This window comes from Centruroides vittatus, unplaced genomic scaffold (assembly GCF_030686945.1).
Source record: "Centruroides vittatus isolate TY-2023 unplaced genomic scaffold, ASM3068694v2 contig_440, whole genome shotgun sequence".
Taxonomy (NCBI): domain Eukaryota; kingdom Metazoa; phylum Arthropoda; class Arachnida; order Scorpiones; family Buthidae; genus Centruroides; species Centruroides vittatus.
Genome location: NW_027122240.1, coordinates 28,510 through 100,598, shown reverse-complemented (window position 1 = coordinate 100,598; position 72,089 = coordinate 28,510). Strand labels below are relative to the sequence as shown.

The 72,089-nt window shown below is 31.1% G+C and overlaps 2 protein-coding genes across 2 annotated transcripts; one reads left to right on the top strand and one right to left on the bottom strand.

Moving 5' to 3' along the window:
• Nucleotides 1-51,134: 51,134 nt before the first annotated feature.
• On the top strand, nucleotides 51,135-51,785 carry LOC136977120 (uncharacterized). Its single transcript, XM_067272559.1, has one exon. It carries the CDS (start codon nucleotides 51,135-51,137, stop codon nucleotides 51,783-51,785), a length of 651 nt encoding a protein of 216 aa, XP_067128660.1.
• Nucleotides 51,786-52,591: 806 nt separating this feature from the next.
• LOC136977119 (myb/SANT-like DNA-binding domain-containing protein 1) lies at nucleotides 52,592-53,970 on the bottom strand. The gene is made up of 3 exons (XM_067272558.1): nucleotides 53,723-53,970; nucleotides 53,318-53,484; nucleotides 52,592-52,857 (listed from the first exon to the last, which is right to left on the bottom strand). The coding sequence occupies exons 1-3, from the start codon at nucleotides 53,968-53,970 to the stop codon at nucleotides 52,592-52,594; spliced, it is 681 nt and encodes a 226-aa protein (XP_067128659.1).
• Nucleotides 53,971-72,089: the final 18,119 nt, after the last annotated feature.

Sequence of the window (72,089 nt, the reverse complement as noted above, 5' to 3'; positions counted from 1 at the left end):
TAAGCAATACTTGCATAGATTTAACCTTGGAGACAATCCACAATGCATTACGGTATTCAGGAGGACCAAACACAACTTCACTTATTTTGCGCTGCAATAGGTTCAACCACATTAATGAGAGCAGCTATTCTTGAAGGGTACAACTAGCCTTGCAACCCGCACCAACTCATTCACACGCGTACAATGTTCCATCATCTACTCGCATTCATATTCCTTAGTGAGGCTCTTGAGAGCACTCACTCCGGGGGGGGGGAAGGATGGTAATTAGCTTTCTCTTGCTTTGCTTTAACTATCGGTATATAGACGCCTTTCAACTTTGTATTTTAATTCTTATTTTCCGTCTTCTTTTCAGTCTAAATTCGGTTAGTTTAAGTTAGTTCTAGTTGTAAGTTAGATTAGGGACTGAGCTTGGTTTTCGGTTAGGTTAAATTAGATTAGATTAGAGTTGTTAGCTTTAGTCTTTTGGTTAGGTTCGTCCTAAGTTATGGTAGGTTAGTTTAGTTAGTAAAAGTTAACGTTTAAAAATAAATAAACGAGCAAGACCCCAAAATTTATTTATTTATCTGTCGGCCTTATCTGTTATTTATTAATTAATAACGCCCGGACCCGACTTAACTCGGGCAAGTTACGAAGCGTTAAGAATTAATTTTTACTGTATATGTCAAGACGACATTTTTATTTTTAAAGTTTAATAAATGTAAATAGTAATTTCTAATCTGTGTGGTTTTTTTAAGAAGTAATAAAAACATTGCACAATTAAACGTTATCGTTATTATAACTGTTACTTGTCATTAATGTGTATTGCTGGCAGATTGGTGGCTTAGATTTATTTGTTACCTATGATTCACGATTCTGATATAGTTCGGTAATATTCGATTCTGATATTCACGGCCAATAGCTGTATGCAGGGTGTGACCCAAGGTCCTAGAATATAAGGTTAGCTCATACAGCCGATTCAGCCACTTTTTGCCAGATTCCGGATATACGTCATTCCTAGTCGATCCGTGGTCGAGCGACTGCTTCACCACAGTAAGCAAGGGAAAAAAAATTTTGGAATTTCACTATTTTTGTTACTATGTTCAGCGTTTTTAGACTCATAATTTTCGAAGGTAAATATATCTATCGTTATTACTATTATTAAACATAATTATGTCGATAAAAATTGTACGGAAGTAACAAAAGTGTTCCTAGAACCGTTTGATAATCTGTTGTTGTCTTTACTCTTCGTTATGTAGAAATTACAGAATATGGTTACGGATAAAATATATTTATTAATAAAATACTTAAAAATACTAAGAATAGTTTTCTGCATGTATAAAAATAGTATCTGCACGATGAAACGACGACTACAAATAATAAGCTGGCCCCGTAACAGGGTGATGACACTTTTAAGATGTGTAAAAAAAGTGTTCGAGGTGTAAAAAAAAAATATTGTTTATTATTAATTAATATAACTTTTTAAAATATGCATATTTACGTAAAATGCTTAGAAATGCAAAATATAGAAATGTTTTATATATTTAGTATAAATTTATTGTAGTGTTATTTATTCGTATAATAATTTTTATGTAAAAAATGTTAATACTACTTTTTTCCACTTCAGAATATTACATCTTGATTAGACTTATTTGGAAAAATAAAAAAATACCTAAATTTTATTATTATTTTTTTTAGATGCCAAAAGCAACGTGGGCTGTTGCAACTTGTAATAAAAGCTATTGTAAAACAAAGTTATTAAACAGGAAAGTTAGTTATTTTTACATTTCCTAAAGATCCAATAATAAGGAGAAAATGGATCCATAATTGTAAAAAGAAAAAATAAATTTAATCCTGATTTTTGTCATGTTTGCTCTGATCATTTCACAGAAAATGATTTTGAGAGAAATTTAAAAGCCGAATTTATTAGGTTTATTGGCAAGACGTAAACTAAAAAAAATTTCATTACCGACAGTAAATTTAGGAAATACAGAAAATGTAAATATTAAGCAGTCAAATGAAAGAAAGTATCGTTTATTAAAAAGAAATAGAAAAAACCTGATAGAAAAACTTTTAGATGTAAATAAACAGGATAAACCAGAGGAATCTCTTAACAAATGTAACAATTGTAAAACTTTAGAAGATATTAATTTTAAATTTAAACATGAAAATTCTATTTTAAAAATGAAGATTAAACATATTGAGATAAAAATGCAAGCAATCCAAAAAAATCTGAAATTGTTGAAAAGTAAAACTGTCATTGTTCAAAAAGAACATGAAAAATTGAAAAAAATAAAAAAGATTTTGTTATATCAATATTGAAAGGTACCTTTACAGAAACACAGATATATAATCCTCTGAAGAGAAAAAAGAAAATTAAATGGAAGAAAAAAGATATGAATTTGGCATTTACTTTGAGATATTTAAGCATAAGATCATATTTATACTTAAGAAATCAAATGAATATCCCGTTACCTGCAGTTTCGACACTTCGACGATGGGCTTCAAAAATAAATCTTTGTCAAGGTATATTAAATGATGTCATAAACATCATGAAAATTAAAGGCTTTGAACTTTCGGAAGAGGAAAAACTTACAGTTTTTCAGTTTGGTGAGATGAAGGTAAATACTGTATATACTGTACTCATATTGATAAAACCACATAATTCAATAATTATTTTAATTTTCTGTTTTAACATTTTACTGATATTTCAGGTAAGGAGTATATATATGAATATGATAAAGTGAGGGATAAATTTATTGGACCCAATAATCAAGTTTTAGTAATGATGGCAAGAGGACTATTTGCATCATGGAAACAACCGGTTTACTTGGATTTTGATGTTAAAATGAAAAAAAACCTGTTATTTACTGTTATTTCAAAACTTTTTAATGCAGGATATACCGTTGTTGCTGTTGTTAGTGACTGTGGTGGACAAAATATAGGATTATGGAAGGAATTAGGGATAAATATATTCAATACTAAATTTATACATCCATCTAATGGAAATAATATATACTATTTTCTAACTCTACAGCTATTGCTATTAAAAGATATATTAAAACTGAAAATGCCTTAGCAGCTTATGAATTTATATCACCAGTTAATGCATGGTTTGATGTTATGAATAGTTCAACACCTAATTTTCATTACAAAATTTATTATCCCTCCAAATGTGCTTATGGCATTAACATAACTGAACAAAATAATATACTTGATAATACTTACAGAATAATTGAAAGTATGAGATGTGTATCTAAACAATCACTTCAAACATTTCAAAAAGGAATGCTTATATCTATTAAATCTATCAAAGATTTATTTTTCGACCTTAGTTCAAAATTTCCTAAATACCATTATATCTTAACCTCTTAACAGTGGAACAGTCAGCCGTAGCACTTTCACTTAGTTGTGGAGCTAAAGCGTGGGAAATTTTTTAAGAATTTTCCCACGCGTTTTTCTCGTTTCCGTTTAGGAAAAAAAATTTTTAAACAGTTACGTCTTGTAAAGAAAAAATCGTTCTTTATTGTCACATAATTTTTTTATATATGAATTTTTTTCGCGATAATTTTTTGCTAAAAATTTTTTTTTCAAATTTATATTAAATTCTTTTTTGATTTTTTATCCGATACGATTTTTTCAAAACTTTTGAATTTATTTTCAATTTTATAAAATTTTTTAAAGTTTTAGGCATTTAAGTAATGACGATTTTTTCCAACCTGCGAATCAAATTCAAGAAAATGTAATTGACAGTTAACGAATTTCATCCACAACAATAGAAGACGTAAAGGTTGTTATGACTACAACTGGCGGCCTTTCCCCCCAGACTGAAATGTGGGTGAAGGTCGTCTCGTGTTCTACTTTCTGTAGAAGTGACGTAATCATTGTAAATAAAAGAAAATTTCAGTATATCTTTTATTTAAAATTTTAAAATTCCTTGTTCAAATTTACGCCGAAATATTAAAGCGAATTAAAATATTAGCATTTTGTAAATAAACTTACTTGACATATAATAAATTTAAATAAATTAATCTTTAAGAAACAACAAAACAATAAAAAAATGTAAAAATATTTTTATATTCATCTTCACATTTATAACATATGTTATCGTCATTGACCGATATTTAATTTTAAAAACAATTTTCATCATTGGCATGCATCAGAAATGAAAGCATAACTTCCCTAAAACACTTCACTGAGTGGGTTCGCTTCACTCTGAAAAAGCTGACAGTTTTATCTCAGAAATCCAATGTGTGACCTACTTTCTCGAACATAGTAAAACAAACTAAGTTACAGTACAACAATACACATAAACACAAATAAATTAGTAGCCCAATAATACATACTTTCATGTAAATCCATATGTTATATCCAAAAGTCAGTTTTCCCAAATTGTCGAAAAATAAATTATTTTCAACTTTTCTTTCTGAATTTAGAAGTAATTCACAGTAAACTTTATGCCTTAAAATATCCATTGCAATCAACGCAAAATGTATGAATCCACGTAATAAAAAATTATCGCAGTGAACTTCGAATAAACGAGAAACACAGAATTATCGAACCGCACTTTACGAAATCTGGCGCGAACTGTCGTATACAATAAACAAAACGAAAATGCTCTTGTCCAATGTCATCACGTGACAAAAAGTTTCTAAATAAACGCTAAAAGTTTTAAAGAATTCTTTCACAAAAACCGATGAATTTAATTAATACACAATAACTAAATCTGCTTAATAAAGGTTAATAATTTTCCATTATAATTATGCAAATTAGATATAAAAAAGATCATCGCGCAAATTCTCCCGCGAACCATGGATGACTCTTACGTCATCTGGATTGAAGTTTCCTGCAAAATACTGAAAATTTTTATATAATTATTTTACTAATCCAGCCAAATTTAAATAATATAAAATGTCTAGATCTGTTTAATAAAGATTAGTAATGTACTATCATTAATATGGAAATTAGATATGACAAAGATCACTGTGGAAAAATTCCCGCCAAGATAAAAATAGCTTTCGGTCACGTGATCACCAAGAAATACGCCTTAAATTTAATGTTTGTGTACAAATTAATATATTTTAACTAATGTCATCGTTTAAAATTTGATGTTTCTGTAAAAATTAGTAAATTGTAACAAATTTCATCAAAGACAACAGAATAATTTTCAGCTCATAAAAACTCTACAATAAATGATTATTTCTTCGAAAGACGTCGATATGCACGAATAAATAATAAATATACAATAATGCTTTTATCCATTTTAAGTGGATATTGTAAACATTAAGCTATTTAATTTGTTTGGCTTTTATAATTTAGTTTCCGAATATTTTACTGTGAAATTCCATTTAGTAAACATAAACAAAGACAAGCTATTAGTTATAAACAGGACAATAGAATAATTTTTACGTAAATTGAGTGAAAATACAGAAAAAAACGAATTATATCAAAGATGGGGACAAACAAGCTTACATCCCCAGAACAGAGCTTATAATTTGTTGTCAATTTCAGCCTGTTCGGGAGAATTTGCGCGATGATCTTTTTTATATCTAATTTGCATAATTATAATGGAAAATTATTAATCTTTATTAAACAGATTTAGTTATTGTGTATTAATTAAATTCATCGGTTTTTGTGAAAGAATTCTTTAAAACTTTTAGCGTTTATTTAGAAACTTTTTGTCACGTGATGACATTGGACAAGTGCATTTTCGTTTTGTTTATTGTATACGACAGTTCGCGCCAGATTTCGTAAAGTGCGGTTCGATAATTCTCTGTTTCTCGTTTATTCGAAGTTCACTGCGATAATTTTTTATTACGTGGATTCATACATTTTGCGTTGATTGCAATGGATATTTTAAGGCATAAAGTTTACTGTGAATTACTTCTAAATTCAGAAAGAAAAGTTGAAAATAATTTATTTTTCGACAATTTGGGATAACTGACCTTTGTTTGGATGTAAATGAAGGCATGTAAATTTATTTGTGCATATAATTATCTAGTTCTAATTTCGAAACATTTATGGCATTTAGTGTTTATAAGCGTGTTATTTAGACATGTCTACCAATTTAGTGCTAAAACGTAGAACTACGTCAAAGAAGAATACAAACTTTAATTAGCAAGTAGTATCTTTATTAGAAAACTTATTTGTTTGTAGATTTTTTTACATTTAAAGTGTAATTAGATGAAACTAAATGGATGTGAACATAGAAAGTAGAATATGGCAAGACTAATAGATAAAACTATTATTACATATTACTCGATCAGAAAAATTTACACTTGAAGAATTTTGTTTTGATAATTATTGCCTAGGGTTCATGTCGAAAATATTTTTCAGTTATATTTGTAATTACAGTTAATTCGAATAGTAATGGCGCTTAAATATTTATAGAATTAATTGAAGTTTTCGAATTTTGTTTTGAGGAAACTGAGGAAGGCAAGAGTATCTACAGTTGTATAATGAACTGAATTTAAGTAAATTAGGTGATTTTGTATGTTTCGATGTAGTTTTTTATAATATTACGATATACGAACTTTCGATTTTGTAAATTGTATTATACTAAAAAATAAAGTTTTTCGTTATTCTCCTACTTAATGATGTATTTATAATGTTTCTGAACTAAATAATACTTATTAAATTGAAATCCGAGCTTTACAAAGTACTATGAATATTAGAGAAGACCGTTTTACTATAAACTACTACGCTTTTACTACAGCTTACTCCAATGTTGATTCTACGAAAAGTAGGTCAGACAAGGACCGTTAGACTAATGACGTAGGCTGTTTACTTTTTCCGGTCGCATCGGTGCACTCCCGATAGCGTCATTTACAGAAGTCACACCTACTTTTTTCTGACGCGAGCCAATTAGGAATATTAATTTTTTTAACCAATCAGATGACGGCGGGAGATTTAAATTCGATTTATGTCGATAGATGGCCGTCTAAAATTTCATATTTATTTTAATTTTCTTTTTTTTATTGTAAATTCTCGAGAACTAAAGGATATTCCAAAACAAAGTTGGAGAACCCAACTACTCGTGAAAATTCTACGACTTCACGAAATGGTCCAGGTATTTTATAAGAATTTTTGAACGGCTATTTCCGTCCTTCACCACTGCCACTCGATCGCCTTGGACGGCTATTTCCGTCCTTCACTGTTAAGAGGTTAACATGTAAAGTAAATCAGGATTTGTTAGAAAACCTATTTTCACAGATTCAAACTAGAGGTAGTTTATATGATCATCCTAGTCCACTAAAAGTAATATATAGAGTAAGAATAATAATTTTAGGCAAATCACCAGGAATATTGCAAAATAAATTAAACACAGAAGGTCAGATAGTTGAAAATTACTTAATAAATGAAATGTTTGAAGAGGCAGATTTACTGCAAGAAGTTTCAGATATGTCTAGTTCTAAAGAACAAGGAATATCTGAAAATTTATGCAATGTAAATGATGATGATTTATGTGAGATATCTCAAGAAAATGTAGAATTAAAAAATGATGGATTACAATATTTAGCAGGATGGATTGTGAGAAAATACAAAAAAAAAAAAAAAAAATTAAATATAAAAAAAATTTTGTACCTGATTTAATTGTTTTTACATAACACTTAATTTGTATATATTAATATCAATAATATGTTTATAACATAAAAATTGTTCTTTTTATAAAGTTATTTTTGTATATGTATGAGTAAATAATATCGTTTTTGGTACATGAATATTAAAAATTAAAAAATAGACCAATATAATTTTTAGTTCTAAAAAACAAGTCGTTTGATGATATAAATTAAATTAATTCATTTATATATAAGTCACCTACGTAGGATTTATCAAAATTAATCTTTTAAGAAACTATTATTGTTATAATATCATAAAATAGATAAAATTGATTTTATTTACAAATTAGAAAAAAGCATTTTAATTTCAACTTTACACGTAAAAATTACGAAGATTTGCTCAATATTTCGGATTTTTTTTATAATCCATTTTTATTTACATTTAATAAAATATAAATCGTAATTAATGAAATATTAGCGTGTAATTAAAGCTACGATTGGTAATGTTTTTACCATAAGGATATAGTAAGATATTTTGTTTTTCGACTAGGAATGACGTCAAATAAGCAACCAAGCGTTTCTTCTCTATGAGCTAACCTTATATTCTAAGACCTTGAATGTGACCAATAAAAATGCCCAATCAATCAAGTAGAACAAGGTGTGGCTAATACCCATTAACAAGTCATGTTCAAAGAAATTTTCGATTGTTTTATTGGATAATAACAAACCAATATACTTCGTGTTTTTTTTTCTGAACTTACAAAACGTAATCAGTAAGCAATAAAGTGGTGAGATTGCAAAAAGGGAGGGGAAATCAAATTCACATGCAATGTATCGCTCTTGGCGATACATTGCATCTGAATTACATGGCGATAATGCAATGTGTCGCGTTTAATTATGCCATGTAAAATATTTATATTTATTTTATTTCAAAACACCATCAGGTTGTTTACAATTGTTTAACCTTATTCATTAGAAGGCTTTTTTCGAAATCATGCCCAGAAGAATGTATAGCTTTTGATTATTGAAATAAATATTCATTAAAAATATAAAAAAGTGTGTATATTTATATTCTTTTAAAATGTCGAAAATGATTCCTGAACGGCATGTTTCCCAAATAAACAACTTTATAGAGTCAACTTTACGCCTGCAATGATGAGTTTCCCATAGAATTCTATGCGATGCGTGGGAAGCTGCCATTCGTAGATTAGGTCGCATTAGCTTAAAAAACAAATTAAAAACATATAAAAGTAAATTAAATGATATAAAAATAGTTTTTACATAAGTAGTATAGAATTAAACGAATGAAATATAATGTGATACGTGCATATTTACAAATTATAAAAAGGTGGATTCGAATATAATATGAATATCAATACAATAAAATAAAACAAATTGAATTCAATAAGATCTGTTTATAAAATGACAATATATTTTATTCATATATATGTAATAACGAAGATGTAGAGATATGGAAACATTTTTGCAAACTTGAACTCTGATCAAAATCAATAAATATTTTATGAAACAACGAAATGTGCATTTCAACTTTAATTCGTTACTTTATACAAGCGTATTATAAAACGCGCAGATTTAAAACATGATAAAAAGCAATTTTATAACCGAAGCAGAAATAAATTACAAGAAAGGTATTAAAAGTAAACAGTTCTGACAAAATGATTCGTAAATATCAAGAACAGCATTCTTTTCAATACAATCAAACAGTAGCCTTGACATCTGACCCATTTCTGACAGGGAAAGGAGTTTTTGTTTACATAGTAATAAAACACTTAGCATTTGTCATTAAGGGTGGGGAGTGGGTGGCAGCTCATATGACACCCTGTTGCTAAAGTAATAAACTTTTACTGACCTTGACCCACGATTTACCCTTCTTGGATTACTAAGAATAACAAGTGTTGACTGCACAATAACATCTTCCTTAGTCTTACTAGAGGGAGGTGGAGTTTCCCGAGAATAATCTCAAATTAGCTAATTTAATGTCTATGTGCATTAAATTAGTTAATTAGAGCTAAAAAACGATTTAAAAAGAAAATTTACTGTGATTGTTTACATTTTACTTCGGCAAGGATTTACGCGCAGATTTTTTCTTTTCACAAGTCTGTGATTAGTTAAAGTAATGTCAACAAAAAAAGAAAATACCCAATGAAACGTTAGAAGGAGTTTCCCTTTGATTGTTTTCAGCCAACTGTGTAGTTGACTGTGAAGATTTTCTGTAGAATAATAGGGGAATGTATTTACAGAAATATTTATGGCCCAAAACTGGTAAAGAAACACTTATTAGCTGAAAAATGTCAATCAACGTACAGAAGAGCGAATCAAAGCTAAGATCGCTGGAAAACTTCAATATAACGCGAATTAATTAACTCTTTAATTTATTTATGTTTAAGGGCGACTCGCATCACCGATTAACAGATTGTCACGTGATATACGCTTAATGGCAGATATTAGCCAGAAAATGGGTATACAAGAAGATGGTAACTGCCTGAATTTATATAGGACATCAATTAGATAGCGATTTTGAAAAAAAACTTTAAAGATGAGTGAGACTAGACTAAAGTTTAATGGAGATAGATATAATGTTCGTTATGACGTATTAATACCTAAACAGAAAGTGGACGTGGGGATGAGAGAAGTGTATTTCTTAGTTCACATAAGTGACAATGATAGCGTTAAGAGAAAGCGACGTGCAAGATTTACAGACACTGGACAAAAAAAAGATAAGAGAAGCTTCACTAAAATTTAAACAAAAGAAACCAGAAACAAGCAAAAAAGCTGAAAAGGGACATTCAGAAATTAATCATAAAGCTCATAATGAAGCTGAAAAAATAGGCAAGCAATATACGTACAGTAAAGGCCTTACAGTAGAAAAACAAGGAACGTTCTGCTTTTCAATACCAAGCAGATATCGATTATGTTGGTGATTATGTTGTTCATAATCAAAATGAGATTGTAAAAGAGATGAATAAACTATGCAAATTTTGCAGTGCCGAAACATTTAACAATGAGACCCCTAGTATGTGTTGTGCTAATGGAAAAGTTATGTCGCCTGGATTCAAGAAGCACCTGAGCCTTTAAGTAATCTTTCTTACAAAATAAACGAATCAAGTGGCAAAGAGCTGCAAAATAAATCAAAGAATTTTCTAAAAAATGCAAGAAAATATAATGGATGTTTCCAAATGACTTTGTTTGGCTGTATGGACGTTAGAAAAAAGAATTACATGTTAATTTTTAAGGTCCAAGGACAAATATATCATAGGATTAACAGTCTTTTGCTATCAAAAGTTCAACAACTTCTATTTATTTATATTTTGTACGCAACGATGAAGAAAAGATAGCTGTTAAGTGCAATAATTCCACAGGAATGGATCAATGATTACTGTAGTTTTTCAAATACAAAAGAATCTTTATGCGCATAATTCATATGTCAGAAAGTTTAAGGCAGCTATTGAACGATATACAACAGGACAAAAATTTCAAGTTGTACTTATTCCTGATAAACGACCTGCTGATGAATATAGAGGACGATTCAATGCCCCAACTGCAGACAAGGTGGCCTTAGTAATTGTTAGACAATCTTCAGAAAAGCGCGACATTATTATTAAAACCAGAGATAATAACTTGGTGCACATTCCTGATGCGCATCGCTCTTATTATGCATTACAGTACCCATTGCTTTTTTGTTATGGAGAAGACGAGGTATTGTGTTAATATTCCTCAAGTTAATTTTTTCAGTAAACTTTCTGTTACGAAAGCTTACGATTTTTATGCATACCGAACTATGGTTAGGGAAGGTTCACACAATCGCATACTGTATTATAAATTTGCTCAAAGTATTTGCTCAAACAGTTTTTGGTTCACATGTATGCAAAAATTGAAACTGAACGTCTTGGCTATATAAGAAAAAACCAAACCAAGATGCGAGTAGAAACTTATGCGCATCTGAAATATGCTATTAATAAATCTGATCCTCAGGTTTCTGAGTTGGGTAAAATTTCAGGTGATAGGTATATGCATGAGCGATCTCAGGATGGTTTAGAATATGTACGCCATCATGGAAAACTAGATCTTTTATTTCATTTACATGTAATCCAAAGTTGAGCGGAATTAATGAAAATTTGTTCTTTGGCCAAGAAGCTCAAGATGTAAATGACTTAATTTCGCGAGTCTTCCAATAAAATAAAATAAATAAAAAAATAAAACAAAAAAAAATATGCAACTAATGACTAAATGTGCTAATTTTTGGAAAATGTAAAAGCTATATGTCAACTATTGAACAGCGAAAAAAGTGTTTCCTCATATTCGTCGTTTATTTTTCTTAGAGAAATCTGCTAACTCTAATGATATTGAGTGCCGAAATTCCAAATCCTCATTATACAAAATTATGAAAGCACATATGTTTCATGGGCCATGTGGATCATTCAAAAGTAATTCTCCATGTAAGAAAGATGGATTTTGCAGTAAAGGCTTTCCCAAACAATTTTCCATAGAAACTACAATACGATTTCGATGGTTTCCGGAAATATGATGATCGAAAGAAGACGGTGGATTTACAATAGCAATAAAAAATAATGTAGTTGATAGCAGATGGGTACTTCCATACAGTTCAGTGTTAAGTCAAACTTATAATGCACATATTAATATGGAAATATGTAATTTAGTAAAATCGAGATTATTAAATATGAAGTTGGGCGAATATATTAGTAGCCCTCATGCTGCTTGGAGAATCTTAGAATTTCTTATTCACGAACATTTTCCCCCGTCATGCATCTTGCTGTACATCTAGAAAATGGTCAATGGGTCTATTTTACTGAAAATACACTTCAAAACAAAATTAGTAGCCCTCCAAACACAAGGTTTTTTGGCATTCTTTGAGTTGCGAAAGGTTGATGATTTTGCCGAAACGCTTTTATATAACGAAATTCCAGAAAACTACGTATTGAAAAATGGCAAATTTCTGAAACAAAAAGTGAGTGAATGTATCTAATCACATTGATATTAAGTACGATCATGTCATAGGTAGAGTTTATACAGTACATCAGAATAATGCAGAATTCTATTATCTTCGCATGTTGCTGCATGAAGTAAGAGGACCTTTTTATTTTATTTATTTATTTATTTATTTTAAAACTCTTTCTGCCCTGTAGGCACTAAAAGGGCCTCTTATAGAATGCCCATTATGGGTTCGGCCAGGCCCACAACGGGGCGACCGGATAAGGGACACAGCCAGACATATCCAAACGGACCACCCCCCGAAAAATTCCTAGAGATTATTTGACCTGAGCGGATTCAATCCCGGTAGTAGTAGTAGTTTGGGCCGTACAAATCACAAATTTAAATTAAATTAATTTTTTAATTATAAATATGACACACACTGATCACAAATTTGAATTAAATTAATTTTTTAATTATAAATATGACACACACTGATCACAAATTTGAATTAAATTAATTTTTTATTATAAATATGACACACACTGATCACAAATTTGAATTGAATTAATTTGTTAATTATAAATATGACACACACTGATCACAAATTTGAATTAAATTAATTTTTTATTATAAATATGACACACACTGATCACAAATTTAAATTAAATTAATTTTTTATTATAAATATGACACACACTGATCACAAATTTGAATTAAATTAATTTTTTATTATAAATATGACACACACTGATCACAAATTTGAATTAAATTAATTTTTTATTATAAATATGACACACACTGATCACAAATTTGAATTAAATTAATTTTTTATTATAAATATGACACACACTGATCACAAATTTGAATTAAATTAATTTTTTATTATAAATATGACACACGCTGATCACAAATTTGAATTAAATTAATTTTTTATTATAAATATGACACACACTGATCACAAATTTGAATTAAATTAATTTTTTATTATAAATATGACACACACTGATCACAAATTTGAATTAAATTAATTTTTTATTATAAATATGACACACACTGATCACAAATTTGAATTAAATTAATTTTTTATTATAAATATGACACACACTGATCACAAATTTGAATTAAATTAATTTTTTATTATAAATATGACACACACTGATCACAAATTTGAATTAAATTAATTTTTTATTATAAATATGACACACACTGATCACAAATTTGAATTAAATTAATTTTTTATTATAAATATGACACACACTGATCACAAATTTGAATTAAATTAATTTTTTATTATAAATATGACACACACTGATCACAAATTTGAATTAAATTAATTTTTTATTATAAATATGACACACACTGATCACAAATTTGAATTAAATTAATTTTTTATTATAAATATGACACACACTGATCACAAATTTGAATTAAATTAATTTTTTATTATAAATATGACACACACTGATCACAAATTTGAATTAAATTAATTTTTTATTATAAATATGACACACACTGATCACAAATTTGAATTAAATTAATTTTTTATTATAAATATGACACACACTGATCACAAATTTGAATTAAATTAATTTTTTATTATAAATATGACACACACTGATCACAAATTTGAATTAAATTAATTTTTTATTATAAATATGACACACACTGATCACAAATTTGAATTAAATTAATTTTTTATTATAAATATGACACACACTGATCACAAATTTGAATTAAATTAATTTTTTATTATAAATATGACACACACTGATCACAAATTTGAATTAAATTAATTTTTTATTATAAATATGACACACACTGATCACAAATTTGAATTAAATTAATTTTTTATTATAAATATGACACACACTGATCACAAATTTGAATTAAATTAATTTTTTATTATAAATATGACACACACTGATCACAAATTTGAATTAAATTAATTTTTTATTATAAATATGACACACACTGATCACAAATTTGAATTAAATTAATTTTTTATTATAAATATGACACACACTGATCACAAATTTGAATTAAATTAATTTTTTATTATAAATATGACACACACTGATCACAAATTTGAATTAAATTAATTTTTTATTATAAATATGACACACACTGATCACAAATTTGAATTAAATTAATTTTTTATTATAAATATGACACACACTGATCACAAATTTGAATTAAATTAATTTTTTATTATAAATATGACACACACTGATCACAAATTTGAATTAAATTAATTTTTTATTATAAATATGACACACACTGATCACAAATTTGAATTAAATTAATTTTTTATTATAAATATGACACACACTGATCACAAATTTGAATTAAATTAATTTTTTATTATAAATATGACACACACTGATCACAAATTTGAATTAAATTAATTTTTTATTATAAATATGACACACACTGATCACAAATTTGAATTAAATTAATTTTTTATTATAAATATGACACACACTGATCACAAATTTGAATTAAATTAATTTTTTATTATAAATATGACACACACTGATCACAAATTTGAATTAAATTAATTTTTTATTATAAATATGACACACACTGATCACAAATTTGAATTAAATTAATTTTTTATTATAAATATGACACACACTGATCACAAATTTGAATTAAATTAATTTTTTATTATAAATATGACACACACTGATCACAAATTTGAATTAAATTAATTTTTTATTATAAATATGACACACACTGATCACAAATTTGAATTAAATTAATTTTTTATTATAAATATGACACACACTGATCACAAATTTGAATTAAATTAATTTTTTATTATAAATATGACACACACTGATCACAAATTTGAATTAAATTAATTTTTTATTATAAATATGACACACACTGATCACAAATTTGAATTAAATTAATTTTTTATTATAAATATGACACACACTGATCACAAATTTGAATTAAATTAATTTTTTATTATAAATATGCACACACTGATCACAAATTTGAATTAAATTAATTTTTTATTATAAATATGACACACACTGATCACAAATTTGAATTAAATTAATTTTTTATTATAAATATGACACACACTGATCACAAATTTGAATTAAATTAATTTTTTATTATAACTATGACACACACCGATCACAAATTTGAATTAAATTAATTTTTTAATTATAAATATGACACACACTGATCACAAATTTGAATAAAATTAATTTTTTATTATAAATATGACACACACTGATCACAAATTTGAATTAAATTAATTTTTTATTATAAATATGACACACACTGATCACAAATTTGAATTAAATTAATTTTTTATTATAAATATGACACACACTAATCACAAATTTGATTCCAGCAGTGTCTCTCGTGAAGAGCAGATTACAGCGTTTTCCGTAAGGAGTCTTTGGCAGTGTCTCTCGTGAAGAGCAGATTACAGCGTTTTCCGTAAGGAGTCTTTGGCAGTGTCTCTCGTGAAGAGCAGATTACAGCGTTTTCCGTAAGGAGTCTTTGGCAGTGTCTCTCGTGAAGAGCAGATTACAGCGTTTTCCGTAAGGAGTCTTTGGGTAAGTTTCAGTTTTTGTGCAGTCATACCAGTGTCGGCAGGGTCCATTAAGTACACCCTTAATAATATCTAGAATTATTCGAATAATAATAATATTTAGAATTAGAATAATGAGCGATTCTAGCAGTCAGTCCCCTCGTCCGTCGACTCTCGCGGCGATCGTCCAGTCTTTCGGCGAAAAAATAAAGGACGCAAAGGCAGCTGTAGACAAATCAAAGAACTTCAGCAGGGAGCTGAAGGATTTATTTTCCAACAATCTCGAAGAAGCCACTTCACTATTTAATCAACTCAAGGATGCATTCATTACTCTGGCGGAAGAGAACAAGCATCTGAAATACCAACTTAACAAAGCTGGCACTTTAGCACTCGCGAGCCAGCCAACCCCGGAACATGCCACCTACGCTGAAGTCGTGAAACGTCCTCCTTTACCCCCAAATGATAGGGTAATTTTAATATATCCAAACGAAGAAGAAAAGGTTAAGGAGGTAATGAGCAAAATTTCAGAAGAGATCAACCCCTGCTCGATAGGAGTTGGAATCGAGAACATCCGGAGAATTAGAAAAGGGTATGCAGTGAGCTGCAACGACTCAAACAGCGCTAATAAGTTATCCGAGGTATTAAAAAAACGGGAAGATATTAAGGTGAGAACTCCAGCCTTAAGAGACCCACGTATAATAATCCCAAACTTACATTGGGATCTGTCCGAGCAGGACGTCAGGGCATGCGTCCTCGGACAAGACAACAAATATTCGAACAGCGAAGATATTAAACATATCTTTTTTATGGGCAAGGAAGACAGGAAAGTGAGATCTTGGGTGGTCTCGGTAAGCCCAAAACTTAGAAGAAAGATAAAGGACCAAGGAGACAAAATTTACGTGCGCTGGACGACCAAAAAAGTATACGATTTCCATCAGTACAAAAGGTGTACTAACTGCTGGTCGTATTCTCACACCAGAGCACAGTGTAAGGAGCAAAGAATCTGTTCCGACTGTGCGTCGGATGCTCATTCTACAAAAGACTGCCGAGAATTAGACGAAGATCACACGTGTATTAATTGTTTGAAATATAACAAAACTTGCAGATCACCGAAGGATCGAGTGGATCCCAATCATAGTGCACGGAGCAGAAACTGCCCTGTACTTAAGTACCATATAAAGCTTAGCTATGCTTCTACGAAGCAATATTAAGATAAATTCTAGCTTCGCGACTAACATTCATAATGGCTCTGAAAATAATTCAAATTAATTTAGATAAGGGCTCCGCCGCTACCGACCATTTAATTAAATACGCGTTTGATCATCATGTTGACATAGCACTAATTCAAGACCCCTACGCAACTAACAGAATTCTAGGAATTCCCCATAGTATTGTTTGTTTAAGTTTAAGTATTAAATCAGCAGTCCTAGTGTTTAATAAGCATATTTCAGCTTCTCTTGTCGAGGAACTGTCAAACGACTTCTCCACCTCTGTACTCATTGGCTTTCAAAATTATCAATTCATAATTAATTCAACTTACCTTACTCCCTCTGGCTGTATCGAGGAACAGCTCTTAACTTTAAAACCGCTTTTTTCGGCCATTAAATTTCCAGCCCTAATAGGCATCGACGGCAATGGAAGATCCCCAGTGTGGTTTGACAGACTGCTTAACAAGAGAGGCGAACGCCTTTTAGAATTTATTTACGAACTAGATTTAAGTATAGCAAATAGAGAAGGGCCACCTACTTTTTATTCTCATCAGGGACAAAGCTATATCGACCTTACTCTAACTAAAGGGGAAATAGGGAATAAGATATTAAACTGGGAAGTCCAATTAGAAGAAACGTTGTCGGGACATAGATACTTAACTTTTGATATTAAAATTGATTCGAATTTTCCATTACCTAAAAATCATCTTACAAAAAATTATAATCTAACTAAAGCTAAATGGGATAACTTTAACAATGATTTTTATAAAGAAATAGAAATATTGGACCCTTTATTAACTAATAAAAACTACTCGGTCGATTATCTAGTAAGCAGCTACACTAGAGCTATCCAATCTTCCGCAGATAACTCAATACCTACTAAAAAGGAATACAAACATATTGTTCCCTGGTGGAATCAAGAGTTGACGGCCCTTAGGAGAAAAGTTAATCGTTTAAGACGCCGATTTCAAAGACATGATGATCCAGATCGTGCGGTTTTTAGAAATAGATATTTAATTGCCAAAAGGGACTATCAAAAATTAATAAGAAACTCAAAAACAGAATCGTGGAAAAATTTTTGCACTATCGAGGGTAACTCGGATCCGTTCGGCAGAGTATATAAGCTATTAAGAAACGATTACAATACCCGAATTCAAAAATTGTCTATAAAAAACTCTTCTGGCCAAACCATATACAACGATGCAGAAATTGCTAATCTATTTTTAAATACTTTCTTTCGATCAGATGATATTCAATCAGATAATTCCTACCATAAGGAAATCCGTGACTCCATTGATAAGCCTTACTCCATGAACGACGACTTACCCTTCGAAATTTCGGAAATAAGAGAAGTTGTTTCGGCACAGAAAAACAAAAAGTCCCCAGGCCGGGATGGATTAAACGCAGAAATTATTAAAAAAGCCTATAGTCTTTCCCCTAACATTCTATCACATATATATAATACGTGTCTTTCTTCTGGGCGCTTTCCGGGCTGCCCCACCGCTTTCCAACCACCCCCTCCCAAGCCTCCCCTTACAAGAAGTTTTTTCTTATAGTGTGTGTTTTTGATGGCTGCGCCATCTAGGAACGGGGAAAAAAAAAAAAAAAAAAAAACCATTAATTAACCATAAATTTGCATATCTAAGTTGCTTTAGTGAACTTGGTTTTGATGGTAAAACTAGTAAACGCAAGAAAATTACAATAAAATAAACAGACCGAATAAAACTTTTATGTCTTAATAATACAATAGTAAAATTAAACTCATGTTTAAATATAAAACTATTTACGTACTATTCTAAATTATGTTTTGGGGGCCCCTTTAGCTTATTTAACTTATTATAATAGGCAGGCATTTCTTACCTTGCTTTGTGACACTGGTTTTCTGCACAGAATTGAGCTTTTGATTTGCCTTGTCATTTTGTGTGTCTTCTGTGATGGTTCTCTTGCTGGAACTTGTTGTGCTGGCCTTTGCCACGCCCATTGGCAGGTGTTGGCAACTAGACTTTAGCCATTTTGTAGCACAAGCTTATTTTACTTTTTTCTTTCTCACACCCAGCACTTTGTTTCTCGATTTTTCACAAAATGCAATACCTAAATTTTGACTTTTTATTTGGTTTATTTTTAATACAAAAAAAAAAAAAAAAAAAAAAAAAAAAAAATACATTTATGTTCTAGCCCAATTTCCTGCAATGGCTTTAATCTTTTTTACAAAAATCTGTACAAAACTGGTTTTTACTAATATCTTTGGCATAATAAACAATATTTACTTCAGTCTTTCGTTGCCTTTTCATACTTCCAAACAAAACTATAAATTTATTTTTTTTTACTCTTAGCCCATTTCCCTGCTTATAGGTTCTTGGGCTATTTCTAAAAGAAAACCTTCAAATAATTTTTACTATTAACTTTAGCATGCAGAGGAATAATAATTAAGTCTTTTGTTTCATTTATCACAAATAACTTGCCACAGTAATCAAACTTGCTCTCCCAAGCCCAACTTCCTGCAGTTGCTTTTTGGCTACTACTCAATTGTTTTATCCTACAACCGGACTTTACTAATAATGCTAGCATAGCAAACAGTATTAATCTCGGCTTTCCACATCTATAATGTCTTCCCAAATGAAAGTAATAATTTACTTCCTGTTTCCCTCTAGCCCATTTTCCTGTTAGAGAAATGAGTTCTTCTGTAACTAGAAACCCTTAACTAATGAATTAATATTTGCTATTGCACGATGTGGAATAATAATTAATACTTTTCACTATTTTTACAACAAATAAACTCCCATAGAAATTACAACTCGGTCTTTCTAGCCAAACTTCCTGCAGTTACTACTGAGCAATTGTTCTAGTGTCTTTACAATATAACCGGTTCTTACTAATATTTCTAGCACACTAAACACAATTAATAACTGTTTTCTGTTGTTTTGCATGCATCCAAATTTATTTAATAGCTTGCTACTTGTTTTCTTCTTGCCTGTTTCTCTGCTCGGGAGTTTGGGCTTACTACTTGCACGTGATCATTAATAATGTTTCGCTACTAACTTTTGCATGTCGTAAACTGCTAATAATCACTTTTAACTTTATTTATCAAATAAATTGTTACATTAATTATAACTCGCTTTTCTAGCCCATTTCTCTGCAGTGGCTTTCTGAGCTACTTTACTACAGTTTTTATTTAAAGTCTTCACTTAACTGGTTCCTACTAATAAATTTAACATAATGACTAGCATTAATTACAACTTCTCATCACATGTCAGAATAAATTAATAGTGCAAAATAAATTATTAGAAAATATACAGAATAAATTAATAGTACTATGTAACTTTTAGTTCCCTTTCCCTGCTCGTGAATTTGGACCCCTACAAACTCGAAGCCCCTAAACAGTACCTTTACTTTACCTATTACATACTTAGGTCTTTTAAATCCACTTTCCGATATAATCTAAACATATATGCGTTTTTTTTTTTCAGTCTGTAAAGTAACACATTATTATTCCACTTGCCATTTCTTATTAACTTTTCCTTTTCATTCATTTCATCTTCTACTCCAAGTGCATTATTACATCTGTCACTTGATTTTCATTTGTACATTTTTCATCATTCATCTTTCATAAATTAAAAACCGCTGGGCTGACCCTGGTCTCATAGGTCTTCTTGGCGGGAAAAAAATAAATAAATAAAAAAATAAAATAAAATAAAATAAATAAAAAAAATATATAAGAAAAAATATAAAAAATAAAAAAAAAAAAAAAAAAAAAAAAAAAAAAATTTACATCATTTTCTCTTCTTTTCTTATTTAACATTTGTACTAACGTCAATACACTAACACCCAATCTTATGGCTAATTACGTTATCACTCCTTTCTATTTTTCATTTTCTACCTTCAGTACATGAACATATAACAGCCAATTAACTTTTAAATAATCTAACGTTATTGATAAATAACTATTATTTAATAAGATATTTGTTCTCCTTTTAGCCCTTTCCAGCCCAATCCTCTGCTTTGGGTTTTAGGCTTTTAAATAAAACTACTTTCTTTGTAGGGCCGTTTAATTAACTTTATCAGTCAAAAACACATCCTACTAACATACTTTAGTTTTCAGTGGTTCTTGCTTCCCTGCGGGGTCCCATGTTCGTTTCCTCCTCCTCTGTGGTGTTTGTGCCCTGATACCGTCGGTGCCTCTTTCCGCACCTGGTCTGCGGTATCTTCTCTGGGGTGGGACTTTCTGCCGGGAAGCCTCTGCTGGGAAGCTCTACTTTCCTTAATTTTCTCTTTTTCTACCTGCAGCACTGCCTTTGCGAGAGCATATAACAGTAAATTAACTATTAAATAATGTAACGTTAGTAAATAATTAAGAACAATAAACTGTAAATTAACCAATTGTAAACTTAACCGCATGAAATGTAACTGCACTAGTAATGCGGAACTATAAATTTCAGCTTTAAACATGGAATAGACGCAACTATTCATCACATAGGACTACACTTCTGTTGGAGACTGTGTGGTGACTACTTGTCTTCTGTCCATATATTGAGACTACACTTTCTTCTTGTGGTAATTTTGTCCAACACCCCCTTGTTTTTTTTCCCCTGCCTCTAATTATATACTACTTTTTGGTTTTCCCTAGCTGGCTTAGTGGAGTTTTCCGGGTTTCCTCCACTATTTTCCCAAATGGGAGCCAGCTCCCCTGCAAGTCCTCCCGGAAGGCTGCTATAACAACCCTCATAGGGTGTTGCATTTCTCCCTTTCAAAATTTTATTCCAAATTTGTTGGGCACCATTATCACTGGACTGCTTACTGCAGCTTTCTTTTCCTCAGCTGCTTTGAGTCGTCCAAAATACAGGTTAGGTTTGGTTTGGTTAACACTGCATACTGCAACTTTCCTATCCAACTTTCTTTCTCCTTGACTTGTAAATCTTGGTAAGTATAATAGCACAAACAACTACACAACATACAGAATAAAGCTGAACACATAACATATAACACGTAAATTATGAGCCCTCACAAGGGACTAGTTTTTCTTATGAGCCCAATACGGGACAATTATGAGCCCACCTAGGGACACCTTCTACTAACAAACGCAAACATATCCCATACATGACACGCTGGGGCCTTTTTATACTCTCTTTGAGTGGTAAAGGGCCTTAAACCACAAATAAAAAAAAAAAAAAATCACAAATTTGAATTAAATTAATTTTTTATTATAAATATGACACACACTGATCACAAATTTGAATTAAATTAATTTTTTATTATAAATATGACACACACTGATCACAAATTTGAATTAAATTAATTTTTTATTATAAATATGACACACACTGATCACAAATTTGAATTAAATTAATTTTTTATTATAAATATGACACACACTGATCACAAATTTGAATTAAATTAATTTTTTATTATAAATATGACACACACTGATCACAAATTTGAATTAAATTAATTTTTTATTATAAATATGACACACACTGATCACAAATTTGAATTAAATTAATTTTTTATTATAAATATGACACACACTGATCACAAATTTGAATTAAATTAATTTTTTATTATAAATATGACACACACTGATCACAAATTTGAATTAAATTAATTTTTTATTATAAATATGACACACACTGATCACAAATTTGAATTAAATTAATTTTTTAATTATAAATATGACACACACTGATCACAAATTTGAATAAAATTAATTTTTTAATTATAAATATGACACACACTGATCACAAATTTGAATTAAATTAATTTTTTATTATAAATATGACACACACTGATCACAAATTTGAATTAAATTAATTTTTTATTATAAATATGACACACACTGATCACAAATTTGAATTAAATTAATTTTTTATTATAAATATGACACACACTGATCACAAATTTGAATTAAATTAATTTTTTATTATAAATATGACACACACTGATCACAAATTTGAATTAAATTAATTTTTTATTATAAATATGACACACACTGATCACAAATTTGAATTAAATTAATTTTTTATTATAAATATGACACACACTGATCACAAATTTGAATTAAATTAATTTTTTATTATAAATATGACACACACTGATCACAAATTTGAATTAAATTAATTTTTTATTATAAATATGACACACACTGATCACAAATTTGAATTAAATTAATTTTTTATTATAAATATGACACACACTGATCACAAATTTGAATTAAATTAATTTTTTATTATAAATATGACACACACTGATCACAAATTTGAATTAAATTAATTTTTTATTATAAATATGACACACACTGATCACAAATTTGAATTAAATTAATTTTTTATTATAAATATGACACACACTGATCACAAATTTGAATTAAATTAATTTTTTATTATAAATATGACACACACTGATCACAAATTTGAATTAAATTAATTTTTTATTATAAATATGACACACACTGATCACAAATTTGAATTAAATTAATTTTTTATTATAAATATGACACACACTGATCACAAATTTGAATTAAATTAATTTTTTATTATAAATATGACACACACTGATCACAAATTTGAATTAAATTAATTTTTTATTATAAATATGACACACACTGATCACAAATTTGAATTAAATTAATTTTTTATTATAAATATGACACACACTGATCACAAATTTGAATTAAATTAATTTTTTATTATAAATATGACACACACTGATCACAAATTTGAATTAAATTAATTTTTTATTATAAATATGACACACACTGATCACAAATTTGAATTAAATTAATTTTTTATTATAAATATGACACACACTGATCACAAATTTGAATTAAATTAATTTTTTATTATAAATATGACACACACTGATCACAAATTTGAATTAAATTAATTTTTTATTATAAATATGACACACACTGATCACAAATTTGAATTAAATTAATTTTTTATTATAAATATGACACACACTGATCACAAATTTGAATTAAATTAATTTTTTATTATAAATATGACACACACTGATCACAAATTTGAATTAAATTAATTTTTTATTATAAATATGACACACACTGATCACAAATTTGAATTAAATTAATTTTTTATTATAAATATGACACACACTGATCACAAATTTGAATTAAATTAATTTTTTAATTATAAATATGACACACACTGATCACAAATTTGAATTAAATTAATTTTTTATTATAAATATGACACACACTGATCACAAATTTGAATTAAATTAATTTTTTATTATAAATATGACACACACTGATCACAAATTTGAATTAAATTAATTTTTTATTATAAATATGACACACACTGATCACAAATTTGAATTAAATTAATTTTTTATTATAAATATGACACACACTGATCACAAATTTGAATTAAATTAATTTTTTATTATAAATATGACACACACTGATCACAAATTTGAATTAAATTAATTTTTTATTATAAATATGACACACACTGATCACAAATTTGAATTAAATTAATTTTTTATTATAAATATGACACACACTGATCACAAATTTGAATTAAATTAATTTTTTATTATAAATATGACACACACTGATCACAAATTTGAATTATATTAATTTTTTATTATAAATATGACACACACTGATCACAAATTTGAATTCAATTAATTTTTTATTATAAATATGCACATACTGATCACAAATTTGAATTAAGTTAATTTTTTATTATAAATATGACACACACTGATCACAAATTTGAATTCAATTAATTTTTAATTACAATAAAGCAAAGTTTATGTATTAATTATTAAATGTTTCTATTAATTAATTATTTTTTCTAATTTATTTTATGAACTAATTCTTGGTTTTGATTATGAATTATTATATAGAAGATATATGATTGATCGGTTTTTGATATAAATAAAGTTTTAAGGAAAGTCAAAATTTATTTTTAATACCAACATTAAAAGTTGCAATCATGGAGACTTAAGGTTTTATTATTACTTATGACGATGATAGAAATTATTCTGTTTCTCCTCATTTGTACAAGTCTATAGATACCTGTATTGTTGCGGTAAATAATTTTTCTTTCAATAATTTTGATAATTTCTTTATTGTGTTACGTTATTTTGAAGTTAAACGAAAATATAAAAAACAGGTGAAAAATTTGGTTTTATAATTGTTGACGAGAACGGAAGAATTAATAAAGTTAGTAATAGATTATATTATTCGTTTGAGGAATGTTCAAAAGTTATGAAGAAATTTATATAGAAAGGAACAAAAAAAAAAAAAAATATATTAATATTTAGGAAGATAAATTGTGGATCAAAGCATTATAAATTTACTAAAGCATACAAGTTTGATTAATATGTATTTCAAACATCCTTGTAACTGTATAATAGTCGAACGTTCGCAATGCGGAAAGACAACATTAGTGAAAAAAATTATTTCTAACAAAATTTGTGAAAAAACATTAAAAAAGTTTCTATGGTGTTATTCGGTATATTTACCGTTTTTTCACAAGGAAAAAAATGTTACATTCATGTATGGCTTACCTGAATACGTGCAAGAATGTGATTTAATAATAATTAATAATTTGATGCACGAACTCAGTTTAGAAACTGCATTTTTGTGTACAACAGTCTTATCATTATAATGTAAGTGTGATTGTGATAATGCGAAATTTGTTTCCAAAAAATAAAATTATGAGAGATATAACTTTAAACACACATTATTTGATATTATTTTAAAATAATCGCGATGAAAGTCAAGTAAGTTGTTTGGGGCGCCAAGCTTTTGCTGGTAAATGCGATTTTTTTATAGATGCATATAAAAAGAATTTTGGATATTTGTTATTAGATTTTCATCCTAAAACAAATAAATTTTCTGTGAGAGATTTGTGTTTACCTCACGAACAAGGAATTTTCTGGATATACTTACCAATAAAATAAAAATCATATTTAGAAAAACATTTCAAAAAATTTTACAAACTGATAAAAGAAGGAGAATTTTATAACAGATTAGTAAAAAATCTTTTTAAAAAATTTAAAATTAATCATTATTCTACTCATTCTAATACAAAAGCAGCTGTTGTCAAAAAATTAAATAAAACTCTGCGAAATAAAATATATAGATTATTTACGTATTGTAATTTTTTTAAATATATCGATATATTATCTGATATTGTAGAAGGTTACAACAATAGTTTTCATAAATGTATCGGTATGTCTCTGTCAGAAGTTCCCCTCTACATTATAGCATAATTTTCGAAAAGTTGTATAGTATAATAGGAGGGAATACATTGAAATTTAATATTGGTGATTTCGTTCGAATCTAAAAAATACGTAAAACATTTAGTCTAGGATACCTACCAGGTTAAACAAAAAAAAAATTCTATTCACGATTGTTCTTTATCTCACATTCCGACATACATATTGAAAGATTTAAATAACGAAGTTTTGGAAAGAAAATTTTATACAGAAGAATTACAGAAGGTAACAAAATGATGCAGTTCGACTTTTTTGAAACTCTGATAAGCAACGCTAGCATGGATTTATTTCTCGAAACTTAGCAGTCTAATTTCACAGTAAAAATGAGTCCAGCTACTAATTTACATGGAAAATCGGTAGTTGGTCTGAGCAAAGTCATTATTCCAAGAATATATCTACTGGTTAAATATATCTAATCATAACTATGAATATACTATTACTAAGCATAAAATTAAAAGAGAAAGAAATAGAAGAAAAAACATAAACGATTCCACTAACTACAACTCCCAAAAGTGAAGAAGAGATAGCGTTCGATTGGATAAACAATAATATAGTTTCCTTAACTAGTTCTAACTCGGTAAAATTCGTTTCAGACAAGAATTATAAAGACGTAAAAATAAATGTGAAAGAGGAATTCGAGTTGCATGTTACGAAAGACAGTGCTCACAAATTACTTCATTTATTAAATTTACCACTGAAAGAAATTATATTTAAACAAGGCACTTCAAATTTAATATTGCAGATAGGGTCTAAAAATATCTATCAAATCCTGTATTTTACAAGGATCAATTTATAATTTTAATAGAAAAAAATAAAAAAGTTGTTGAAGAAATCGATGTAAAAGAAAAAATTTTTATTTCTATTAGATTATATTCATCGGCTGAAAAATTTCTCGAAATTTTTAAATATATTAAATTAGGAATACTGCCTAATAACAAAATCATTTTAAAAGTTCCTAAAAATATAACGATTGAATTTGGAAACGAATTAAATGATTAATTAGGATTTAAAACACAGAAATTTTCAGCAGGAGAATATTAAGTGAAAATACACTTTAACTGACTGCATGAATTTCAGAAGTTTTTATTTATTTAAATATTGTTGCTTCTCATCATGAAGGGGATATAACAGCTCCTCTTCTAAGAGTTATACCAGTTATGAGAGAAAAGACCAATAAAATAGTTATAGTTTATTCCTCACCTTTATATTTTCTTTTGAAGAAAAATAATATTGATACTATTGATATCGAGTTGAAAACCGCTGGTGGAAAAAAAATTGTCTTTTTTGGAGAAAAAAAATTATTAGTTTTATCTTCTAAACAGTTATAAATAGTGCTTAGTTTTATTTGTTAATGTTAGTTCATGTTTAAAAGTGCAAAATGAAGCTCGATCCTAAAGATTGTATAAATTATTTCTGTAATTAAGCAGGAGGAACGATATACAGATTTGAGTTCCGATTTCCTATCACATGACAATTAGGAACAGGGAATTATTTTGCGGGACAGCAAATACAAAAAGGATATGGATTTTATAGAGATTTATTTCGTAAATCTATTCCTATTCTTAGTAAAGTAAGAAAATATTTAAGGCGATAGGCATTAAACTTTGCATAAAATGTTGGATCTGATGTAATTAGCCGGAAATTATTTAAAAAATCTACAAAATCACATTTAAAAGATATTATTTCTGAAATTAAAAATAATGTAATTAATTTAAAACGTACAAGGTGGATCTGGTATAAAAAGAAAACAAATGAAAGTATTATTTCAGTTGCAAAATAAAAGGCGAGAACTAAAAGATATATTAACTGAGTGAGAAAATGGATTCACACTCTTGTCCATGCACCAAAAGCGAGTTGAATTTATTTAGTACAGTTTCAACTCAACTAGCTATTGACGATACATCAAAAGTTATAGTACATCTCATCGCGACGATTTCGGATAGTCGAGCACCAATCGAATTTCATGTATCCGGTTCTTGTAAAGAAATTATATTGATCTGCATTCAATGTATCTACATGTTCAAGAGAAAATTGTAAAGAAAAATGAAACAGATACTGCTGCAGATGAAAAAGTTGCTCCTGTCAATTATTGTTTTAAATACTTTGTTTTTTAAATGCAGTGTATTTCTAAACAACAAACAAGTAAATTCACAGGTTAATAATTCCTACCGAGCAATTGTGAAGGCCTTATTATTTTACTGAAAAGAAGCACAAAAAACATTTTTAAGGAGTGCATTATTTTTTAAAGATACTGCACAACATATGGATTCTATAAAAAATAATGAAGGAATGGCTAAAAGGTTTAATATTGGTAAACAAAGTAGACTTGTAGATTTAGTCAGATGGCTTCATGTTGATTTTTCACATCAAACTAACCTGTTAATTAATAATGTTGATTTACGAATTTAATTAGAAAGATCAAAAGATAAGTTCGCTTTAATGGCAAATTATGATAATTATAAAGTCATTATTAAAAATGCATTTCTAAAAATTAATAAAGTAGATGTTAGTTCATCAGTTCAAGTTGGAATAGAAAAAGCATTGCAAACAGGTATTATAAAAATTCCATTTCGCAGAACAGATATTAAAATTTTTACTTTAAGTAGTGGAATTCAATTTACAAATATATCAGATGCAGTTATCGGTCAGTTACCTTATACAATTACAATTGGTTTAGTTTCAAATTCAGCATTTAATGGAAATGTACTGTACAGTACAATACGATTCTTTTAATTCTAAAAATTACAATTTAAATTATATATGTTTATTAAAAGACAATCAAATGATTTCTCCAAAACAATATACTCCTGATTATACAAATAAAATATATGCAAGAAATTTTATATTATTACTTCAAGATATAAGATGCATTAACCATCATAAATTTACAAATATATCTTACGACGATTATAAAGATGGCTATACTTTATATTGTTTCGATCTTACTCCAGATCATTCTGCATCTGAATCACATATAAGTGTTAATCAACAAAGAAATATCTCAATCGAATTAAAATTTACAACTGCAATATTAGAAACTGTGAATGTTATTTGTTTGCTGGAATATTATAATACTCTAGAAATTGATCACTCAAGAACTGTGTTTGTGGACTATTAATGAATACCATTATTTTGTAAAAACTGACTTCAAGTGGCTTCAAAATAAAAAGGCCTTTCGGAGGTGTTTTTGCAAAAATAAGCCTGGGAGTCGTTGAATATCTGTGTTCTTTATGGAAAAAACTTGTTATTACTATGATAGCTATCGAATGAAACCAACAAAAACGAACATTATAAAATTTATAAAACAAAATTTTAAAAATTGTTGCTGGAATAATATGGTTCATCAGAGTTTATATTCAACAACTTGTGGATATTTCTGTTTGTATTTTTTATATAAAATGAATAGAAATCAATGTTTAAAAGAATTAAGTACAATGGACAAATTTTATAACGATGAATTTGTAAAGAAATTTGTTAAAAATAATTTTTACTTAGCACATCAAACTGCAATAATGTATAATCAATATTGTACCTCAATGAAAAAAACATAAAATTATTCAAATATAAATTTTTGTAAATTATTTAACATAGATATATACAAAAATATACTTACAACTCATCTTGGTAGAAGTTATTAAGTGCTGATTCTAGTGCTGTATTTATACTTAAATTCAACAAGGGTGTGTTATTTTGAAGTACATTCTTAAAATATTAGTAGACACAATGTGTTTTCGATTCACTTTTTTAGATATCCTATTATTCTGAAATTATTAATTGGTATCCTGTTTTCGATATACTTTTTTAAATATCCTGTTATGTACAGTTAAAGAATATTAATAGACATCATGTTATTCAGAAATTATTAATTGGTATCCTGTTGCTATTATTAATAACCTATCTGTTATTACGAAATTATTAATGGATATCCTGTTATTAAAAAATAATGTCTAAAAATATTAATTCACATTCGTGTTATTTGTTATTTTCGTGTCTAGCAATAGTATAAATACTGTGTGTAAGAGACTAGCTTAATACACTGCCAGGATACCAGCTTAATACATCACTGAGAACTTATACATCTAAGAAAAATATTTTCAGAAGGAAAGTATTCTGTTTTAGATTTTAAATATTTTCACTTAAAATGATTCAATAAATATAATGTTTATTTTTGAATGTTATTATGATTTTAACACGAAACAGAGTGTTGGTAAAAAAGAGGAGCTAAACCTAAAAATATAGAAGATCAGAAGTTGAAAATGCAAAAGTTTGCCTTTGACTCAAAGTTTGGGTTAGAGACCTAACTGTAGATAAAGGTAAATCTTCAAAAATTACCCAGTTTAACATCAAAATATGTGAAAATCAATTTATGTAGGTGGTAGAATTCCATTCTAACACATATGTTTTGTTGACAAAAATAAAAAAGAACTATCCACCTAACAAATATAATATTAATATTAACGACTTTATATTTTATAAAAAAGCCTATGACGCAATGAACGAACATTTAGAGAATTGTGTAAATGTATAAAATATGTCTTTTATATTAAGGAAAAAAGCTTTTAGAGGCTATGCTAAAACTTACCATGCTTTTATTTCAGAAAATTTTGATCCATCTGTCTTTTTTGAAAAAATAATATCTAGTATTTATAATATTTTAGCTAAGAATAATTTTGTTTGTAGAAGAAAATTTTTAATAAATTTAAAAACTAAAATTATAAAATATAAAGAAAATGATATCATAGAGTATCAAGATGTTTATTTTTCTAGCTATGTTGATAATATTTTATTTTCGTATATCATTGATGAAAAATTAATGAATGCATTTGATACAATTTTAAACTATATTGATGAGTTTATAAAATAATGACTGGGGTGGATACTAAAAAAAATTATATTTATAGATGTTCATATAGAAATATACAAAAATAAAATTGGAGAATGTGGTAATATTATTCTTCCAAAACATATAGTTAATAAACGTTGTGTGTTAAATATAAAATGTTCAGACAATCAATGTTTTTGATATTGTATAATTGTTAATATGTATACAACAGTTAATACCAACAAAAATTCTTTATATTTCTATAGCAAATATTTGAAATATTTAAATATAATTAGCTTAAAATTTTCTGTAAATGTTAAAAATATTCCGATATTTGAAAAAACTAATTTTTAAATATTAATGTATATGGAATACGAAAACAAACTAATTTATCAAAATTTACATAAGCAAATTTCAATTTGAAAAAAAATTAATTTTTTATTATATAAATCTCATTATTTTTAATTAGAAATTTTAATAGACTAATGTGAGACAAATCTTCAGTAAGAAAATTTTGCGAAAAAATGTTTAAATTGTTATAGAAAAAAATGTACTTTAAATGACCATCTCAAATTTTGTTCTAATCTTAAATATCAAAAAGTATTCACCCCGAAAGAAAAAGAAGCAACCGCTAAATTTCATTCTTATGAAAAGTGATTATTTCATCCAATTTGCATATATGCAGATTCTGAATCAATTTTGGAAAAGGTTTCTCATAATGAAATAGGTCTTAATGTTTTACCAAAATCATTGCAATTCATAAACTTATATGTTATTCGATTATAATTATTGAAAACGAGGATAAAATAATATATGCTAATTTTTATTGTAGTAATAATGCTGTTAATAATTTTTTAATACATATTCAAAACCAGTTGAATAATTTGTTAGATAAATAAAATCATTATGTTAAAATTAACTTAAATACTGTTACTTATAATTCAAGACATTTATGTCATATTTGCAAAGAAAAATTTGATGATGATGATATCCATGTAATGGACCACGATCACTAAAAAGATTTTTTAGAGGGTGGGCTCATAATAAATGCAATTTAAATTACAGACTAAAAACGTTAATCCCAATTATATTGCAGAATTTTTTAGGTTATGATTCGCAATTAATTTTTTAAATTATACCTTTCAAATTATTTTCAAATATTAAAATTATTCCAATAAATTCAAAAAAATTTACAAGATATTCATTAAATTATTTTTAATTTATTGACAGTTATCAGTTTTTAAATTCTTCTCTCTGTGTTTTAACAGACAATTTAAAATATGCAAATTATAATTTTCTAATTTTTAATCATATTTTTGCAATAACAAATATACAAAATTATTCAAAAAAGGGATTTTTTTGTATTCCTATCTTAAAAATGAACAAATATTAGATAAAATACAATTAGCACTAAAAAAATTTTTTATAATGAATTATCAGGAGAGAATATAACAGATGATGATTACAATCATGCTCAATTTGTTTGGAAAAAATTTCACTGTAAAACTTTCAAAGACCATTTAAAATTATATCAATATGTCGATAACATATTATTAGCAGATATTTTCCTAAATTTTAAAAAATTAAGTTTAACATATTATAATTTAGATCTTGTATATTTTATAACAACATCTGATTTAACATGTAATTGCGGTTAAAAAATAACAAAAATCGAATTAGAATTCTTTAATGATCTCAATATCTACTTGTTTATGAAAAATGGAATTAGAAGGAGAATAAGTTTAGCAGGAAAAAAGATTTGAAAAGTAAATAATTCGTTAATACCCAAAACTTATAATAAAATTAACCTTATAATTATATTCTGTCCATAGATGCAAATAATCTTTATGGGTATATAATTATATATATGTATATAATATAATTAATATATAATATATCAATACCACGCTAGTTGCTACATTAAATATCAATGCCACGCCAATGTCTATATACCAAAAGGACAATGGCCGGAATAGATAGAAAACTAAACAATAATACATTTAACAAGAAGAGTTAAGTTTTCTTTTTTCTGAGAACAACCTATTTATCAACATGTTTACTCACATTACATTTTTATAGGTTGCAAATATTTTCGTTTGCGATTTGATTTTCCTACTACTTTTTTAAACTAATATCAGAGATCTTTTTAGCAAGCATTTCCGCTTGAAATGTTCCAACCCACAATGTTTGATAAATTTACAATACTCGTTGTTTAAATGAGGTCATGTGCATACTTCCTATTGAAGTAACGTTAATTGACGTAAATAACTTTAATTCGTTATCGAATTTAAAGTTATTTGTAAATTCGACAAAATGTAAACTTAATAAAAATTTTGCCTATTATTGAGAAATAGTGAAAAGAGGGATATTACGATTAATGAGTAAATTGGTTTCTACAGTATATTTTGGTAAATAATTTTATTAGTATTAATTACAACTTACATCATTATCACAGTTATTATTCGCATCATTGATTAATTTAATAAAGTCACCTTTATTTTTTCCTACAAACTTTGCCCATCCTTACTCAATAAACAACAATATATTAACAAATATTTCCAATATAAATTACATTAAATTGTATAGTTTTATATAGGTTGCAATGCATGCAGTATTTTTAATATTATCACAATTTAAAAATTTATGAAAAGTATGTAGTTTTACAAAGACCAGTGAACATAAAATACAAATGATTTAGCTTGTATGCAAGGTAGTTTGGAATTCTTCTCAAAACAAGCAAGATCTGTATTAAAAAAGATATTTTTCTGACATGAATCTACAGGATAACGAAAATTAACACAAGAGTAATCTGTAAACATAGCTATAACTTCTAGAATGACTTTCAGTGAAAAAAGCATTTTATATTTAAATGTTACACGCGTAAATAAAATCCGGAAAAACTCCACGCGTTCGACTCGTCGTTCGAGTGTCAATCTGATACAAACTACCAGTATTCTGTAGTGTTATCCACTTATCCATTGGAAAACCAAAGAGACTGTTGTTTCGGTTGAAATCTTAATGGATATCGGTAACTTTTATATTAATTTAAGAAATATATATACGAAAAACAAAACCACCAGAGACAATCAATTATTATACGTAAAAATACTTATAATTAATAATACATTTATTTATCTTTAAATTTATAATATTTATACTATACTTATAATGATACTAATTAACGATTTAAAATTATCGAATTAAACGAATGGCAAAAATCATTATTTTCATTGTAAAACTGAAATTTGAAGCCATCTCTTAGTTTTTTCCATGCAGCTTTAACAGTATCCATGCGTATTTCGCATTCATTTAAATTTACTCCGTTTTCTACAGTTTTCACTGCATTACTTTCTTTTTCAGGAAAGAGGAAGAAATCCTAAATTATAATTTCGAAAACATTATTATTAATAAAAGTTTGTACGTGCCTCCAAATGAAATACGCAGTTAAAACGCTGGGCTACCACCCTTAGTATTCAAAATCGACTCTGGGTTATTAAAATAACTAAAGTATTTTTAAAACATGATCTATTTTAATAATGTGTAGCCTTGTGTGTAATTATCCGGTTGCCCTAAGCTTTGGTCTGGCTAAAGCGTTAATTTATGTAACAAGAGAGGCCAAAAAATGACTAAAAAATCAATATCTACGTTAGTAGAAAAAATGATTATAAGATGTTTTATTGTCGTTCAAATAGCGATATTATAAGCTTATTATTTATGTTATTCGATACTTATTTCTAGATTTTATTTTAAATGGCAATAGTTGTATGACCGACGGATTTCGGTTCTTTTACTTGTAAAATTGTTTAATTATACGTATGTTACACAGAATTCATGGAATTGAATATATCGTTTCCATCCGAATCATATATAAACCCGATACCTCACACTGAAAGAAATTGCAAAATTTGTGTAAAGCACGATATTGACTTTTATTTGTTTTAAATAGATTTCACTAAATTTTTATAACTACACCGAAAAAATAAAACACAGTTGCGTTAATTTATATTGTGAAATTGCTTCTGTCATACATATAAAAAATATTTTAAATCAGTATTATAAAAATTATGCCTCTACCTCGCTAATAAACTGGTGGTTAAAGATATTAAATTCCTAAATAAATTTTGCAAATCGAAAATCGTAATTTTTAGCCTTACCACATCACTCCAAACATTAATTTAGTACTTGATAATCAAAACTTACAAAGAGTTAAGTAACCTGTTTGTGCCTTAGCCTCAGTATTCACATTGAATAAACTTAATGCCAAATTGTCTAAAATATATTTAACTCTCAATGAACTTTTTCACGTAAATTTTACAGACCGACGTAGCCTGTTTCCAGTTAGTCTTCGCCCCTCTTCTTCAAATGTATAGAACATTATAATCAATTTTGTATTTAAAAATTTTCAACGGCTTAATTCCTTCACAATGTATTCACATTCGTAATCTATTCCTTACAAAACAAAGCTTTCCATTCAAACGCCATTTTTCAGTTTAAATGTTACTATTCAATCATTTTTATATTGCGAAAATAAAAAACGAAAAATCTCAAGGTCAAATTATATCTAGATTTCCTAAATTTAAAGCTACTTGTAAAGAAATATTTTATTATAATTAATGTTTTTAATAAGGTGAGCAACAGTCCTTCATTAAATAGGACAGTCCTTCTTTTGTAAGGTCTGTCCTCCCTTGAAAAGTGTTTTTCTACATGTCCTCTTTTTCGATATTTGAAAACTACTCTGTAAATCTCTATAATCAATTGATGCCGAGCTGATCCCTGTGTGTGACATGACTTGATGTGTTTGTATTTGATACAAAGATTCATCAAGACTCGGTACAGTGTGACAAGATGCGATTACGAAATGCACGCACTTGCATGGAAAACTTCAAGAGAGTGGGCCGCATGCAAGTGGCTTTATTTACTTCCTACAGAAACACAACACGACACATACACATGCAGTAGAGACTATTATATTGTATTATCGTTGCAATGAATAAAATGTTTTTGTTATTTATAATATTTTTTCCTTTAATTTATTTCTGTACTCCTTTTCATTGTAAAAAATTTCTCGCTTTATTTTTAATGTTTATTTACGCAATTGTATTATTATTATTTCATACGCTAGTAAGATTCTACTGATGATCATTTAACAGCGTATGTACCGTCTATGGTACATAGCATATGTCTGTCTATGTTTTGTACATATACAGAAAAATGCCAGAGGTACAAACAGTTCCCAAAATGAAAAAAAACGCATGATTATATCGCTAATCTTTGTTGCATGATAGAAAGTGCAACAGAATACTAAAAAATCTATAAATGTTCTTTGCTGATTACTCAAAGGTTTTTCACCCAGTTCATAATCAGTGGATACTGGTCAGGAAGCCATTGTATAAATGCCATATGGTCATACAAACTGGTTTAAAATCAGAAAGCGTACCCGCCAGAGCTGTACCCTTTCACCATCACTATTCACTTGTATGCAGAGGTGATGATGAGGAAAGCAGATTTGAAAGAGTAACACTGGAGTGAAAATTAGAGGCAGAAACATCAATAATTTCTGTTGTGCAGATGATACCATGCTACTTGCAGAATATCAGAAAGAACTAGCACAGTTGCTACTAAAAGTCTAAAATTAAAGTGCAAAGGAAGAGCTACTTCAGAATAGGAGATGTGTCATTGGTCCTTTTTCATCTTCCTCTTTTCGAAAGAAAACACATATCACTAAGTTTCTTTGCATTCCTCATTTAAGAGTTCTTGGAGTTATACTATTGCAAATTTAGTTTCAGGTTAAATTATGAGCTATTCGATGCTAGTAGTATATATTTGAGAGACACTAAAATAATTTGTTAGAAGTTTATAGTTTTATAACTTTTATTTCAGAGATTCTCGTGGTTTCGAGGAAAACGTGTTCAGGGCAAAACTATAATGGACTATGATATAATTTTAAAATTGCTCCAACGATTCTGAAATAATTCGTATCTTAAAATCTTTTATATGCATTGAAACCACACCCGTTTTTTGATGCCCCTTTGGTTAAGATGCCCCTTGTTTGCATGATTTGAATGACAAATTTTTGGAATAAAACAAATATTTTTTAACTGTTATATATATGATATATGATATATATATATTTAGTAATGAGAGATACAAGTTAAAAATAAAGTTATAAAATAAAATTCAGTTATAAAAAATATTAGTTCTCTATAAAAAATTTAAATATATACAGGTATACCTCATCTTAGGTAGGTAATTGGTCCCAGAAAAAGTGACTTAAGTCGAATTTACTTGTCACTAGGCTAAACCACAAATTTCCATTTCCAGTTTTGTATTTTATTTATAAATGCATTTTTAATAATGTATAGTTAATAAGAATCTATTTTAAGCTTACAAACAAATATATTTTAGTTTTTAATATAGTACAGAAAAAGTATCTAAATTTATGAATACATGTACAGTACATGCTTGTAAATGTACATATTTACAATTTGGTGATGTTTACAGTACATCGCGGACTCTTTATTTGTGAATGTTCTTTCTCCATTACATTATAATATAAAATAATTTTTTAAGGTTATTTAAAAAATAAATACAGTTATTAAAATTATTTTGCGATAGTAGAAAATAAACTAATTTATGTTTAATTTACTAATATCGAGTGGCGCTGACAACGACGCCAAATGGTAGACATCGGAACTACTATGGAAAACGCCAATAATGAGCACTTAAAAACTGCTGAATAAGACGACAACACAGAAACACAGATATTTTCGTGTTTCGTTCTCTCGGATTTATCAAATTATATTAACATTTACTGTAAATGTACATATATAAATTTATGTGCTTTTAACGCTTTTCTAGTTATATGACAACTTCAATATTTGTGGCAGACAGATGTAAAGTCGAATAAAATGACTTAAACTTGATTTTTATTTTTTCATATATTTTTCTGACAAATGACATATGATGGAGAATGACATAACTCGAAACGACATAACTCGAGGTATACCTGTATATACTGGGTGTTTTTTTAAACTGACGGTACTCAGAGACATCTATAGAGCAATCTAACAGCCAGACTGTTGCCAAATTTGGGAGAGTGACTAAGGACGACATGGAAAAGAGATTTCGCAAAGAAAAAAGTGTAGTACCCAAATTCACAGGTAGTGGTGAATTTGGCACTGTTGCAGCGGAAAAGCTAAGAATTTGCATAACGCGCTGATAACATTTCTGTCGGGGTGAAATCGAGTAAACATAACTCTCGTTTTTTTCTTTTGGTCTGGTAACAATCATTATTACAAGAAGACGGTTGAGGAAAAGACTGATGCTAGTACTATATATTTGAGAGACACTGGAATAATTTGTTAGAAGTTTAAAGTTTTATAACTTTTATTTCAGAGATTCTCGTGGTTTCGAGAGAAAGGTGTTCAGGGCAAAACTATAATGGACTATGATATAATTTTAAAATTGCTCCAGCGATTCTGAAATAATTCGTATCCCAAAAACTCTTATATACATTGAAACCACACCCGTTCTTTGATGCCCCTTTGGTTAAAATGCCCCTTTTCCGCATGATTTAAGTGCGAAAAGCTGTAGTTGGCTACCGTTACCTTATTTTCTACATCTGAGAAAAATAAAAGCAAGATAAGGATAGAGTTTTTGTTGTCAAATGTTTCTAGAATCATTTTAAAACTAAAAGTTAAAATAGAATTTATAAAAAATTGTTTTAAAAAACAATTAATGTTTGATGTAGTTAAGGTTTGAAAGTTTCCATTGTGAGCTTCTGCCGATCCTGATCGCACATGAAAAAACACGTGACTCCACTAGGCATCTTACCCCGACAAATGGGAAAGATGCCACATTTTTTTGGAGTAGCATGCTTAACTTTTGTTAATTAAATTTCAATATGCCTATTTTTAATAAATTTTTGTTTTCTCGTTTTATTGCAGGATATGCATAGAAACTATATAAAAACTTCTGAAAAAGGTTTTTGGACTGAAAAAGCTTTCAGCTAGCTATAGAGCAGGAGTGGCCAACAAGTCGATCGCGATCGACCGGTTGATAGCCAAGCCAATTTTGGTCGATCGCTAGCGATGTCTAATATTTAGCGATTATATTTGTAACCGAACGCAACTGTATGCATGCAGTTATGACTCGACTCATAAGCAGTGATTGCACTTCGTACTGAAACAGTGTATAAACATAGTATGTATTTCACACTTCCCCTTCCCCACTTAGACTATGCGTATGACAAGTCGATCGCGACACATTTTTACAATAAAAAGTAGATCTTGTGTGCACAAAAGTTGGCCACCCCTGCTATAGAGTACGATAGATATTTACTATGAAGTACTTTGTACTACATATGCAATAAATTAAATTTAGTTAAGATATTCGAAAATTTATTTTATGCAATTATATTTGTTATTTTACCCTAATGGCATTTAGCATCTCACCAGGATACTTGGGGTGAGATGCCTAAAATGCCAGACAGTAAAAAAGTCGTCATTGCAAACACAATATACAATTATTTTTCACATACGCCAAAGGTTTATTTAAAAAACATGCTCAAAAATATGATATTTTCGTTAGATGCCTAGAGAATTCAAATTATCGCTATAATTTCCTTCATAAGCAAAATGTTAGGCATTTTCCCCGAATCACTATACATAACTATTCATTTCCTTTAAATATATTTATGTAGCTAAAATTAGTTTTAATTAATGTTAAAAGTTAAATCTAGTTCCATCTAAAATCAAAACATGTACAGCAGTAAATTAACTAGACAAAACGGGTTTATTCTAGTTAAAACTAGAATATACTGCTAGTAAAAACTGAATTTGAGTTAAAACTACTTTTAACTAGACAAAACAGCTTTTAACAAAGACATCCTGTATAAACTAGTTTCAACTAGTTAGAACGCGTTCTAACTTAAAACGGGTTTTGATTGTAACATACATAAAAAACAGTAAAAAGTAATTGTTTTAATTCAAAAACTCTTGTTCAAATCATGCGGGAAAGTATAAACGAAAGGTATCAAAACGGGGGTGTAGTTTCGATGTATATGAGAGTTTTTGGTATACGAATTATCTCAGAATCGCTCCAGCAATTTTATAATTATACCAGAGTCCATAGTATTGTTTCCCCTGTTCGATATCTTTCCCTCGAAATCATGAGATTGAAATAAAAGTTATAAAATGTTAAAGTTTTAACAAATTATTTCAGAATCTCTCAATATATTACTAATGCTCTTTATTTCTCAGATGTTATTTTCATTACTCTTTTAGGTGCTTGAAACCTTTTGATATTTCTTGCATAGCTAAGATTGTGTTTATTGTTAACCTGATCAAGCCATAATGCTTATCAACATCAGACATATGCCCCCTCACTACCTTGTCTATTTTGCTCGGTTTCCATGGTGAACATCACTGTTTTTGACAGTAATCATTTTTGACTGTATAATATTGTCAATTTCTTTCTTAAATAAAAAGTTCAGAACATCACACAAACATTCAGAAAACGAATATAAACTAGCATACAAAAAAATTATTTAAATGCAATGTCTAGATGAACTTCGAAATTTGGCATTAAAATGTTAACGAATATCCGATTGGATGGTTAAACTTTCTCATTTTTCGTAAAAAAAAAGACTGAAAAATTAACGAGTAGTACCCGCCTGACATTTACATTTTACATTTACTAAAGGATTAGAAGGCCTCCACCCGCCTGACAGTCTCACAAAGAACATAAAAAATTATTTGTCAGAAAGATGTACAAAAAAATAGAATTACACGGAAAAGTTTCAAAATTCAGAGGAATACTATTTGATTGGTATTTGTTTGAGCGTCAATGTCGATATCTTCCAAGCCATAAAAAGTTTTTAATTGTCACCTAGAAATAGAAACAAAGGAAAACCAATCATTATTCGATATTTTACATTACTTCTTTATCTGTTTGTTGTCCAAACATAAAAATATTTTGTGAAACTGTTCGAAATCCGATTTGTTTGCAGTCCGAACTCTTTGTTATCCTTCTTACCCACAGTATTGTCCCCCTTGTTTATATTTATGTAAATAATCTGTCTGTGCCAAGAGCTTGAACCAGAAGTGATGTGTTGTATAGTTTCTGGCATGATGCGACATTTTCTGCATGTGTCATTGTGAGTGTTGCATCTTTGAGTATGTATTTTCTGTAGTTTTTAGTATTTATGACCTGATCCTGTATGGCAATCATGAATCCTTTTGTCTCCTCAAAGAGGCATCCCTGAGCTAACCAGCAATTTGACGCAGTTTTGTCAACAAAATTTTGGGCCAGGTCATAGCGATGTCTGCCATGAAGTATTTTTTGAGCCCACAATTGATTAATGGTGTCTATGCTTTTCATATGTTGTGAATGTAAATATAATGGCATGTTATCTGAGTCTGCTAAAGTTACTGTTTATGTAACTGTGATGTTTCTTCTGTTTTATAGAAAAACTCTTGCAGCGAGTATTTGTTTGTAGTTAAGGTTAAATATATCGATCAGGCCACGTCCAGCATCTTCACTTGGAAGGGTTAATATTTCTATGGCAGATTTAGGATGACATTGTTTATGCTCAGTAAGTGTTGTTCTTGTTTTTGTTTGGAGTTGCTCAAGATCTGTGTTAGTCCAATGTATAACTCCAAAAGAATAAGAGAACTGTGACAACATATATGTTTATTGCCTTAACTGTGTTCTGAGAATAGCGTTTAACTTACTTTGGTATTCTATAATTCATTTTTGCCTTATATGTGTATGTTCTGTTAGTTTTCCTGTTAGAATCCTAAATACTTCTGTGGGTGTACCGGGAGGTGGACAGAGTCCCGTTCCTCCTTTTCCCAACTCACAGGTCAGTGAGACCTGCCCACGTCAAAATGGCAATTTGGATGGGTTACGCGTTACGCGTTACGCGAGTGGAGGAAGTTGATGGGTTCGACGGTAGAGCGGCAGCGATATTCGAATAACTGACATTAACAACGAATTAAAAACAACAACAGTTTATTGAGACTAAAGCGAAAGTTACAATAGGGGCGAGCTACTGTCGCCTAAGTTCGGATTTGCGGAGGAAGAGTTTACATGAATTTGGGTCATACCTTGTGATTTGGGTCGGTCTTTCCTCTAGGTCAAGTATTCCTTTGTTCGCCGTTGGGTGTCCTCGGGACTTCGGAAACACACACTCTGTCTACTTGACACTACTGAACAGACTTCTTTTTTCGCTCTTGTCGCCCTTTTATCGTTTCGGTCATGTTTCTCTGTTTCACCAACCAGCATTATTCGAATGTTGTTCCTCATGATTCATGTTTTCTCCGTGGGAACCAAACAATAAAATATTTTATTATTAGCGTTTTGGTTCTGGCGGGTTCGAATTTTTACATTACCTTGGGCTTTCTAAAATCGTAGCTGTCCCTGAAGGGGCAGGTTCGGTTTTTCTGCTGGGGAGAATGACTATTTATAGTGCACTTTCTCTCCCTAACTAGTGATTTACATGGCGACTTTAAATATTCGCGACAATGATTTCCATGGCGAATTTAACAAATTATTTTTTCGCAACAATAAAAGATTATTCGGTGCGCGCGTTATAACAATTTGATTATGATTGAATCGACACTTCGGGTTTGGTAAACAATAACGGCGTTCCCGGAAGTAAGGTCGTTCTTCCCGCTGGCACGTGGTGTTGACATAGCTTTCTTTTGTCACTGGGGTACTACAGTGAAAGTTCAAGGTCTTGAGTGTTCGTTATGTTTCCTTTGTTGACCTGAGTTCGTAGGATGGTGTTACTTTGCTAGCTTGTCTGTTAAAGATAGAAACTGGGACTTGAAGGATGGAGGATTCAAAAGAGTAGTGACTTTTCGTAGTTCGTTGTAGTGTAGTGGTGTCGGTCATTTTTATCTTCGGTGGGTAGATGTAGTCTTAGTCCGTTGAGGCGAGGATGTCGTCCTATTTAGTACTCACAAAAGTTAATTACAAACAGTTATTTGAAATGAGAATTCTATTTGTTCTTGGATCAAGGTACGCATGTTACAAGAATATAATTGGGGGCTACTCTCTCTCAGGCCGATAGAATGATAAAATCCTAAATTAAGTTTTAATGGGAAAAGCTTATACGTTGGTATACTTCATAACGTTAGTTAAAATGGTTAAATAAAATTCGAATAAATGGAATATGTAATATAATATATGATATATATGTTTATATAATTATATAATAGTCAAAACCTTCGAAAAAGAAAAGTTAAACAAAAGACCTTAAAATTGCAGCGTAAATAAGTTTGAACAATGGCATGTGGAAATGGTTGTGCTATATCGCTCGGGGGAGTTCCCTGGATGGGTGTGTCACTTCCGGGAAGCGAGCTAGCTTCCCTTTCTTGAAGAGGGATTTCTTCTGGTTGTGTATCTTGCGGTTGTTGTCGGCCCGCCGGAGTGTGTCGTCGGCGGCGTGTAACCAATCAGAAAATATAAGTAAGGCAAATAAAGAATATTGCTGCACCAAAGCAACTAGCAAGTATGGTGGTTAATGTAGGTACGTAGGAAGCTGGAGCGGGGGGTTGACGTCATTCGTAATAAGTAGTTGAGATCATATTGGACGTTAGATAAGGTTCGCTTTGCTCCTTAGATGTCGTCGTCTGTCGATGATTTTAGTCTTTCGCGCGTTGCCGGGTCCTTAAGACGGTTCTGCAGGAGTTGAATCTCCGTTTGATTAATAATTTGGTCGATTTGTGGAATGACCAATTGGTGTGCCAACTGTAGTGCTATAGTTGATTGGCGTCAGAAATGAGATGTGGGGATAACTCCCGGTAAGTAGCCAGTACATGCATTTGGGAGATTGATGATTCTGGTGTTGTTTAATTTCTGTGTTGTAGATACAAAGGGAGCCTTTTGATGCCTATTAGGGCATCTAATAGTTAATGTGAGAGGCTCAGGAGTGCAATAGATCCATGCTCCAGGTTGATCTAATCTTTTAAAAATTGGCGCATAATTGAGGATGATCTGCCGATGGCATAGGTCCTTGACCAGGAGTTCATTTCCGCTGAACTGCGCATACTCACAGCTTCGTTGAGGAGCTCTTAGAATGGGTATATCCACGGAACAAATGGCGAAGTGGGCTGTTGTACAGGTGCTTAATTCGTGCAATTGTAGCAACATATAGGATTGTCGATCCATAAATAACGCAATTACGGGATATGAATGTGAAATTGAATAAAAGTCTTTACGGCAGGGATGTAGGTAGGAAATGGTACGATTTCGTACATGTCGAAGTACCCATTAGGAGTGATCAAGGGTATCTTCGCAAAGATTCTTACTTTTTCCGATAATGCTACAGCAATGGTAGTGATCCATTGGTAGTACTTAAATAGCGTATCCGGCGTCTTAGGTTCGATCATGGCGTACCTCTCTGGAAGTTTCGTTTGAATATCTTGGAGAGTACGTAAGAGAACTTCGCGGGAAACAAAATAAGTGCTTAGTCAATTCTGTTCTAGGATATCTATCGCTTCGCGTAGTTCTAATAACTAGAAATGTAACTCTTGGACAGATGATTCCACGGTTTTCAAGATAATTTCATAGGCGAGATTAAAGTGGTATAGGTTAATTAATTCTCCGAAGCTTTCTACTTGTTTAAATAAAACGTAGATTTGGTGTTTATTTTGTTTGCTTATGTTTAGCGTATCTCGTATTAGAATAGTTTGTAATCGCATTAAGTGGATTATCTCCTCGGTCTGCCGATTGATGGTTTCGATTTCGGTATTTAACGCCTCGACTTTGTCGGAGGTTGCGGTTCTGAAGAGGAAATTAAGAGCTTTTCCTCCTAGGTCTATGAGTCCTCTTTTCTTTTGGGGATTGGGACGAAGCGTGATTAAAATAATGAGTTCTTGATTTTCCCGTTGATAGTTCCGGAAGGAGGCCTTTATTAATTCAAGACCCTGAGTGGGAAGCTTCCATTCGGGTTCGGTTTGTTTCGGTGCTTGCTGTTTCTGCTGTTCGATCAAGGCCTCCAGGTAGTCTAACGATTGGGCGACAAATTGAAGTTGTCGCTTCAACGGTTCAAAAGTGATATCGGTGACCAAGGTCCAATGGCTTGCCGTAATGAGGAACTTTCCTCGATGTAGGGAAAGTACTCTTTTTGTGAACTCTTGCGGGTCTAAGGGAGGCTGTAGCGCGGTATAGCTGCTACTTATAATAAGGAGGCCTAGACGTAAGAATAGCATAATGCTTTGCTAACCTAGCTTTTGTAAAGAGTAGTAGAACTTAATTAACGTAGGATACTTAAAGAGGAATTTAATCTATTTATATTCTCGTCATTGGTGGGCCCCCCTTTTCCCGTGTGTGGTGTCTCTGCTTTTGTTTGAATAACTGACACGAAACTACGGGTTAGATAAATATTAGATACGATTTATTAAATGAATATAGTCGACATAAAAAAATTTTTTTTCTCTCAATACAAATGGTGAGCGATACAAAGGTATCTTAAGGGAGGTGTGTAGTTAGGGAAAGAATTAATTAGGGAAAGAATTAATTACAAAGGAGACAAAGAGGAAGGCCAGTAATATATTTTATTGCTAATCTTTCTTAGTCTGATTTCCCGGGCTCCAGGGAGGACGGTCGGCTTGTCGCGACAGTATCGAACAGCGGGCTGCGGCTACGATTTCGACTCGGCCACGGCATTATTCATGGTTGCTAGGAGACAGGGCCGCGGCGTCGAAGGGCATATGGTGGCATGATTTCTCGGTCCCCCATTGAGGTTGCTTCCCACATTTCACTTTCCAGCCCGGATTCCTTTAACTCACTTTCGCTTTCTGATTCCGATAGTTCTGTTGGTAGGAAAGGGAGTACGGATGGCAGAATAGTCTCGTCTCAAGGGTCGAGTAGGTCGCTTGGTGGTGGCGTGGCCCTTAATGCGTCTTCGCCGGGTGATGTAACAAGTGGCTAAATGCTTGTGTCTGTGTTATCCAGTTGTATTCGGGGTCGCTTAGCTTTATGATGAGCTGTAGTCTTTCTTCTCGCACTCTGGATTTGTAATTTCTGTCTCTCCTTCCCTTCGGCGGAAGGGATTTTTACTCGGGGGCTGTCTGACAGGATTGTTTCTTTTTCCTTGCGGTTCTTATGCCGCTTTCTCCCTCTGCGTAGTCGTCTAGGTGTGCAAAAATGTATTGTTTTCCCATTTGGGAGGATGTCTTGATCATGCACGAGATCTAAAGTTAACCGTGTGGTTTCAATGAGGTCTCGGCCTAAGATTCCTTCACACGGGTTTGTACCCTCGGCTTGTACGATGGTACATGGCATGGCATATTTCTTTTTCTTTAATTTAAACGTAGGCGTCGCTGATCCTATAGCGGTAATCAGCTTCCCTAAACTGTTTCCAAACTTCTGTCGACGCCCGAATTTTATGGGAGCTTTCCCTTTCAATTTATTCGCTAAATCGTTTGATATGATTGACGTTCTGCGCTGGTATTAACTTGCATTTTTACTGGAATATTGTTAATATAAACTAATATGATAGGTTCATGCCTTGAGACAGTTCTAGTTATTCCTATCCTGCCTTTCCTCCTCGTCTTATTCTCATCGGATGAATCTGTTTGGGGTGGAGAAAGGTTCCTACTCGATTTTGTATAGTGTCGCTTTAGCTTAGATACAGGATAAAAGGATTTAGTAGAGTAATTATATCGAGGTCGCTGATCTTGGATGCTTCGAATAATGCCTGTCCATCTGTTTCGATTTTCTTACCTAGGTTGAGAGCTATTTTGATCACTTTTGCGTTCGTGTCTCCTTGGAAGTTCATTTCGTTGATGTGTCAAAGAAGCGTTACTATTTGTATCTCTGCAACCGCGGGGGTTCCGGTTTCTATAGTTTCAATCATTAGGTCAGTCGGGTCTATGGTTAGTATTCACTGGGCGGTATCCTCCTCGCCAGAAAGGCGAGTTGTTATAATTCCCTTGATTATTTTGTCTACCTGGAGGGGTTCTAGCCTTATTTACCAATGAGGTTCGGGTTAGATCTTCCACTCTGGCTTCAAGTTCTTGCATAGCCGACATTAATTAAGCTATATTGTCCTGTGAGGGGGAGTCTGTCACCCGCTCGCTATCTCTGACTGTTTGCATAATTCCTCGCGGATGGGAAGTGAGCTGTTCGATCGTCTCTTCACTGATCGCCGCATTGAGCGCCTCATCAAAGGTCTCAGCCTGGCGACTCATTACTTGCTGGCGGTTCCTTATATCTATCTCGTTACGAAATTGCACTTTTAAACGTTCATCTAACTCCTTTCTTTAAATGCTCCGAATAATAGCAGCTTCCACGGCATCCGCGCAGAGCTCCGGCAAGATCTCGATTTCCATGGCGAGTGCTTGTAGCTGGGCAACATATGCTTGTACGTCTTTGTCCCGTCTTTGTACGCAGGTATAGAATTTGCTGAGCTGAAACGAAAAGGGTTCTTGCATAAACCGCGCGATCATTAAGCGCTTAAATTCGTCAAAGTCGTCGACTTTTTTGATTCGTCAGTCCTTCCGGACAAATTCCCGAGCTATCCCGGTAAGTTTGAGCTTGGCTACGGCGAACATTTGGGCCTTTGACTATGCCGCGACTTTCCTCACGTCTGCAAAGGAGCAAAAAAATCTGTAACTCTAATGCCTCTCATTTCTCCGGTAAACACGGGCAGTAACGAAATTATTCCGCCCAACTCTTTTAGCGTGAGGGGATTTGGATTCGGATTCAAATGAGCTGGTTTTGCCACGGTTTGCGGATCGCTTTCCATTTTTCCTAATAGGTTCGATTAGATTGGAACTACCTCCGATGCTATTCCTAGACTTTCTACTTATGATTTAGGTCCCTACTTCGATTGGAATTGTCGTTTTTATTCGAATATGGTCCTTTCCGCTCTATCGATATTTCGAAGAAGTCAACCCAACTCCTGACACCGATTTGCAGGTGCGCCGGGAAGTGGACACAATCCCATTCCTTTTTTTCCCGGCTCACAGGTCAGTGAGACCTGCCCACGTCAAGATGGCGGTTCGGATGGGTTACGCGTGGAGAAAGTTGATGGGTTCGACGGTAGAGCGGCAGCGATATTCGAATAACTGACATTAACAACAAAAAATTAAAAACAACAACAGTTTATTGAGACTAAAGCGAAAGTTACAATAGGGGCGAGCTATTGTCCCCTAAGTTCGGATCTGCAGAGAGAGAGTTTACATGAATTTTGTCATACCTCGTGATCCGGGTCAGTCTCTCCTCTATGTCAAGTATTCCTTTGTTCGCCGTTGGGTTTCCTCGGGACTTCGGAAACACACTCTGTCTAATTGACACTACTTAACCGACTTCTTTTTCGCTCTTGTCGCCCTTTTATCGTCTCGGTCATGTTTTTCTGTTTCACCAACCAGCATTATTCGCATGTAGTTCCTCATGATTCATGTTTTTTCCGTGGAAACCAAACAATAAAATATTTTATTACTAGCATTTTGGTTCCGGCGGGTTCGAATTTTCACACTTCTATTACTCGTCCTGTTCCAAAAATTAAATAACATCTCCATTTCCAAGTGCAAAATCTTCTTTCTTCAAGACTCCTTTCTGTATGAGAAGTGTTTTGCATTTGTCTAGACCAAACTCGATTTGTATGTCCTTGGTAAATGAATGTGTAATTTGTAACAGTTGATAAAGTTATTTTGTGTGGATGCATAAAGTTTTAAATGGATGATGTACAGTACATAAAATGTGACAGGGAAACTGCAATTTTTTTACATCTGATATTGTAACCATATCGCGTATCGTTTAACATTTTGGATAAAAGGTTCAGGGCTAGGCAGAACCAGAAAAGACTCATGGAATCTCCTTCAAAAATTCCTTGCTTAATGGATATTTGGTTTGTTTGTATGAAAGTGTTACAAATCCTCAGAAATGGTGTTATTTACTGCTGCATAGTGTTTGGGAAAAATGCAATGAGTGATGGATGTATTTTGTACATGTGTAAAATATGTAGCAGCCAAGTGTGTGGAACACTATCGAATGCTTTTCTGTAGTCTATATACTCCAGGTGTATGTTCCTGTGTTGTTTGTGTGCAGTAGAATGACTGAATCTATGAGTAACTGTTCTTTGCATATCCTGTAATTTTTATGGCAACCATTTTTTGTTCTATAAAAAGATTTTGTGTTCTTCAACATGTTTGAATATTTTATTTGGTAATATAGGATGTCAATAATTTGTAGCGTGTTAGAAGACATGTAATTGATATACGGTATTGTTGTTTTGAGGTTTCATGTAAGTGACGCCCGAGTTAGAAATTTTGGCATGTCTTGTGGATAATGTATTTTAGGTGTTTATCTGCTTCCTGGTGCAGTAATGTAAATTTTTTGTGCCAGAAATTGTAAATGTTGTCTACTCCAGGGTGTGTGTTCTGTTAGCAGCATATCGAATGTCGTGTACGTTTATTTCAGCACAAGGGATTGTTGGTATGTTGTGCAAGTGTTTTTTCTCTTACTCAATCTAGCCTTCATCAGCATTGTGTTTGACAATACTGGACCAAAGAGAAGACCAATAAGTTGTGAGTTTTTCTGTTGGTGTGCTAATGTACTGTGTATCAGTGTTTGTTTTGGTACTAATATTTCAGTAAAAAAGTTTTTCATTCTTTGTAAATAATTTATTTTGTTGTTTTCGTAGTGTACATGTTTTGTATCGTAATGTATGAATGTCTGAGAGTGTAGAAATTGAATGAATGTAGTGTGGTAGTAAGTGAGTGTTTACATAATTTAGTGTTTTTCCTACTACCTTTGACTTGTTGTTTTGTGGTATTTGTGGTCGTTGTGTGGAATCTGTGCCTGTATATTTAGTGAGTGTTTCCTGAAATATAAGAGAGAGCGTATAAACTAAATCTATGTCTACATTATCAGTGGTGGATGAGGAAGTGTCTGTAGTATCAATAGTGGAATGCTGTAATCAGTGCTTGTTGCTGGATTATCCTGACAGGTTACATGATTTTCATTAATGTTAAATGTTTCTGTCTGTTAATGTATTTGATCAGCAACCTGTTGTTTGACAAGTTCAAGTGTTGTTTGTGGGATAAGGTTGTTGTGTATAATTGTTATTTTTTGATCAACAACCTTTTGTTTGGTGACAGTGAGGTGAGAATATTGTTGTGTGAATCTTATACCTTATTCACACTGTACATTTTAAGCGGGATTAAGACTTAAGCAGAATTAAGTTAAGTCGCATTGTCGAAAACAAGATTAACTTCTTGTTCACACTAGGTAATAAAAGCGAATTATTCGCTTAGCCCTCAAGTGGGTGTACTCAATATTACATTTTAAATGAAATCAAACTTTTGCTTATTTTTTATAAATCATCATAAGTTAATTTATACTTAGTAATTTAAAATATAAATAACTTATTTAAAATACATAAGACATTAGTTAGGAATTATTAACATTTATTATCAGTGATGTCATTATCGTTGTCGTTGGCAGCACGATTCTCTCAACGTTATCACTTTAGTGACAGAATTGTTATGATAATGGATTCTCGACAGAAAGTTATATTTTTATTATTATTTAAACTGCTTGTATTGAAGCAGCGTATACATGTTAACAGAGAAGAGTATTGTTTGACACGAACAAAAGCATTGAAATGGCGACGACAAGCAAAAGAAAAGGCGTGTGCTGTAGCCATGATTTGCTCTACGCTTCTTAGTGAACGAATTTGGAAGATCCCAAGAAATCAGAAATGGTGAATAGAGTGTGTTCCTGCAATGGACGAAGTAAGTTAGCGTGAAAACTTTAGAGTTTCTAGAAAAACGTTTAATTTCTTATGTGCTGCATTGCCGGAAATGAAAAGAAATAACACTCACTTGAGACGATGTATTTCTACAGAAAAGAGAATAGCAATTGCTCTATATACATTGGCATCATCGTCTGAATATAGCACTATTTCACATCTATTTGGTGTGGGAAAATCCACCGTTTGTAAAATTGTCATAGACTTCTGCAATGCAGTTATAAATAATTTAATGTCTACTGCTATTCAGTTTCCACAGACTAAAAATGAAATTGACTTAAAAATTCGTGATTTTTACGAGATTTGGAATTTTCCACAATGCTTTGGATCAATTGATGGAACACACATTCCTATTTCACCACCAAAAAAAGACTGCATTGACTATTACAACTATAAAGGATGGTATTCTGTGGTCCTCCTTGCTGTTTCGGATGCCAAATATATGTTTACATATATAAATGTAGGATCTCCTGGAAGAAATAATGATGCACATATTTTTAAAAATTCTAACTCTCTTTTGACATGCCTACAAAATATAAACTTCTTAGAATTAGTGGAAAGAATTGGTGGAGAAGTTGTGCCACCTTCAATTATTGGTGACTCTGCTTTTCCTTTACAGCCAACCTTAGTGAAACCATTTCCAAGTAAAACAGAGGATGAAATGGAAAAAACATTCAATTTTAGATTGTCTAGAGCTCGATGAGTAGTAGAAAATGCCTTTGGAAGATTAAAAGCAAGATTTCGAAGACTTTCTAAACGAATGGATAATAGGATTGATATATCAAAACGAATAATTAAAACTTGTTGTATATTACATAATTTGTGTGAGAAGAGGGATGATCCAATAGAGAAAACATGGCTTAATGAAATAAATCAGTCTGATAGTTCATCAGAGAGAATTTGTGTTATAGGGATAAACAACACCAAAGCTATTTCAATTAGAAATGCTATTGCAAGAAATTTTAGGGATGAAGATTAAGATTATAAGATTTTAAATTAAGTTCTCAAAACAAGATTTATTACAGGATAATACTCAGAAGTTCACTAGAATATAGTTGTACTTTAAATTTTGACATTGCTAATAGTTAGAATTTTATAATTATTTAATATCTGTTTGTTCTATTAATTAATGTTTATATGAACAGTCCTCATAATTTGAGTGTTAAACTCCTTGTAACTGCTGTTAATTAAACAAGCTCTTGAAAATCAGGACTGTTATAAAATATTATATACTCTAACATTAAGCTGAAATAAATTACTTTTGACTGAAAATTTGTCCAGTGTTTGTAGTTTTATTCATTTATAAAGTCAGGAAAATAAATATTTATATAGTTAATACAATTATTGTTTTTACTTTTAATTTCATTAATTATTATTTATAGATTTTAATACAGATTCAAGTTTTAATGTCTTTATAACTGCAGTCCTCCCGCAATCATCAAAGATGTATTTTCAATTGAGGAAAATAAATGATCACATACAATAAAAATGATTTTTATTTCAAATTAATTAAGACATTTTTATTATGGATAATAATTCTTTTTCCAATTCTATACTTTCTCTCTGTAGTTGCAGTCCTTCCTCTGCAATTTTTATTGATTTCTTTTCCAATTCCTCAGAAACAGCATTACTACGTTTAATTTCGCTTATTAACTCATTTATTTGTCGTTCCAGTGGCCGTTTCTTTCTCTTCGACCTTGTCACCCTTATTTCGGGTTCAAGCGCTTCTGGTACCGGTATATCATCTATTAATTCATTGGAATTTTCGTTGTTATCTAAAAGATACAAGCACAATTATTTAACAATATACACTAATTTATTTAAATACACACAATAAAGGATGTAAATTATATGAAAACATTAATTTATTAGAGTAAATGATTACATGTTTAGTAACAACCACAAGAAAAATCACCAGGACTTAAATGCTTAATTATACAAAATATATGTAAAATGGAGTTTGTGAACACGCTTAAATATTTTACAATGTCTATCCAAACAAATGTATTCTGACAACTTTTGAACTTAACTGGTATTCCATAATTCTTGCAGTTATAGATACCAAATGGTAATAAAGGTACACATGTACACTTTTAATAATAAATTTCAGAATGTTGTGTTATATTTAAAAGTGATCAAGTATTATGAAAAGTTAAGTTATAATAATAAATATTTTTGATGGTTAAGTAATAGACCTTGATATAGGCTAATTGGATACATATAATGATAGTTTACCTGTATCAAATTCAAGTGATAGTAAACATTGTATCATACTGCCACAACTCTCTTTCATTAACGATACATTCTGGGCTGGCTGATGACCTATAATTAAATTAACTACCTGGAAATATTGCCAGGTAGATGGGCTGCCTCCCGAATGCCCAATCTTCGTTACTTCTTCTCTAGTTAAAATAAAAAGAAAATTTCATTGTTTCAAGTAGGAAGGATTAATTTTTTTAAAATTTAATAATAGTTATTAATTTGATGTTTACATCATTTACGATTATCGTACGAGTAACAAAAAATAGGATTTTCCTCATTTACTATCAACGTTCGAAATATAACTGTTTAAAAAATTTTTATTTAAATAATAAATGATAATTAATTTAACGATGACGTATTTTCACAATCTTAACTTACCTGTATTTAGCAGTTAAATTTTTAATTTTCGTCCTTACTTCGGACCACGTTCTGGCTCTAGACGTTGGCCGCTGAAGACGAATTTCTGCCGCCATTGCTTCGTATATACTTTTATTTCGTTTTGCTCGACGTAAATCGTCGATCTTTTCCCGCCATATTTCAATTAAAATTGCTATTTCCTCCTCCGACCAATTTTCTGAACGTTTTTTCTCGCTTTGTTCGAACATTTGTACATCTGCTTCCGCCATTATTTTTGAACTTGTGGCGGACCTCGTGGAAAGCTTGAAGCGACTTAAGCGTCTTTGAGAAAGCGATTTAAGCTGAGCCGGTTGTTGGTAGTTAAAGCGGTTTAACGTTAAGTCAGTTCCGTTCATATTTCATACCTTAAGCTGGCTTAGTCATTTAAGCTGGCTTAAAATGTACAGTGTGAATAGGGTATTAAGTGTAGTTGTTGTCTGTATGCTGTCATGTTTGTTTCGAGTTTTGTGATGGTGTAGTAAGTACGGATGATTAACTCGTTTATTTCTACTGTCCATTTCATCCGTTGGCATGGTTTTCCAGCCTTTCTGGTCTGTGGATGCATTGCCACAGAAACACCAAGGCTAAGTTGGTTCCTCACATCTGTTGAGGGTATTGTAGTAGCCATGCTTGGGCCAGTGCTTCTTTCACAACCAGTAATTAAAGGAGACTGTGGCATATTTTTCAAACGTGAGCCTCTGCCTAACCCACGAACGCGGACCTTGTTAACTTGGGCGATGACCAAGCCAGTATCATATTTAGATCTGGTTACTATCATGATAAATATCTCCAGAGAATGTGGGTGTGGTCAATCTTAGCTTCATTTTTCCCCATGAATCTTACTGGTATGGGTGCCCCTACTAGGAGCTTGTGCTCTAGCCTGCATCGCTCTATGGATCAGTAAAATTACTGGGCTCTGCTGCCACGACCAAATGGTGACCACGAAAGAGTTATTATTATGTTGGATTAAGTGAGATATACTCGGTTAACATCGGTGGCTGTGTACTAGGCCAGACCAAAGTCAAGGCATAGTAACCAAAACAGAAATTAAAAAAGTGTATGTGTGTGTGTCTGTATTCAGAAACTTTCTCATAATTTGCCATGTACAGTAGAGACTCGAAAATCGAAACCCCGGTAATCGGCACGATTTTCAGTCGGACTGTGTCGTGCTGAATCGAACGTTTTTGATACTAAATTTACTTCTATAGTATAATTTTCATGTTTTTATATTCTTCAATATATTTACTTTGTTTGTACAAAATGCAGAAATAATTTTTTACGATACGATAGCCTCAATTATTATTATAAAAATTTTCGTTAAGCTTAAAATCAACGAAAATTCAACACGAAGCGACACACAATGGAGAAAAATTTGAACATCGGACAGGTTAATATATTTTCTCGTACATAAACCGTAATCACAACAGATTTCTAATTTGAACAACTCCAGTCCCCAATTGATTCCGATTTTCAGTTCACTACTGTATTCAATATAGTGGCCTTCTGTAGTGTGATGTATGTGTTTCTATTCAATTGTAATGTGCCCAGGCTTTTGTGTACTGTGTGTGGTATAACAACTGTAAAAAAGAGAACAACAGGTGCAATAAGCAACCTATCCATCCTCCACAAATGCTTTATTTCCTAGGCGAGTTCTGTGTACTTGCTAATTTTTTCAGTTCATGCCTTTTGTATATTGTGAGTGTTTGGAATGGATATGTCTATAATATATGTAATTTTATTGTGTTTGTCAATAAGTGTGATGTCTGGTCTGTTGTGGTAAATTGTTTTATCTGTGATTATGGCTCTGTCGTAGTACATTTTGTGCGTGTTGTTTTCCAATACTGTCTGTGGAATGTATTTGTAGTATCGTTCGTGGATATCTACTAATTTGTGTTTCTTTGCAAGCTTTTGGTGTATTATATTTGCCACTTGATTATGTCTGTGTAGATAATCTGTGTGTGCCAAGAGCTTGCAACTAGAGGTAATGTGTTGTATAGTTTCTGGCATGATGTGACATTTTCTGCATGTGTTATTTGTGAGTGTTGCATCTTTGAGTATGTGTTTTCTGTAGTTTTTAGTATTTATGACCTGATCCTGTATGGCGATCATAAATCCTTCTGGCATTCCCAAAGAGGCATCCCCGAGCTAACCAGCTGTTTGACGCAGTTTTGTCAACAAAATCCTGGGCCAGATCATAAAGATGCCTGCCATGGAGTGCCTTTCGAACCCACGATTGCTTAATGGTGTCTATGCTTTTTATATGTTGTGTTGTGTCCATATGATGTGAATGTAAGTTTAATGGTGTGTTATTCGAGTCTGCTAGAGTTACTGCTTTATGTAATTGTGATGTTTCTTGTTTTTTGTAGAAAAACTCTCGCAGTGACTGTATTTGTTTGTAGTGAAGGTTAACTATGTCAATCAGGCCACGTCTGCCATCTTTACGTGGAAGGGTTAATCTTTCTGTGGCAGATTTAGAATGATGTTGTTTATGCTTAGTAAGTGTTGTTCTTGTTTTCCTTTGGAGTTGCTCGAGATCTGTGTGAGTCCAATGTATAACTCCAAAACAATATGTAAGTACTGAAATGACATATGTGTTTATTGCTTTAACTGTATGTTTTGCATTTAACTGTGTTCTGAGAATAGCATTTAACTTACTTTGGTATTCTTTAATTAATCTTTGCTTTATTTGTGTATGTTCTGTTAGTTTGGCCTGTTGGAATCCTAAATACTTGTTGAACTCGCCTTCTTCCATGGATTCAATAATGTCTCCATTTCCAAGCGCAAAATCTTTTTTCTTCAGGATTCCTTTTTGTATGTGAAATGTTTTGCACTTATCTAGGCCAAATTCCATTTGTATATGTCTTGGTGTATAAATGTGTGATTTGTAGGAGTTGACAAAGTTGTTTTTGAGTAGATGCATAAAGTTTTATGTCATCCATGTACATGAGATGTGACATTGTAAATTGTGTTGTTTTTTCATGTCTGATGTTTTAACCATATTACGTATTGTTTGACATGTTGGATAATTGGCTCAGGGCTAAGCAGAACCAGAGAGGACTCAAGGAATCGCCTTGAACAATTCCTCGCCTAATAAAAATTTGCTTTGTTTGTATGGAAGTGTTACTAACCCTGACATGTAGTGTTGTTCTCCAGTGCTGCATAGTGTTTTCAAAGAATGCAATGAGTGATGGATGAATTTTGTACATGTGTAAAATATGTAGCAGCCAACTGTGTTAAACACTGTCGAATGCTTTTCTGTAATCTATATATGCCATGTGTATGTTTCTGTGTCGTTTGTGTGCTTGCCGTAGAATGACTGAATCTATGAGTAACTGTTCTTTGCATCCCCTGTGGTTTCTACGACAACCTTTTTGTTGTTCTGTTAGAATGTCGTGTTCTTCAACATGTTTGTATATTTTGTTTGCAATACAGGATGTCAATAATTTGTAGAGTGTTAGAAGACATGTAATTAGTCTGTATTGTGTGGGGTCTGTGGTATTCTTGTTTTTATGTTTCATGGAGGTGATGCCCTGAGTAAAAAAATTTTGCATGTCCTGTGGATTGATGATAATGTGTGTTAGGTGTTTAGCTAGTTCCTGGTGCAGTGATGTAAACTTTTTGTACCAGAAATTGTGAATGTTGTCTACACCAGGTGTCTTCCAGTTGTGTGTTCTGTTAACAGTGTATTGGAAATCGTGTATGTTTATTTTAGCACAGGGCATAGTTGGTATGTTGTGCAAGTTTCTGTTCTCCTCCTCGATCCAGCCTGCATCAGCATTATGCGTGACAGCACTGGACCAAAGAGAAGACCAATATGTTGTGAGTTCTTCTTCTGTTGGTGTGCCACTGTGCTGTGTATCAGTGTTTGCTTTGTTATTAATTTGTCTGTAAAAGAGTTTTTCATTGTTTGTAAATAATTTATTTTGTTGTTTTCGTAGTGTACATGTTTTGTATCGTTTGAGTCTACGTGCTTTGGCAGCAAGTTTTTTTTTAGTGTATCAATGTATTCTGTAATGTATGTGTTTGGATGTTCATGTTTTGTGTGTGTTTTTATTTTCTTGAAAATGTTTTTGAGCTGTTTCCTTAATTTGGGTGTTATGTTGTTTTTAGTGTATTGTGTCAGCCTGCCTAATTGCTGTCTAATGTCATTTATTTGTGTTTCTATTCTTTCTCTGCCAGGCAGGTTTGTGATAGAATTGTGTTTTCTGTGTATTTGTCTGTGATTGTGCTTTCAGTCTATGGTGTGTCACTACTGTGACTGCCCCATCATAAACTAATGTATGAATGTCTGAGAGTGTAGAAATTGAATGAATATAGTGTGGTAGTAAGTGAGTGTTTACATAATTTACTGTTTTTCTTACTTTTTTGTGCGAGATCTGTGCCTGTATATTTAGTGAGTGTTTCCTGAAATATAAGAGAGAGCTTATAAACTAAATCCATGTCTACATTATCAGTGGTAGATGACGAAGTGTCTGTAGTATCATTAGTGGTAATTGTTGTATGTGTGTTTATATGAATGTTTGTTGCTGGATTATCCTGACAGGTTACATGATTTTCATTAATGTTAGATGTTTCTCTCTGTTAATATATTTGATCAGCAACCTGTTGTTTGACAAGTTCAAGTGTTGTTTGTGAAATAAGGTTGTTGTGTATAATTGTTATTTTTTGATCAACAACCCTTTGTTTGGTGGCAGTGAGATGAGGATACTGTTGTGTGAATCTAAGTTGTAGTTGTTGTCTGAATGCTGTCATGTTTGTTTCGAGTTTTGTGATGGTGTAGTAAGTACAAATGATAAACTCGTTCATTTCTACTGTCCATTTCATCCGTTGGCGTGGTTTTCCAGCCTTTGTAATCTGAGGATGCATTGCCACAGAAACACCAAGGCTAGGTTGGTTTCTCATATCTGTTGAGGTCATTGCAGTAGCCATGCTTGGGTCAGTGCTGCTTTTGCCACCGGTAACCAAGGGAGACTGTGGCCTATTTTCCGAACGGAAGCCTCTGCCTAACCCACGAACGCGGAGTTTGTTAACCCGGGCGACGTCCGAGCCGGTATCACACTTTAATCTGGTTATTACCATAATATATATTTCCAGGAAATGTGGGTGTGGTCAATCTTAGTGTCATTTCTCCCCATAGATCTTACTGGCATGGGTGTCCCTAGCAGGAGCTTTTGCTCCAGCCTGCATTACCCTATGGATCAGTAAAATTACAGGGCTCTCCCACCACGACCAGGTGGTGACCATGGGAGAGTTATTATTATTATTATTTTCATCATCAATCCATCTCGATCATATTATAAGATTTATTTTGAAAAAAGAGAGGCGATGCCTTCTGCATAATAAGTGTTTCCCCTTGTACAACGATTAAGAACATACCAAATAAAAAAACATAGAAAAAATAAAATTATAACAATGATAATCCTATTTTGTACTACTTGTGTAGTCGTATCTAATTATTGGTCAATGCTATCATAATTTTCTATCTTGCACTATCTTCTTCAATTCAATTATAGACAATTGATTGTCTTTTTTAATTGAGAGGAGCCACCGAGGTCTTGGTTGGCCTCGCTCTCATTCGCTGTTAACCATTTTCAGTACCACCCCCTCTTAAGTTCTTATTATATGATCATCGAACAATTTCTCTTTGGTGATCTGGGATTTTATGAGATTTTTCGGTTGAACTCTATCTAAGACAGTTTTGTTTGTAATCCTCACTGTACTTTGAATGCGCAAAAGCCGGTTCCAACACTACATTCATTCCTTCATTAACATTTATTAATGTACTAGCGGGTGGGCTCGGCGTTGCTCTGGCAAAATTAACGATAGTGAAGATTAAGATTATTACTTTATATTCAACCTTACCTGTTTTTACAGAATGCAAGAATTGGGATCTTCTGTTTCCAGACTAATTAGAGAATTGTCAGATAAGTCTAAAAATATGTTCGATTTCCCGCAAAAACAAAAAAAATTTGCATCTGTGTCTTGCACGTCGCTTTCTCTTAACAATTGCATTGTTACGTAACACTTTTATTGCTGACAATTGCATTGTTACGTAACACTTTTATTGTTGATAATTCCATTGTTACGTAACACTTCCATTGTTGATGAAAGTGTTAGGCCTTATTCCTGTCCCTCTGGAAAGAAATTTCGAAAAATCTCTTTTTAGTGCTGTACCCTAACTATGACGTACCCTAACTGTGTACCAAATTTCAACTTTCAACTCCTAACAGTTTGGGCTTAGCGCTGATTATTATTATCATTATTATTGTTATTGTTATCAACTCGTTTCGATTATATATATAGATAATACATGGATTACCCGATCTCGTTATGCATAATGAGGCAGAGACCAGAGGTAAAAGTTCAATTAATGTTTCCAACACCACAGTTCGGAATCGTCTATCTTCCTTCTGTCCTCTTACTTTAGAGTTCATGTTTTTAGCCATATATGGCCATAATAAAGATAATCGCGTTAACTAATCTGCATTTAATTTAAAGGCAAATGTCTTTGCTCTTCGAAAAGCTGTTTATGCTGATCATATAGGTTTGTTCAAAGACTACGTGTCTTCTGATTTCAGGACTGCAATCGCAATTACAGTCGATTTTAAACCCGAGGAATATAAAATCTTTTACTACCTCAATTTCTCCATTGTTGATTACTATTTTGACATTTGCATTCTTTGCAGTTGTGATTATTTTGGTCACAATGTTTTGAAAAAGTGGGAAAATGTCAGAACAACGGTCATCCAAATGCCATCTAAACCAGAATGAAATTAATAGGCTTGGGGATCTCTACAATTACAATGCTATTAATTACTTCTGAAAAATGCTGAAGAAGAGAGAAAAGCAATCGAAATTACACAGATTATTTAACCCCCACAAACGGAAAAAAACATGACCAATAAAAATGCAAGACTGTATATATGTATTTTTATTATTACATATAAATAAACTTAGAAAGAAAGTGTATATTTTTTTATATTTTGGATTTTCCAGAATAAATTAATCAAATTCCTATGAAACCTGTAGTAAATCGATAATCAGTTAACGAACAATGCGGATAGCGAACAAAGTCTTGGAACGAATTATGCTCGTTAATTTTTCTCTTGTTTTGGTACTATTCCTAGACTCTGGTCCGGCATAGTACACAGTTACCGGTGTCAACCGAGTATAACTCACGAAAGTGAACATAATTATAATAAACGCAAAGCCCAAACGGTTAGGAATTGGAAGTTTAAATTTGGTACACAGTTGTAGTACGTACTGAAAATGCACACTAAAAAGCAATTTGAAATTTTCCCCACTGATAGGCTATATAACTATAAATGTTATTATACGTAAGAGTTTATCACACCAAATGACCAATCTAACACGTTTTAAACAATCTTTTTTCTTTACTGTATAAATTAAAAAATTTTTTTAAATGTGTGATAAACTCTTATGTAAGATAACTTTTCTAAATACTAATATAATATAATAAAAGGGTTAGAAGTACAAAATATTCTGATAATCTTAATCTTTGTTGTTGTTATTTTTGCCCGAGCAACGCCGTACTCATCTGCTACTAAATACATAAAAATATCTTTTCAATAAAAAACTCTATATCTATAAAACTTTAATAAAAAATCTATTTATTAAGTATGATATTATTAAGCGTGGAAGTTAATTTTTAAATCTTTTTCAAATAAAGACGTTTGCTATTGGTCAGTGCAACTTGTGCTCAGTAATTGAGTAGTAGAAATCTTCGGATGTAATCTGTATGAGCTCATAGGATCAAATGACATTGTGCAAACTAGTGTTAAAATTAAAAAAACTAATTTTTTATCAATAGAATTGCCAGAATGGAACTGCCGGATTGTATTTAAAATTCCTGCATATCATTCTCGGAAATCTGAAATTAAACTCAACCTAATTAATATTTAATAGTTGTTTATGAAGTACGCTATGAAAACACCCAATCAATAATAACCTTTCCTACGAAGTCGCTGATATTATGGCTTGGCCAAACTATAATCATAAAATGATCTCTTTCATTGCCCAAAAAAGCAGAGTTTAACAAAAAAACAAAGACGTAAACAGTGAGTTGATCTTCAGGTAGGAAATTCTAAACACATAACAGTGATAGTGATAAAAATTTATTCTGATGGGATTTTTCGAATAATTTTAATGATAAAACGATTCCGTTTACAAGTGAAACCTTAATTTTAGGAACTATTCAAGGCAAATTAATTCTTCGTATTTAGAACTTTTTCGAATTCGCGTGAAATAGGTTTCCGGATTATTATATAATTTATCACAAAATATCTATTCAGTAGATTTTCCGTGCTTAAGTTTCTGAGTTATTTAGCGTTCGTTATTGACAAGTATTAATATTTGATAACCTCAATTACAATAATATTAGTAATTAAATGTTGTCATTCTAGAATAATTTCTAAATTAATATTGTAGTACAGTACAGAGTTATTTATCCGAACCCCGGTTATCCGAACGCTTTCCAGTCGGACTGTGTCGTGCTGAATCGAACGTTTTTGATACTAGATTTACTTCTAAAGTATAATTTTTATGTGTTTATATTCTTCAATGTATTTATTTTGTTTGTACGAAATAAAAAAATAATTTTTAACGATACATTAGCCTCGATGATTATAAAAATTTATGTTAGGCTTAACATCGGCGAAAATTCAACACGAAGCGATACGCAACGGAGAGAACTTTGAACATCGGACAGGTTAAAATATTTTTTCGTACATAATCGGTTATCCGAATAACCCCAGTTTCCAATTGATTCGGATAAACGACTCTCTACTGTAGTTAAATTTCAAAACAATAAATTTGAAACTGTTTTTTACCTGTATCCTCTTCAATGAAACAAAACGTCTGCAACAAAATTCATTGCTTGAAGAAATAGACTAAGAATGCTGTTGAAAATGTACACGGAATAAATCATTGTGACGAATACAATTTTGGCATTTAATTCTCCTCCATTTAAAAAAATCGCGACAAATGACAGAAGAGTAAATAATTTTGATATAGGATAAGACAGTATGTACGATATTCCGCTTATATATAAGAACATTCGAATTTTTTTCATTTTTTTTTAAAATATAAACAATTAAACAATATTAGTTGTAGAACTCTGAAAATAATTATTTAAAGATTAACACATTAGCATATAAAAATTATATTAAAATCTGTTTAAACCGGAATCGGATGTTACCGAATATTTTTATGCAGTGTTATAGTTTATGTTTGAATAGATTTTTTTAACAGAAACGTGCTTCTGAAAATACTTCTTTATTTCTTGAGGCGTTTGTCTTATTCAGATTCCGTTTTAGACAGGTTTTACTGCATTTAATTGCACTTACAGTCTAATGTTTTTTATTAATGCTGAATACGGTAATTCCCAGGTGTACATTTTAATTAATCTCATATCAGCAATCATCTCGTTCAACAGATTCAACCTTTCGTCTGCCAAAATAGCTGCTTGTAATCTATTATGTAATTAAATTTAAAAACATATAATTTTCAAAAATTGTATAAAACTAAATACTGAACGTATAGATTATATTTAAAGATTATCTTATATTAATAGTTTGACCTCGATTTAGTATGCATTGAATATTACAAAAGGAGCGTTTATGCTACTTGAATTTTTTTTTTTTTAAATATTATTTCGATCTTAGAGCTTATTTTACATATTTACATTTCATACAAGTGAAAGCTTTAGCATTTTTATTTTTTAATATAATTTCTAAGAATTATGTTCTACGTTTTAAATTGTCACTTACAAGGCAAAAACCAATAGTGCCGATTTGAACGGAACTTGTTGAGCTCGTAGAGTTAAGCACAAACAGTTTTTTCTCTAAATAAGAAGATTTACTTTTCTAACCATTTCAAAAAAGTGGGTCTGAAAATTGAGTGTTCAGCGTAAAGAAGTTGGAAGTTTCGTGTTCAGGAGTGGCCGTAGCCAAGTAAAAAGCAACCTTCTGGAGCTAGTAGATGTAGGTTCGAACATAGCGAATTTATTTTAATTTATTTATGTGTGACATTATTCTATTATTATCTGGCATAATTAACATTCTTATTACTATTATTATTCTTTGTATTTATAACTTATAAACAAGAAATTAAAAATCGTGATGTCATTTGTTGCTTAGGGAAAACAAGCTTCTCTAGATTTTAAGCTTAATCTTGTTAACTAAAACTTTCTGTTTGTTTGAAGCGTAACAAATATGTGCGTGTAAGGATGTTGTTCATAATATTAACAATTAAATGTACAAAACGATGCGACTAAGCTACGCCATTCTCATACCACTTGTCTTTTTCGTCTATTTTTTGCACTAAGGTTCGAGGTTTATTCGCTTCTAAGAACATCTCCTTGTTAGCAATAGCAATAACTTTTGAATAATTTTTTAATGAATAATTTTTAGTAACACATTTCATCACAATGTTTATACAGTATTCCACAGGTTCTGTCATGTGAAAAATTTTGTTTTAGTCAACTGAAAAAGGTGAAAATGAAAAAACTCATCCCAAAAATCGTCGATAAAAAATCTTTTCTCCGGAAACACTGGGTTGCATTGCGAAAATTTCCGTCTTTTTCTCAACGTCACATTTTACTTTTCTGCCCGAACGTGCTACGTGACGCCATGAAATCGCTAGGTGTGTGGTGCACAGGACTTCCATTGTACGAAAATTCGAGATTTTGCTGTTTTTCCCGAAGTATTATTTGTGATTTCAATTTCACGCTAAATGTCGAATGAAACCAACTGGGGTTTTCATAGTATCGTGCTATTGCCAGTATTGTATTTTTATCGTCACTCTAATAATAATATCACCAAGTGGCTATTTTGGCGCTATGCAGCGCGAACCGTGCTCATTATATCATTTTACAAGTCTGAAATATTAGTAAAAAAGTAACACTAAACAACTAAATATGTTTTAATATAGACAACAATCATTGTAATGTATGTAAAAAACGGACAGTTTAATTGCCGTTTAAAATTTCTATAAAATTTGTCTATGTTACAAAGTCCTAATTTATGTTCTTTTATCCTGGTAATTACCCTCAGCAAAAAAACTAAAAATTTACCAACACTTTATTTGCTGAAAAAAATTTTAATCCCTCACGAACGTTTTTCAACATTAAAACAAAATTTATATACAAATTTTGAAAAGTATTATGAAATGAAATTAAATAAACGCATCGCGAAAACTAACAATTGTAACTAAATGAACAAATATGGAAAAATAAATAATTTAATCACAATAATGAAAAGAAAAGAGTTTAATCTCGTTTACAAAAACCATGAGTTGTTATGTTATTAGTTATTATACTTTAATTTCTTATTTAAACGTTAACAAGTCTTGATCATCTAGCGTTTAAGCATTTATCTACTACTGTATCTGCAAAATTTCTATGTGTCGCAGATATATTCCTTCTTATGGTCAAACTGATGTTTTTCATACGATATTGTATAGAATCTTCTATAGATATAGTATATATTATAAAATATAGATATAGATAGTATATATAGTATATTCTATAGAATAATTTTATAAATAGTATAAAATTATTCTATAATTTTCTTACTAATTTTGTACAATCTTGCCTGTCTATCCTTTTTTTATTTTGTATTCGTTGTTACATAAAAGGATGTATATCGTAAGTGATCTCTTAAACCGGTGTGAGTTAACTTACATAGGTTGGAGAAGAATATCCGTAGTTCAATCGTATATGATATTATACTGTATAAAAAATATGTTAATGAAGTTTTAAAAAATTAAATAAACGGCCACGGTATTCAATAATTTTTCAGCATGGTCAATGTCATTCCGCATATGTGAAATTCATGGTCTATAATAATTCTTGTGATGCTCGAGATCAGTATGCTTAACCTCAGCCATATTACCATTTTCAATATCTGGTAATATTGCATGGATGTCAATTAATATATAATATTTATCAATTTTAAATATCTCATTAATTAATGACTATTAGATAAAAAATGATTATTTTTATTTTATTTACAGAGACTTTATAATTATATAATTTAAAGTAATAATTACCTCAATTTTGAATATACCTTACTCAAAGCAAATTGTATAGGAACGAAGAGAAATATTATCAAGAATCCCATTAAAATAGTCCATCCATAATATTGCCACAACATCAGTATCGAAACAATGACGAAGAAAGGCGATGTAAATAAATGTGCAACGGAGAAAACTTTCTGAAATGAATGAAATAATTTGATTAAAAGTAATAAAAATTTTAGTGTAATTATTCTGAAGATCATAAAGTAAATCACAAACATATGAGGTATGCAATAACTAGTTTTATTTTTTAAATAGAAATTAATATTTCTGGCACCGACAGTACTATTACCAAACTGTTGCATAATATTGAAAATAGCTAATTACCAGTTTTTACATTTTCAAAAACTTCTGTAAGTTATAAGTATTATTTGTAAGTTATAAGTTATAAGTATTATTTGTAAGTTATAAGTTATAAGTATTTTTTTGTATCAGCGCTTTCTTTTATTTTTCGTACGTTTATTTCCACTGTTTTATCAGTGTAAAGATTATAGTGTGTATGAATACCTCTGTCACGAAAAGTATCGAAAATATTTAAATAAAAAGCAAGATTTAAATTTAACATCAAAATTTATTTCGTTTTTCAAAGTAATTTTTTCCCACTGCAATAAACATATGAAAACGTTTTTTCTAATTCTTGAAGCAGACTGTAAAGTCGTTTTATCGAAAAATCCTTTCCGTACTTGCAGCAAATCTTTTTGTGGCATTAATAGCCTAAAACGCTTACGAATTACAAAGAAAATAACATATGCACAATTGTACAAAACGAGTGTTTTTCGATCAGCCAATAATTGAACAGAATGAACCGTTTAATAGATAAAGAAAGTTGCTAGAATTTTTTTTTTTTCACATTTGCTTTGATGGGTAGTTTTTATTTGAAGGCTTTTCGCAAGCTTCCTTTCTAGTATTTTATTATGTTTTGTTTGAAGTTAAAATGGAAAATTTGATCAATGCCTTTGAAGAAATAAATTTCACCAAAAGTAATAAACCGTATTAGTAGAAATCTATTGGGGTACTTTCTAGACGCAATTTCGAAATGCCACAATATTATTTTTGCGCATATCAGACAAAGTACACTGGAAGCCTTTTTTAGCAACAGCCAATAATGTTATATCTATGTACCACATGGACAGAGACTTCATGCCTTCGTGATTCTGATATTGCAAATCAGTTTTTTGAATTTTGATACGACTCACTCATTACTTGTAATAAAACAATGCATATTCTGATTTATTGTGTGCTGTAAGTTTTCATTATTATACATAAAACAGATTTATCAATATAATATTCTTATAGCATTTTTACTGATAATTTACTTACAGTTAAATAGTAATTTTTCAGCACTTTGTGTATTGCTTGAGAAGTTTCTAGAATCATTCGGTCAAGAGATATTTTTGATATTACAGCACTGTATTAAATATCTTTATAAGTTTTACTTGGCGCTAGGAATCTGAACATAGAAGCCAGTCTCTCACAGGCCATGAAATTTTTTATGCTGTGTCTTCTTTTTGTATTTCTGGTGTAATTAACAATAGTAATTTCAAAAAGTGTTCATATCCATTTGTAAATAATTTCGCCAATTTTCAAATTTATGATGTAATTCGCGAAGAAAATTCACACTATCGAACCTTCCACTCATCTCAGCTATTTTCTATACCACTATGAGTGATAAACAACTTTTTTGTTCTTAATTTTATTAGACAATGCAACTGTGTTTAAAAATTTGTCATTTATGGTTATAATGAAACTGAATCAAAGATGAAAACAAAAAGACGTATATTGGATGAAAATGAGTTTTCGTTCAGTTATATCTGGCATTTTATTTGATTATGTAAAACGTCCATTAACACATTATGTGTAGACCAGGCATAACTGATTCCATGACACACATGAGAACTGTGGTTAATTAGTGTCACAGTGTGAGAATATTAAAATTAATACAAATACGTTTTCCCACTGAATTAAACAAACTTTTTTTTAGTTCTTCGTACGGATTAATGCATTGCCGATTATATGAACTATTATACCACCAGATCCATATACTTGTAAGAGAGATGAGAAAATAGTCGAAATATGCAATGATTTTAGCACACTAATGTTTCTACAATTGCGTTTTCTATTTTTTTATTTGCAATTTTTTGTTTGGTGACAGTGAGGGAAGGATATTGTTATGTGAATCCATGGTGAAGTGGTTGTCTCTACGCGGTCATGTTTGATTAGTCTTGTGATAACGTAGTAAGTACAGGTGATATACTCGTTCACTTCTATTGTCCGTTTCATGTGTTGGCGTATTTTTCAGTCTTTGTGGTCTGTGCATGCATTTCCACAAAAACACCAAAACGCGGTTGGTTTTTTACATCTGCTGAAGACATTGCAGTAGCAATGCTTGAGCCGGCGCTGATTTTGTCACCAGTAACCAAAGGCGACTGTGCATTATTTCTTGAATGTTAGTCTCTGCCTAACGCGCGAACGCGACCTTGTTACCCGAGCGACGTCCGAGCCGGTATCATACAGATCTGGTTACTACCATGATAAATATCTCTACAAAATGTAGGTGTGGTCACACTTAGCTTCATTTCTTTCCATAGACCTTACTTGCATTGGTGTCCCTACCAGGAGCTTATGCTTCAACCTGCATTGCTTTATGGAGCAGTAAAATTATTCAACTCAACCTTCACCACCAGGTGATAACCACGAGTGTGTTATTATTATTATTATTACTGTTATTATTATTAACCCATCTCGATTATATTATAAGACTACCTTGTCGTTTGTTGTATAAGCATTTAATATGTAAAAGAATTTTTTAATTTATAGACTAGAGAGCGCACCTATTCATTGCCCAATTATAATTATTAATTTAGTTAAGAGATGGCGCTTAACGTTGCAAATTACTTTGTATTAATTATTATAATTTTTGTTATATTTAACGAGATAGGAGTTAGAACTGTACAACACGTATCTAACAGAACTGTAATTCAAAGCCACCCGTGGAGAGGAATTGATAGATAAGTATGATTAATAAGTTTTCCCTTTTCGGTCCTCTTGCGTAGTGAAGGCAGCACAATTTTGCTGGCCTCCGTATTAATATTTGGTGTAATTTCCGGTAGTTTAACTATCGGAAAGATAAATCCACCGCAAGAAATTCGGGTTATAAATTAGGTTTAGGTTTCCAGACAGACGTGTTTCTCAATAACAATTCCAAATTTCATTCGTTTGTAATGAATTGTTTGTTAAAAAATTTTTTACTAGTCGTTGATCGATTTCTAAAGCTAAGGAAGAATGTTACAAGGGTGCTCAATTTTAATGGTTTTTTAAGTTTAATTCTAGTGGTGGCATCTGGCGTCGATAGTTGCTGTAAAACTAATGCAATGGCATTTATTTTCGTGTTTTATGGAAAAGGAATTCGAAGTACAAACTAGTAGTTCCAGTGATTGTTCTTTACTGCTCATCGATTTCGGCTATTTATATTTTCATTCCAAATTCCAGGGATCGATACCACAGATAATACTTTCCCGCATGGGCAGTGTGGCTTCTGTTGGCAAAAATATTCTCCCGGCGCTCGGCAGTTCAGTAGTCACGCAGCTGTTACGTAATTCCGGATTAAACCCAATAGGAAACAAAAATTCGTTGTTGTAATAATCGTTTACACAAGCAAAAGTCGTACTTAAGAGGATTAATGCGGCGGGACACGGATTTGGCAAAGCGATAGTTACGACGGCACATCGATTTTTCTGTCTATCTTTCTGACATACGTGGAGTGATTATCTCGTCTCGTTCCCGATCTGGACATTGTTGAATGGAAACGTCCCGACAGAAGTACAAAGAAACCTTTTGTACGTGAGATATTATCGGTATTTTTTTACTTGTTTAAATGGCGGCCATGTTAGCTTATTTAACGATGCGGGAATATTTATGGAAAATGTTATTTATAATTGCCCGGTAAAAGTATGATGTATAAATTATACCGATGTGTGTAATATTTAATACGAGATAGTAACAAATTATCGGGCAGAAAGACAGACGCGGGTCGTCTGTTTCTTAATCGTTAGTTAAATTATACATTCCGGATGCAGTGTTTTAGTTGGAGGCATCGTATGGTCGTTCCGTCCTAATATATGTAATTTTACAAATAAACTGTTTTACAAAATAAATATAATTTTACTTTCTACTCGCTTTTTACACAGGGAAAGTATGACGATCGGTCAAAAATGAATTCCATAATTTTTACATTGTTTGACTAAAGACCTCGAAATGTTGAGAAATGCAAAAAACTTCGGGTTTTTTTTTATATGTTTTTATATGTTGGGGGAGAATTTTATTCACCCTTTTTGTAGCTCAATAACTCGTATGCTTTTTGTTGAATATTTCTGAAATTATGCCCGGAGGTTCGTGTATTCAGGGAAATTAATGCTATTAAATTTTTGGTGGCTAAAGGTCCATAGAGTGGGGAAGTAAAGGGGGTCCGTGTCGTATTTTAATAAAGGTCGGAGTTAATGACAAATTTACTCTTTATTAACATTTACAATCTTTTATAAAATTCACCCCTACCCTGAAAATTAATTTTTTTTTCTTGCCAATTTATAATAATTAAAAATATAAGTTTTTCATTTTAAAATATCGCAACAGATGGCGCCGCACACGCAGTATTAAAACTTGCCGGAAAAGTTAAGCAATTCGTTGCTGGACGTTTTATACGAATTACGTGGAACGAAGATGCAGTTATTGTTTTTTTTTCAAGTGTTTTTCCGACAGAATAATAGAAGAAATAGAACCAAAAATAATTTTTTAATCGGTGGAGGCGATTGTGTATAACTTATTTCGAAAACTAACCGCCGACATCTAGACGCTTGTTTTACTAAGAAGTCGGTAACGTTTAATTTTATCGATGAAAGACCACGCGATCGGTAAGCGTTCCAGCAATTCCGGCGTAGATTCTTTTGCCCGAAAATTTTCCGCCGCGACATTAAACGCACTGATGAAATTCCTCTTGACGAACTTTAAGTGTTTTTTTTAGTCTCTTCTGCTGTACGAAGGGACTAAAAGAACACTTAAAGTTCGTCATAAAAAAAAATTTGTGTTTTTTCAAGTTCACATTTATTGTCCTGCGATAAATTTTATTAAACGTAAGCAATAAATAATAATACATAGAGCCCAGTGTAGCCCAAAAAATGTAAGTTAGCCAGTTGCAATAAACTACTATTTTCTCATATTCTGGAACGGGGATCCCCAAAATACGACCTGCTTAGTTTGTAGAGAGAAATTAAAGAATAGAGAGAAATAGAAGAAAATAGTAGAAAAGGCGTCAGTCTTCAACGGGAAATGATCCCAGGGGTAATGATGATGATGATGATGGCTTGTAGATAAAAGAGATATTTTAGTTACAATATTTGTAATGTATTTTTTTAATTTTTGAAGAAAGTTCCAACATTATTTTTTAATATATATATATATGTGCGTGTTATATTAAATCGTACCTGACCCCGCTGTCGTTGCCAAAATTAGTAACGCGGCCCTCCCTCCTCTTGAAAACTCGGGGATTACTTCCATTCTACAGTAACGAGTGCAAGCCAAAGTTTTTTGGCGGATTACGTGTTATTGAAAGTTTGACAAAAAACAACGAAGTTTCATACGAGTACAAAAATGTATTTATCTGTACGAAAAATATTTACAGAAGTTTTTACAATAATTCTCGAAGCTCGGCAACGTAATTCTGACGCGTTCCACTGGAAAATTACATAGAAAAAAATTGTATGCGGACGGTAAAATGGAAGTGATGCGCGCACATCCAAACCCACTCTGCCAACTCCAAATTTTACAAATTAAGCAGAGCGTTCTTTTTCTTGTGTCTGTCCACACGCTAAACGCACGTGGCTGGTCGAGAAGTTTTCTCTTTCCTTCGTCCTTCAGCAAACTTTCTGGAGTTTCATTGCTCGGTTTGGACTGGAAATTAAAGCGAAAAACACTCAAATTTGTAGAAATGTACGGAATTAGTAGCGGGATCCGTTACGTCACATTAACAATCCACCTTGTTCTAATTAGTGACCAGCTATTACGTTACTGGCAGCGCCGGATTAACCCTCTAACGGGCCCTAGACAAAATTTAAATTGGGGGCCCCATTTAAATAAGTTGCTTCTAAACAAATCTTATATAATGTGACATTAGCGTAGCTAGCATGGGTGACACCCGGTACGGATATCGTGGTGTCATCCGAAGTCACATTGTAGTGTCACCCTTTTTAACTCTTTTATA

What these genes read in the sequence shown, in the direction of transcription:
- LOC136977119 (XM_067272558.1), bottom strand. Translation starts at nt 53,970, where the DNA reads ATGGCGGAAGCAGATGTACAAATGTTCGAACAAAGCGAGAAAAAACGT. An exon ending in AATTTAACTGCTAAATACAG is followed by an intron (nt 53,485 to 53,722) that starts GTAAGTTAAGAT and finishes TATTTTAACTAG; the next exon opens with AGAAGAAGTAACGAAGATTG. An exon ending in ATCACTTGAATTTGATACAG is followed by an intron (nt 52,858 to 53,317) that starts GTAAACTATCAT and finishes TGTATCTTTTAG; the next exon opens with ATAACAACGAAAATTCCAAT.
- LOC136977120 (XM_067272559.1), top strand. Translation starts at nt 51,135, where the DNA reads ATGAAAAGAAATAACACTCACTTGAGACGATGTATTTCTACAGAAAAG.